The 72,089-nt window shown below is 45.7% G+C and overlaps 2 protein-coding genes across 5 annotated transcripts in view; one reads left to right on the forward strand and one right to left on the reverse strand.

The window, feature by feature from the left end:
- The window catches only part of LOC307228142 (aminopeptidase Ey-like), a 27,176-nt gene extending 11,090 nt beyond the window's left edge, over positions 1-16,086 (forward strand). For 2 of the 4 annotated variants that reach the window (XM_079997687.1, XM_079997690.1), the window contains 11 exons: positions 3,391-3,566; positions 3,825-3,901; positions 10,410-10,543; positions 10,752-10,807; positions 10,896-11,043; positions 11,867-11,958; positions 12,134-12,244; positions 13,318-13,485; positions 13,610-13,795; positions 14,656-14,737; positions 14,812-16,086. In XM_079997687.1, coding sequence (XP_079853813.1) covers positions 3,391-3,566; positions 3,825-3,901; positions 10,410-10,543; positions 10,752-10,807; positions 10,896-11,043; positions 11,867-11,958; positions 12,134-12,244; positions 13,318-13,485; positions 13,610-13,795; positions 14,656-14,737; positions 14,812-14,961 — 1,380 coding nt within the window. In that variant the 3' untranslated portion in view covers positions 14,962-16,086. The remainder of the gene's footprint in view (positions 1-3,390; positions 3,567-3,824; positions 3,902-10,409; positions 10,544-10,751; positions 10,808-10,895; positions 11,044-11,866; positions 11,959-12,133; positions 12,245-13,317; positions 13,486-13,609; positions 13,796-14,655; positions 14,738-14,811) is intronic. The other 2 variants (XM_079997688.1, XM_079997689.1) reach the window with 2 other exon arrangements.
- A 27,648-nt stretch (positions 16,087-43,734) lies between these two features.
- On the reverse strand, positions 43,735-55,475 carry sv2ba (synaptic vesicle glycoprotein 2Ba; the record flags this gene model as incomplete). The annotated part of the gene is made up of 12 exons (XM_079997929.1): positions 43,735-43,918; positions 44,854-45,013; positions 45,116-45,316; positions 46,242-46,375; positions 47,119-47,283; positions 47,455-47,543; positions 47,819-47,932; positions 48,127-48,216; positions 49,400-49,533; positions 49,702-49,853; positions 52,596-52,776; positions 55,037-55,475. 12 exons carry the CDS (start codon positions 55,473-55,475, stop codon positions 43,735-43,737), a joined length of 2,043 nt encoding a protein of 680 aa, XP_079854055.1.
- Between the last annotated feature and the right edge of the window lie 16,614 nt (positions 55,476-72,089).

A 72,089-nucleotide genomic window follows, 5' to 3' on the forward strand; every position in this document is an offset into this window, starting at 1 on the left:
ACATTGGGCAAATTGGACATGAAATCATTCATCAGTGGAGCCTTCCAGCAGTTGATTGGGGAAGGTTCAGTCATCTACTTGGACTGAACACATGGCTTTCTAGAACCTGCAGTGAAAGAGGAAGAGACTTAATCGACAATTTGAATTTGTTCTGGGGGCACAAATATCTTTTCAAAGCAGATGGCCTACACCCAAACAAGTGCAGCATGGGACTGTTAAGGGACACTTTTCTATTTTCTGCCATTTTTCACCACCCATCTACTTCACTCCAGTCGAACACACAGCAGGCCAAATCCTTACAGGTCAGACCCCCTTTCACCCTCCTACATCGACACAGGCCTTCACCACCCCCAAGACCTCTACAACCGCCAAAACAACCATCCCCCCGCCCCAGATCAAGGTCTTACCCAAATCTATCCCTCTCCACTGCGTCCTCGCATTTTGGGTTCACCTGCGAAATGAAGGAACAGGAAATCGTTGTCACCAGACTTGCATTCCTGTCTATGATATCCAGCCCATCACCTTCATTACCCCAAAGACCTGTGCCTTCGCCACGACGCAAGCGCAAGCAGACAGCCCCCCCACAAAACTCAGCAACACATCAACAACTTCCCAAGCGGGTGGTGCACCACCCCCCAGCCCAGTGCCCCAGACTTTGTGTTGTAGCAACAGCACTGATTACTTCTGAGATCATGGGTCCAGCCATAGACATGTTACTCAGGAAGTCTTGCATAATCAGCTGGTCCCAAGGCTGTCTACACCCGTGCCTGGCACCTTCTCCACTCCTGTTGTGACTACAAAGTTGACAAAATGAGATTTTATCACACTGCTGACCTGCCAAATTGAATAATTATCCCCTGTCAACCAAAATCGGCCCTGGAGCCTATCTTTGTCAATGTCACCATCAAGATGGGCCTTCTTAATGTTAGATCTCTGGCTCACAATGATGATCTTTTTACTTCTTCTGAACTTGATTTTATTTTTTTAACTGAAACATGGTTAGAAGAAAGTAACAGTGCAACCATTCTGATTTAGACAGCTCCTCCTAATTTTGACTTGATGGATTTTTGTAGATCTGGAAAAAGAGGTGGAGGGGCAGCTGTTTAAAAAAAAAAAAAATGTATTTCAGGGCAAACAGATGTCATTTGGTGATTTCCCACCCTTTGAATACCTTTGTGCTGCATTGAAATGTTCCCCCAGATGTGCTATTAATCATTTAAAGGCTCCTAAATACTTAGAAATTTTTTTGGATGACTTTACAGAACTATCGTCTAGCAATTCCACTGACTTTGACTGTGTAGTTAATACTGATAACTTTAATATTCATATTGATGATTCAAATGACAAGGATGCAAAATAACACTTTGCAATTCTGGACACATTTGAACTGTCTCAGAATGTGAAGGGGCCCTTCCTAGCCGGGGCCACACCTTGGATTTGGTTATCACGAAGGGTCTCAATATTTCTAATGTTTCTGTGATTGATCTTTCCCTATCCGGCCATTTCTGTATTTTCTTTGATATATGCTTTATTCCTGACATACAGATTGTGGTGGAGGTCAAGCACCGGCTGCGGACGACAGCACGGTTCTCTTTCCCACGGCCGCCAAGCTGCCTCGGATCGAGGCAGGGAGTTTTCTTAATGTTTGCCTGTCTTGCAGAGGGGATTGGCGCACAGGCTCGTCAGTAGCCCAGCAGCCGAACACCATTCCTCTTGCGCCCAAGAGGATCATTATCATCTGCATTATTATAAAAAGAATCCTCATTTCACACGGCCAGACTTGTGGGAGTTCCTGCCCACAGGTCAGGGTTTAGAGAGTCGGCGGAGTCGTTCTGGCCGTGGTGCGCCAACATGGCGAGAGTTTTTTATGTAACAGAATGACGATAATAGTTAATAATTATAATAATGATAATGATGATCTCGGGCGCAGGAGGAATGGTGTTCCACTGCTGGGCTGCTCACGACCCCGTGTGCAGATCCCTTCTGCAAGACAAACAAAACATTAAGAAATCTCACTGCCCCTAGCCGGACCATTCAGCGCCCACGATTCGAGGCAGCTTGGCGGCCGCGGTAAAGGGAACTGTGCTGTCATCCGGAGCCAGTGCTTAACAACGCCCCTTTGTCCGCCACACAGATCAAATCAAATACTGTGGAAAATCAATGAGAATTTTAGTGCACTCTTCAAAAACGCTGGAAAATGTTTATATAAAAGTAATGTGGCAACAATGACTCCTAAACCCTTGAGGAAACGATGACCCAACTTAAGCCATCCACCTGCTGCCTGGATGCTTTACCTACCAGTTTCTTTAAGAACGTATTTGAGTGCTTGGCAATAGACATACTGCAAATAGTTAACAGCTCTCTCCAATCAGGCAACTTTCCAAAAGCCTTGAAAACTGCAGTTATTGAACCCCTTCTAAAAAAGCAGAGCCTGGATGCTTCTATCATTAACAAATACAGACTGATATCAAATCTACCCTTCATTAGTAAAATCATTGAGAACGTTTTCCTCCAGCAACTTTATTATTTCTTGGCCTCAATTGGCTGCTATGACAACTTCTAGTCAGGTTTTTGACCCCTCACAGCACCAAAACTGCACTTATCAAAGTTGTAAATGATGTTCTTCTTAAAACTGACTACCGCAAAATTTCAATATTGATGCGTTTAGACCTCAGTTCTGCATTTGACACTGTTCACTACTCAAGACCTTCAGACAGGAGGAAGAATTAGGTTGGGCTTTCCAACACAGTCTTAAGCTGGTTCAGGTCATATCTACAAGACAGGAACAATTTTGTCTCCATTGGAAACTACGATCTGAACTAACTAACGTGACTCGTTGAGTCCCCCAAGGTTCAATCCTGGGACCATCTATATTCAACCTCTACATGCTCCTACTAGGCCTAATTATGTGAAATAATAATATTGATTACCATTGTTATCCGTACCACACCCAAATCTATATAGCTCTCTCACCAAATGACTATCGTCCTATTGATCTGCTGTGCCAGTGCATCGAGCAAGTCAAGGACTGGATGTCCAGAATTTCCTTCAACTAAATAAGGACAAAACTGAGATAATTGTTTTTGGTGCCAAAACAGAAAGCCTGGAAGTTAGCTTACACATTGAGTCCCTATCCTTGAAAACCAAAAATCAAGATAGAAATCTTGGATTCAAATCTAAATTTCAACAGCCGGCCTGCTATCACTTTAAAAATATAGCAAGACTAAGAGGACTCAGTCCAAACAAGTCTTGGAAAAAGTTGTTCCTGCCTTCATTACCAGTAGGGTTAGATTATTGTAATGGTCTTTTAGCAGATCTTCCTAAAAAATAACTTAGGCAGCCATAATTTATCATAATTTGTCTCTCTCTCCCTCCCTGTCTCTCTCTTAGGCGGTGGACGACACTCCCAGCATGCAGCTTCCTCGTCCAGTCCATGACATCATGGATCGCTGGATCCTGCAGATGGGTTTCCCTCTGGTTTCCATAAATACCAGCAGTGGGCGTATCAGCCAGCAGCACTTCCTGTTAGACCCCGGGGCCGTGGTGGACCGCCCCTCCCCCTTCAAGTAGGCAGAGCTTCACCATGTCACGCATGTTTGCATTACCCCAAATCAGCACCACCTATTTGACTCCACATTGCCATGTTGCCACATTTCCCCGTTGCCACATTGCCCTGTTGCCACACTGCCCTGTTGTCCCTTTGCCCTGTTGCCACATTGTCCTGTTGTCCCTTTCCCATGTTGCCACATTGCCCTGTTGTCCTTTTGCCTTGTTGCCATATTACCCTGTTGCCGCCCCCCATGCTAACCTGCTCTCATGTGCAGCTACACCTGGATGGTCCCGGTCCAGTGGATGAAGAACGGAGTAGAGCAGCAGCCGCTCTGGCTCCTGGAGGAAACAGGTACAAGAAACCTGAAGAACTTCAGGTCTTATAATAATATAATATAATATGATATAATACTATTTAAATTATATTACATTATATTATATAATTAAAATAATTCAATATATTATTATATTATATTATATTATGTTATTAATATAATATAATAAAATATTATTTTCTATTCTATAATATAATTAATATAATATACTATTATTATATTATATGATATAATATAATATAATATTATATTATGAATGAATGTAATATGATATTATATTATATAGTTAAAGTATAATTTAATGAATATAATATAATATAATGAATATAATATAATATTATACAATAATATCATTACAATGTAATTATATAATATAATATAATACAATAATATAATACAATAATAACATTACAATGTTATTATATAATATAATATAATACAATAATAACATTACAATAAAATAATATTATATAAAGATAACATTACAATATAATAATATAATATAATGTCATATAACATAATATAATAATAAATAATAATAATACAAATAATAAATCAACCCTTCATTAGTAAATTGTAATAATGTAATCAGAATCAGAATCACAATCAGAAATACTTTAATAATCCCAGGGGGAAATTACTTTTGTTACAGCTCCAAATCTACATACAACATATTTACATACAACATATAATAATTATTAAGAAACATATTTATATATAAATATTTAGATCAACATATCTATATACACATGGTAAAGTGTAAAATGTGCAGTTAAAATGTGCAAAAAGAAGAAGGTGCAGAAGTGGAAGTCTGTGTTTTGAGGTCAGGTTACAGAGAAGGGGTGTCTGACTCTCTGAGGGAGGCGTTGAAGAGATTGATGCCCTCTGGCAGGAATGATTTCCTGTGGCGCTCTGTGGTGCATCTGGGTAAGAGGAGTCTTCTGCTGAAGGTGCTCCTCTGCTGGACCAGTGTGTCGTAGAGAGGGTGTGAGACATTGTCCAAGATGGACTGAAGCCTGGACAGCATTCTCCTCTCTGCCACAGTCGTCAGGGTGTCCAGCTCCTCTCCTACGACATCACCGACCCTCCTGATTAGTTTGTTTAGTCTGTTGTTGTCTGCGACCCTGAGCCCACTGCCCCAGCATGTGACAGCGAAGAAGATGGTACTGGCCACAACAGACTCATAGAACATCCTCAGCATCGTCCGGCAGATGTTAAAGGACCTCAGCCTCCGTAGGAAATAGAGTCGGCTTTCGCCCTTTTTGTAGACTGCCTTGGTGTTTCTGGTCCAGTCCAACTTGTTATTGAAGTACACCCCCAGGTACTTGTACTCCTCCACAGTGTCCACAGGGACCCCCTGGATGGAAACAGGGGTCAAAGGTGTTTTTGCCCTCCTCAGATCCACTATGAGCTCCTTCGTCTTAGTCACATTGAGCTGCAGATGGTTCAGCTCACTCCAAGTGACAAAGTTGCCCACAACAGTCCTGTATTCACTCTCATCACCCTTATCAAACCTATTGAAAAATAGGTTCAGTTCATTGGCTCGGTCCGCACGGCCCTCCAACCCCATGCCACCCGTCTTCTGGAACCCAGTGATGGTTCTCATGCCACTCCACACATCCCTCATGTTGTTTTGCTGGAGTTTTTTCTCCAGCTTCCTCCTATAACTGCCTTTTGCCTCCTTGATTGTAAGTTTGAGTGCCCCCTGCACTCTCCTCACCTCATCACGGTTGCCATCTCTGAACGCCCTCTTCTTTGTCGTTCAGGATGGCCTTAATGTCCTTAGTGATCCATGGTTTATTCTTGGCGTAACAGGTGACAGTCCGAGCTGGGACATTGCAGTCCACACAGAAGTTGATAATTAGGAATGTAATGTAATAGTAATGTAATGTAATTGTTTTTGGTGCCATAACAGAAAGGCTGGAAGTTAGCTAACACGTGGTGTCCCTATCCTTGAAAACCAAAAAAGACAGAAAACTTGGATTCAGATCTTAATTTCAACAGCCACATCATGTCAGTCACAAAATCGGCCGACTATCACCTTAAAAATATAGCAAGACTAAGAGGACTCATGTCCAAACAAGTCTTCAAAAAAGTTGTTCCTGCCTTCATTACCAGTAGGTTAGATTATTGTGATGGTCTCTTAGCAGATCTTCCTAAAAAGTATTTAGGCAGCTATAGCTTGTTCAGAACCCTGCTGCTAGAGTTCTAACAAAGACCAAAAAATTTGAACACATTACACTGTTAAAGTTAAATTGTTATAAACTTTGTTTGTGGACGGACTAATCGTTACAGAGGAAATCGGAGACAAACACTTTAGGTTAATAAAGTAATTAATCTTGTACAAGAGGAGCAGTTTCAGTGTAACAACATAACAGAGTGCCACACAGGAAGTGCTCAGTTCTCACTGGAGAGCTGACTTTTTTATACAGTTCTCTTGGAGTGGCGAAGCTGACAAGTCATTGAGATGTCGGTCAGCAGATGTCGCAACGCCTCCGCATGGGTCCTGCTGATGAGACAGTTTCGCTGATGGTGCAGTTTCGTTGAGACAGATCATCTGTTGAAGTTCCCTTATCTGATGGTCAAGACATGTTGCCTTTCTCCTCTTCACATTAAGGCACAGAAAGTGAGTAGTTCATGTCTTTTTTAAGACATGAACTCTATTTAGCCTTTAGAAGAAAAGCAAAGTACACATACCTTGTACAAATGTTCATGTGAAAAGTACAGCAAAACATAAGACATATACAATTCTTATAACATACACCAATTCTGAAATTGGTGTATGTACATTGGCTCCTGGTATGTGAGAGAATTGATTTCAAAATACTGCTGTTCACCTATAAATCACAAAATGGTTCGGGCAAAACTATATCACTGAAATGCTTGCGCTACATGAACCCTCTAGACTACTAAGATCATCTGGGACCAGTGTGTTTATTGTTCCCAGAGTGAAAACTAAAAGCAGGATTAAGCTTCTATGTAACAAACAGCTTGAATAAAAAACCCTAACCCTAACCCTACAATGATATAATATAATATAATATAATATAATATAATATAATATAATATAGTATAATATAATATATTATAATAAATTATAATATAATAAAATATAATATAATACAATAATATTACAATATAACAATATAATATAATACAATAATAACATTACAATATAATGATTATAATATACAATAATATAATATGATATAATAAAATATCATGTAATATGATATAATAACATTCCAATCGAATAGAAAATGCGGGTTTCAGAACGTTCTTCAGGTTCCTCTTCATGCAGTGAAAGAAGCAGAACCAGTTAGAGGTGAAGCTTGTTGTTGGAGCTCCACACCTTCTCCTTCCAACCCCACCCAAACCCCAACCCCATCCTGTCTTCCTGTCTCCCCTCAAGGTTCAAGGTTCAAGAGGTTTATTCCTCACATACATATGCATACTTTCATACATACAGTATATGCAGTGAAATGTAATGCAACGCACCTGGAGATAACACACAATATGTCCTAGGGAAAGATTTATTTCTAATAGACCAACTAACTGATTCCTAAAACGTAATACAGTAAGTCGAATACTTATAGAATAAAATAAAATACAATAAAATAAAATGGAATATGCTTATGTATATGGAATAGGCAATTATGTATATACAGATATGTGCATTAAAGTGGCATGTGAATGAAGTGAGGTAGTGTTTGTGGGATAATACAGCACAGTATACAACAGTATGGCGCAGCAATACGGCATCACAAACAACCCTGAACAGTGATACAGTATGCAGTACAGTATGCCACATACAGTACAGTAAGGTAGTGGAGCCTATGTGAGTGTCTCAGTGAAGACCCCTGGTGCGGTCAGCATTGACAGTTCTAATGGCTTGCGGGAAAAAACTCAGTCTCAGTCTCTGTTCTCACTGTGTGACTGTGGAGGCGCTTGCCTGACCGCAGCAGCTGGAACAGTCCGTTGTTGTGGTGATGAGGATCCTTCATGATCCTGCAGCTCTGCTACTACACCTCCTGGTGTATAAGTCCTGTGGGGGGGGGGGGGGGGGGGGGGGGAGGCAATCCTTGTCTAAAGTCCACAATCAGCTCCTTAGTTTTGCTGACGTTCAGGTGTAGGCTGTTGTCCTGGCACCAGAGTGACAGGTCAGCCACCTCCTCGCAGTAGGCCTTCTCGTCGCAGTCGGTGATCAGGCCCACGACAACGGTGTCGTCAGCAAACTTGATGATGGACCTGGCCACACAGTCATGTGTGGACAGGGAGTATAGTAGGGGGCTGAGGACGCAACCCTGGAGGGATCCTGTGTTCAGGGTGAGGACATGTGCTTCCTCACCCTAACCACACGGGTGCCAGGCTGAGAGGAAGTCCAGGATCCAGGCACACAGCGGAGTATTCAGTCAGCTTGACAGCCAGTCTGGTGGGGACTATAGTGTTGAAAGCTGAACTGTAATCGATGAACAGCATTCTCACATAGGCCCCCTTCCGGCCATCCAGGTGCGTGAGCGTGGTGTGCAGTACCTGGGAGACCGCGCCATCCGTGGATCTGTTCTGCCGGTACGCGAACTGCAACGGGTCTAAGGTGCGGGGGAGGGAGGCGCAGATATAATCCTTAATCAGCCTCGCGAAACACTTCATGACCACCGAGGTGAGGGCCACCGGGACAGTAGTCATTCAGGCAGGCAGGAGAGGTGATCTTCGGGACAGGAACGACGGACCTCTTGAAGCAGGATGGGACCACTGATTCAGCCAGGGAGATGTTGAATATTGTAGTGAACACCGGAGCTAGCTGGTTAGCACAGGTTTTCAGTACTTGCCGAGATATGCCGTCTGGGCCCGCAGCTTTCCTGGTGTTCACCCGCTTCAGAGCGTTCCTGACCTCGTGCAAGGACACTGAGAGTGCGCGCTCATCCCCAGCAGTGTAACTCCAATTTGCCGGCGAGCTAGCGGTGCTGCTGCCAGACTCAAACCGCGCATAAAAGGAGTTCCGTTGGTTGGCTAGGGAGGCGTCCACGCTCGTGGCTGGGGAGGAGCTGCTCTTGTTTGTTATCGTCCGCAGCCCCTCCCACAAGTGTCTGGTGTCCCCCCGCTCTATCTGTAGCTTCTCAGTCTCTCTGTACGCCTGATTGGCATCCCTCATCGCCCTTTGCAGATTGTACGACGCCGCTTTGTAATTGTCCATATTACCAGATACAAGACCGTCGTTGTAAGCGGCCGTGCCAGCATTCAGAGCGCAGCAGATGGATTTATCAACCCACGGCTTCTGGTTTGGAAATATCCTAACCTTCACCGTGGGAATGATGCTATCTGCTAACGTAGCCACAAAACTCACTGCTACCTCTGTAAACTCGCTGACCCCACTTGAACTTGATTGGAACATGTCCCAGTCTACGTCCGTGAGTGCGTCCTGAAGCGCAGCCTCTGATTGGTCCGTCCCCTGCTTCACTTCCCTCGTTACCACCAATTCTCGCACGATCAGAGGCCTGTAAACAGGAACCAGCGAGATCGTGGGGTGGTCAGATTTCCCGAAAGCAGGGAGCGAGATCGTCTTGTATCCGTTCTTGTACGGTGTGTAGCAGTGGTCCAAAGTTCTATCTTCCCTGGTGGCACACGTGATGCGTTGGTGGAAATTCGGCAGAACTTTTTTAAGGTTGGCCCTGTTAAAGTCCCCAGTCACCACCACAGCCGCGTCAGGATGTTTGTTTTAGAATCTGCACAACACATCATACAGCTCGGACAAAGCTGTATCGGTATCTGCTTGCAGTGGGATATAAATGGCGGTGATGATGACTGTGCTGAATTCCCGGGGGAGATAAAATGGACGGCATAAGATGGTCAGCTGTTCCAGGTTCGGCGAGCAGGAGCGGGAGAGAAACTTGGTGTTGTTGGGGTTGCACCAGCGGTTGTGTACCATTAGGCAGACGCCTCCACCTTTGGATTTCCCCGACTCCCCCGATCTCTCGCCGTGGAACACGGAGAAAGACTCAACTGGACGGATGGCTTCATCCGGCACCAGTGGGTTCAACCATGTTTCCGTCAGACAGAGGACACAACAGTTCCTTGTGTCTCGTTGGAATTTAATCCTTGCTCGAAGTTCATCCATCTTGTTCTCCAGGGACTGAACGTTGGCAAGAAGGATGCTTGGCAGAGGTGGACGGTAAGGTTTGGTCCTCATTCTGACCTGAATGCCGCCTCGTTTACCTCGGTGCTTCCTCCGTGGGCCCGCTCGTGGAACAGAGGTTCCATTTTTGTTGTTGTTGTTGAGCGTCTTCCCGCGTTGGATTTCCGCCGGCCACTATGCTTTCACGGATAAAAAGTCCCAAAGTTGTTCGTTTAGGGAAGTTTTTATATCCATGAGTGCATCGCGGTCGTAAGAGGTAACTGCAGATGCTTTTTTGGCAGACATTATGATAAAAACAGAAAAAAATACTAAAATGTGCAGAAGTCGACCGGAGCACCGGCGCAGGCGCAAGGGGCGGTGCCACTATCGCCACCTGTCTCTCTCTCCCCCAGATGTGTACCCCTCCATGAGGACTTCAGGACAGGACTGGGTCTTGGTCAACTCCAACGTCTCCGGTTACTTCAGGGTGAACTATGACCTGGACAACTGGGAGCGGCTGCTCACCCTTCTCCAGACGGACCACCAGGTGGGACTCCAGACGGACCACCGAGTGGGACGCCCCCTGGTGGACACCACCACACACTACACTACTCCAGACAGACCACCAGTGGTGGATACACTGCACAACACCAAACAACGTATCCATACCATGAAAAAACAATGTGTGTGTGTGTGTGTGTGTGTGTGTGTGTGTGTGTGATTGTGTGAGTGTGTGTGTGTGTGTGTGTGTGCAGGCTGTACCAGTTATCAACAGAGCTCAGATCTTGGATGATGCCTTCAACCTGGCAAGGTGAAAAAGCCGCTTAGCGACATGATAAGAGAACTGTTGAAGTTAAAGATAGAGGAGTTAAGTTGTGGTGTGGTGTGGTCCGCCACAGAGCGGGGGTTGTCGGTTCGACGCTGGCGCTGAGGACGACCTTGTACCTGCGACACGAGACACACTTCGTCCCCTGGGAAGCAGCGCTGAACAACCTGCGCTACTACACCCTGATGCTGGAGCGCTCAGAGGTGCAGGGCGCTCTGCAGGTTGGTGCTGGTGCTGTAGGTACTACATGTACAACTGGTAGTGCAGGCACTGCTGGTACTACTGGTGAAACTGTGCAGCAGGTACTACTGGTACTGCAGATACTAATGGTAATGTAGATACTACTGGTACTGCAGGTACTACTGGTACTGCAGGTACTACTGGTACTGTAAATACTACTGCTACTACTTGTACGGTAGATACTACTGGTACTGCAGGTACTACTGGTACTGCAGGTACTACTGGTACTGTAAATACTACTGCTACTACTTGTACGGTAGATACTACTGGTACTGCAGGTACTTATGGTACTGTAGGTACTACTGGTACAACTGATACTGCAGGTACTGCTGGTACTACTGATGCTACAGGTACTACTGGTCCTGCAGATACCACTGGTACTGCAGATACTACTGGTATTACTAGTACTACTGGTCCTGCAGATACTACTGGTACTGCTGGCACTACTGGTACTACTGGTATTGTAGATACTACTGGTACTGCAGGTACTACTGGTACTGCAGATACAACTGGTACTGCTGGTACTGTAGATACTACTGGTTGTGCAGACACTACTGGTACTTCTGGTACTGCAGATACTACTTGTACTGTAGATACTACTGGTCATGCAGATACTACTGGTACTGCTGGTACTGTAGATACTACTGGTTGTGCAGATACTACTGGTACTGCTGGTATTGCAGATACTACTGGTAATGCTACTACTTCTTCTTCTTCTACTACCAGGCTTCAATTGTTTCTATTGATGATTAAAATAGAAAAATCCAAAACTGAAGTAGATAAAAGATAAAATTGTCTTTCCAGGCCTACCTGCGCCAGCAGATCCAGCCTCTGTTCCATCACTTCCAGGTTCTGACGTCCAACTGGACCCAGGTCCCTGCAGGACACAACGACCAGTAAGAGACTGGACCCAAAGGAAGTGACTTACAGCAGAATCTTTTTATCAATACTGGATCAATATAAAGATTCTGATGCCGATCACTCGACTTCCAGTGATCTGGAAATAATGTTCAGGTTTGAAAACACCGGATCGTTCCTTAAAGCCCACCTGGCTCCTCCTCCATGCTCCAGGTACAACCAGGTGAATGCGCTGGACGTAGCCTGCAGAGTAGGCGTGGCCCGCTGCAGAAGCCTAACCAGCCGCTGGTTCAGATTGTGGATGGAAAACCCGGAACAGAACCCGTAAGGACCAAAAATATGTTACGCCTTCATATTGATGAATTCAATCACATGATTTATGTACATCAAGATAAATCAAGTGAGGGTAGTAGAGTAGAGAACTAGAGGGGTGGAGTAAAGATGGAGTTGAGGTACAGTAAAGCAGAGTAGAGACGGAGGTAGAGTACATTACATTGCATTTAGCAGACGCTTTTATCCAAAGCGACTTACAATCATCAAACAGCGACGGACGCAGCCATCAGGAGCAATGAGGGGTTAAGTGTCTTGCTCAAGGACACTACAGCATGCTAGCAGGAGGAGCCTGGGATCCAACCAGCAACCTTTAGATTACTAGACCACCAGCTCTACCTCCTGAGCTACCGTCCCCCTACCGTACCACAGAGTAGTGGTAGAATAGAGGTAGAGTAGAGTAACGGTAGAGTAAAGGTGGAGTAATGGTAGAGCAGCGATGGAGTAGAGTAAAGGTAGTGTAGAGGTGGAGAAGTGGTAGAATAAAGGTAGAGTAGAGATGGAGTAGTCGTAGAGTAGAGGTGGAGTAGTGGCAGAGTAGAGGTGGAGTAGAGGTAGAGTAGAGATGGAGAAGAGGTGGAGTATTGGTGCAATAGAGGTGGAGTAGAGGTAGTGTAGTGCTAGAGTAGAGGGAGAGTAGAGATGGAGTAGCGGTAGAGTAGAGGTGAAGTATTGGTGCAGTAGAGGTGGATTAGAGGTAGATTATAAATGGAGTAGTGGTAGAGCAGAGGTAGAGTAGAGTTAAGGTTGAAATAGAGTAAAGGTGGAGTACAGTTGTGGTAGAACAGAGGCAAGGATAGAGTACAGTAAAGGTAGAGTATTGGAACAATAGAAGTAGAGTAAAGTAGAACTCTAGTAGGTGTGAAGTAGTAAAGTAGTTGGAGTAGTGGTAGAGTACAGGTAGAGTAGAGGTGAAGTAAAGGTAGAGTAGTGGTGGAGTAGAGGTGGAGCAAAGTAGAGTAGCGATGGAGTAGAGTAAAGGAAGAATAGAGGTGGAGTAGTAGTAGAGTAGAGGTAGAGTAGTGGCTTGGTTCTGATCCACTCTGATCCTAGTCCTCTTGTCTCAGGATCCACCCGAACCTGCGCAGGACTGTGTACTGCAGTGCCATCGCCACCGGAGGGCAGGACGAGTGGGACTTTGCCTGGAAGATGTTCCAGAATGTTACCGTGGCAACGGAAGCCGCTAGCCTGCGCTCAGCGTTAGCCTGCACTAAGGAGCCGTGGCTGCTCAACAGGTGGGTACAGGTTCAAAAGAACCGGAACCACCGGAAGTACTGATTCAACTCCTTCCATCTTCTGCTGGTCTGCTGGTGTCCTGGTCCGGAACTAGCACCATACCGGTCCACTTTATTGCAACAGGAAGTGGGGGCTCCATGTGGTGACATGCTGCTTCCTGTGGACCAGGTATCTGCAGTGGACACTGGACCGGACCCGGATCCGGAAGCAGGACGTGGCCTCCAGCATCCAGGCTGTGGCCAGGAACGTGGTGGGAGCGCCACTGGCCTGGAGCTTCATCAGAGCCAACTGGGAGCATATGGTCCAGACGTGAGCGATCAACCTCTTCACCACAGAACAGGCTCAACGGCGCACCCTGTCGGTCACTCCCAGAGACATCAACAGAACAATTGAACAGCGAATAATAATGATGATGATAATAATACATTGGTACCTCGACTTACGACTGCATCTACTTACAACTAATCCAAGATACCAGTAGCGATAGTCGTAATTTGTATCGACTTGCGACCGACTGCTCCAAGATATGACCGTGGAAATTTGCAGTTAGTGCGTCAGCGACCAGTCAGCAGTCAGTCAGCAGCCAGTCAGCAGCCAGTCAGCAGTCAGTCAGCGGGCCCACCTACATCGTGTGTGCAAGTAGTATGTGGCTTATGGATATTTTTTTCTGTGTTTGTGCTGTGTATTTTGTTTATTTTCACCCTTCATGATGATTCCTAATAAGAAGGATGATGGGAAAAAGAAAAAGGCAATGACTCCCATTGAAACTAAGAAGGAAATCATAGAAAAATATGAGCCTGGTGTATATGGGAAAAATTGCTTAGACATACGACTGTTTTAACATACGACTGTTCTTATAGAACCAATTACAGTGGTAAGTCGAGGTACCACTGTTCTAATAAAAATTATGATAATGATGATGATAATAATAATAATAATAACAATAATAATAATAATAATAATAATTTAAATGATGATGACGGTGATAATAATAATAATAATGATGATGATAATGATAATAATGATAATAATGATGATAATAATAATAATAATAATAATAATAATGACGATAATAATGATAATTATAATAATGATGATGATGATGATGATGATGGTAATGATGATGATGATGAGGATGATGATAATAATAATAATATTGTGTCTTTCAGATATGGACAGGGCTCCTTTTCTTTCTCCAAATTAATCACCGAAATAACAGCAAGATTCTCCACAGAGTTTGAGCTCCAACAGGTATTTATTCCTGTGTTTATTTGTTTGTTTGTTTACTTAAAACACGTTCTAACATCTGTCTGTCCCCCCTCCAGCTGCAGCAGTTCAAATTGGCCAATCAGCACTTGGGGTTCGGCTCGTCGGGTCTGGCTCTGGATCAGGCACTGGAGAGAACGACAGCAAACATCAGGTGGATGAAGGAGAACAGGGAGAAGGTGCTGACCTGGCTGTCTCACTGCACCTGACCTGTCTGTCTGATTCCACCTGACCTGTCTCACTGCACCCAATCTGTCTGTCTGTAAGGGAGGGTTAGACAGCATGGAAGGTGAGAGGAGTTTACTCATGTGACGGAGCAAAGCATGATGGGAGATGATCACTTTGATTTACTGGACTAAAATAAATATAAAAAAATAATTATTATTGATTATTGTTTGTATCTATCTGTCTTTCTGTCTATCAATCTTCAATATATTTATAATATGAAGTATTCTACTTGTATGTAATATACTATATACTATATATATTATACTACCTTGTGTGGCGACAGACGTGACATCACTTCCTGTCAGGAGGTGATTCAGTAAGCTTGTGGGTATTTCTTTTCATTATTAATATTATTATTAGGAGTCCAGCCCCCAGGGCATAAATAGTTAATAATATTGCTGTGATTTTTATTTTTATTTCTATTGTTATTGTTCAGGGAAAGATTTTCGGAATTTTGAAATCTAAAACTATTTGGAACATCAACTTCAGCAGAACACACAAACACGGTGACGTCTTGTTTGAACGCTTTATGACATCATCATATTATTTACTATAAATGATATTTACAGTAGGACACTTTATGACATCATCATATAATTTACTATGAATAATATTTTCAGTAAGATGCTTGATGATGTCACCATATTATTGACTATAAATTATATTTACAGTACAACGCTTTATGACGTCATCATATTATTTACTATAAATTATACTTACAGTAAGACACTTTATGACGTCATCAGATTATTTACTATGAATGATAACTACAGTGAGATGCTTTATGACATCATATTATTTACTATAAATTATATTTACAGTAAGATGCTTTATGATGTCAACATATTATTTACTATAAATGTACAGATTCTGATTGAGAATGTCCAGTTGGATCGTGTCCAGTGTGCGGCATGGACTGGGTCACTCTGTAGTGTTCAGATGTTACCAAACTATGGATTTACCTGTATATTTATAAAGCTTCTTATCTGGTAGATGTGAGTAGATCTGTTAGATTGATATTTTAAAACCCTGGTCCACGTTACTTTGCCGGATTAATTAAAAATTCAATAAATAACAATCCACAAAAACTGTACAAACCACTGGAATGTGTGCCTAAGTGATGCGTTCATCGTTTTCACAATAAAATCTTCCACGATAATTATGATAAATTTACAAGATTTTCGATACAGTTCAATACAGAGACCTACAAAGACAAAACACGAACAGCCAATCGTCAAGCAGAGAAACAACCATGTGACACGAACAGCCAATCGTCCAGCATAGAAACAACTACATGACAAGAGCAGCCATTTGTACAGCAGACAAAACAACCATGTGACACGAACAGCCAGTCATACAGCAGAGAAAGAACGACGTGACATGAACAGCCAATCGTACCGCAGGAGCGCCGATGCTTCTTCTGCTGTCTGGTTGGCAGCGGCTAGCGGATATGAGGCCCCCGGAGCTGATGGGACGGCTCCTGCTCAAACAACAACTAAAACTTGAACCCACCCACCTCCAAACCCGAGCCGGGCGCGGTTCCCGCAACAGGAGCGCGATTAAAGAAAGAATCGGTGATTTTCAATGAAGTCTGGTCTGACACGGTCAGAAACAATCCCTCAGTCCACATAGAATCACCCTTGCACACAGCAAGGTAAGTTATAACAATGACGAGATTGGTAAAGAGTAAGTAAAAAATTAACGGCTGTTTTCAAGAAACATCGTGTATAAACAGTTTCCTACAGATAAACACGATTCAAGAGTTTTATTTGTCACATACATATACATACTTCAATACATACAGTTAAATGTCAAAACGTTAGCAGACTTATATGAAAAGACAAAGTGTTAAGTATTGACAAGTTCTTCCATAATAATTCTAATAAATACTTAATGTCAAAGTTCCATACATTTTGTCTGCATTACAATATAGATAAGTAATCTATTATTTATTTATTATTTTTTAACCTGTGTTGTCAGCGTGCTGCACATACTACACAGAGTATTTGTTGCGTTGCATGTAGGACAGAGTGAGTTGCAAGTGGAGTTGAACTTGTCAAGCTGCAATGAAACTCTTTATTCATCTTTAATCATCAACAACTGCCACAATAACTCTGTCCTGGGAGGAGCAGAGCACACAAGCAGCAGCAAGCCCCTCTTTGGAGAACTATTTACCATGTTTGGGTTTATAAACAATGGATCACTACTTCCAGAGGGAGAAGCACCACGGTGAGACAAATAAACATAGAAACAAACAACATTTACACTAAACCATGAACATTGGACGACAACATGTTTTAAAAACAGTGAATCGGGTCCAGGACAAGTGGAACTACAACCGGTCACGTGGCCTCTTCCTGTTTTAGTTATGACAGTAAATGAGGGAGAAAAGGAGAGGAATGCAACCAGGAGGGTGCTGGGGTGTGTGTGTGTGTGTGTGTGTGTGTGTGTGTGTGTGAGGGGTCCACTGGTGAGTGTCCATGACTCATCCCATAATCCCTTGTCCTTAAGGCAAGTCGAACCAGAATCACTCGCACCCCTCCTGCCCCGCAGACCCTGGTCTGGTGGAGTGTTGTTCGGAGTAGAATTGGTGTGTATTTGTCAGAGTATATTTGTTCTAAGCTAATATGAATGGGATTACAATTTTGGGTTGAGAAGCACATTGGGGCAGGAGCCCAACCGCCTGCCCCATCCCCACCCACATAGCTCACACCCCACCCACCCCGCAAGCCCCAGGCCTATTGTGTGGTGTATTTACTGAGTATGAGTTGAGCGCGACCAGCTCGACGCAGGGGCACAGCAGGCAGGGGAGCAACCACGTGGACCCCACCCCGAACCCGACCACGCCCTAGCACGCCCACCTCCCATACCTGGTGGCACCCAACCTACAGCGATCAGCCACGGGCGCAGAGCGGCCCGCCATGCGCCTCCACCATGCCGGGCAGCTCTGCGCAGGCCCCTGGTCAGCCATGTTCCCTCATGTCTACAGAGAGGGCCCATGTTCCCTCTCTGTAGACCCATGTTCTTTCTCTATAGGGTCATGTTCCTTCTCTTTAGGTTCATGTTCCTTCTCTGTAGCACCATGTTTTTTTTTTACAGAATTACATTACATTTAGCAGACGCTTTTATCCAAAGCGACTTACAATTGGTCTTTCTCTGTAGGTCCATGTTCCTTCTCTGTAGACCCATGTTCCCTCTCTGTAGACCCATGTTCCTTCTCTATTGGTTCATGTTCCTCCTCTGTAGACCCATGTTCCTTCTCTGTAGACCCATGTTCCTTCTCTGTAGGTCCATGTTCCCTCTCTATAGACCCATGTTCCCTCTCTGTAGACCCATGTCCCTTCTTTATAGGTTCATGTTCCTTCTCTAGGTTCATGTTCCTCCTCTGTAGACCCATGTTCCTTCTCTTTAGGTTCATGTTTCTTCTCTGTAGGTCCATGTTCCTTCTCTGTAGACCCATGTTCCTTTTCCATTGGTTCATGTTCCTTCACTGTAGAACCATGTTCCTTCTCTTTACGTTCATGTTCCTTCTCTGTAGACCCACGTTCCTTCTCCCACCTCAACCGTGTTCGCAGCTTCTGTCATTGTTGTGTTCCAGATACATTTCGTTTGAAAATTATTATTAATAATGTAAGGGACCCTGAATAATATTATACTGGACCCCTAATAATTATAATAATCATAATTATAAATATAGCTGCAGGCAGCAGTACACAGGGTCCGGTTTAGTCATGTTGGGTACGTAAAACAGTTTTCTGAGTTTCCCTCAAGCAGACTACACAAATTCAGCCAGAGTTTTTACCCAATTTTTAAATGGCTGACAAATTTCCCGAATATGAACGTTGGGAACCACAAAAGTGTAGAGTGACATCATCGGTGACCACCCAGACGAAAGGTCCAGCACGTCAGACTGCTTTTTATTTTCCTGCCTAGTCTGACAACTCCTGTGACGCGTTCCTTGACATTGACCAATAGGATGATAGCGTGCTCTCTGGTGCATGTACCTGTATCTAAACATGGAGAAGGTAAGCAGAGCGAACCGAGTCCATCCAGGAGACAGAGATGGAAACCAAAACCCATTCAGACTGTACGTCCGTTGCCGACACAGATTGTCCAAACAACGGGATCCTCACTGGAACGGGTCCACAAGCGCTTTTTCTTTCTTTTCTTTTTCTTTTCGGAAGACCACCAGCATCACACATCCTTTGCTTGGCTTCTGTAGCCATGTTTGTTGACAGTTTCTTGAACCTCCCCCTGACAACCTATGAACTTGCGCAACAATGATTGGTCGGGTCGTACTTGTAGTGTTGCCGGTCTCCCAACCAAGACACGGTGATCATTTATGGCACAATGCTCTAATCTGAGATGGTGACCATCGTGAAAGACTAAAATATTGTGTAGACTGATCCTGGCATAAAACACATCATCATTTCGTATTACAGTTTTATGGGTTCTGTGAAACGCAGCACAATTTACAATTTTCCAAGTTTACATTGAATGCCGCATGGGCTCCTGCAATGTGTCGTCTGAACGAGTGTAAATACGACGCCAAGCAACCAGGTGTACACAGAGCAACTCTCCCAATGCCAACCCCTGACCAAGCCTGCTCTTATATAACTTGGGATGGTGTCACAAAGCGCCCTGTTCCTCAAACTTATCATGTTTCAGATACTTTTAGCCTGAAAAACACCAAGAAGATTAAAAATAATAAAAATCTGACAACAAATACTGCACGCTGGACCCCTGAAGAAGAAACCAAGCAAGTGTTGACTCTAGCTCCGTGCTGCCCCCTGCTGGAGCCCTGTGCTCATTGCATTCAACCACTATATTCTGCTAATACTTCTACTACTACTTTATTATCCTGATACAACATACTCTAACTATTATTCCTGCTCTTTACGATACATAACTCCTCCATTAAAAACACAATGTTTAAAGCTTTATTATATTTAACTTGTCACCATCTTTCTGCTTCACTCTTCATCTCAGAAGTTATACGACCGTCCATTCTATTTCTAAACCTGACCTTTATTTATCAGGTCTTACCCCCCTCCTTTCTCTAGTACTTTACTAGTACTAGTACTAGTACTAGTACTTTACTAGTACTAGTACTAGTAAAGTACTAGTACCGGTAAGGTTCTTATACTCCCTCAGCTCCTAAAGGGAACTTCCACAGTGAAAAGGTGAATCAAAGTATTTTAATAAAATTAAATAAAAATTTTAAAAAATTCAGATTTTTATATTAAATTTATATAAATATAAAAAAAAAATATAAAGATAAAAGTTACATTTAAAACGCATTTTAATGAAACAGGACGTGAGTTGTGGCTGTGCGTCGTGACGTAGATGTAGAGTGGGCGAGGCTTCTGTGGCGGAAGATTCAAGTGGAAACTAAATGGATAATTTTTTGACCTGAATTTAAAACTTAACAAAATAATGTGGAACTGAATAAAACACTTAAATGAGCAGGAATATAATATGACATAATATAATATAATATATACAATACAATAATACTGATATATACAAAACAATATAATAAACAATATAATAAACAATATGATGAACAATACAATAAACATAATAATAAACAATATAATAAATAACATGATAATCAATATAATAAACATAATATTAAACAATATGATAAATAATATGATAAACAATACTATAAACAATATGATAAACAATATAATAACCAATATAATAAACAATATGATGAACAATACAATAAACATAATAATAAACAATATGATAAATAATATGATAAACAATATCATGAATAATATAATAAACAATGTGACAAACAATACAATAAACATAATAATAAACAATATGATAAATAATATGATAAACAATATCATGAATAATATAATTAACAGTATGACAAACAATACAATAAACAATTTTGTAGTATCTTGGTATTTTGCCGTCAGGTAACAGACCAACTCCTGGTTTGTTCACCTTTTATTAACAGTCTTCAGCAACATGTGGCGTGGCCGTACCATGCCAGGCTGGCTATGTGTAGCACGGTGGTGCAGTGCATTGCACTGCTGCCCCACAGCAAGAAGGTCCTGGGTTCGATTCCCGCCTGGGGCGCTGTTGGCACCGTGCGCCGGCGGGTTATCTCTCAAGAACAGGAGCCTTTCTGTGTGGAGTTTGCCTGTTCTCCACGTGCTCACATGGGGTTTCCTCCACCTCACGTCAGTAAGGACCCCCACCAAAAAAAACAAGCACCCATCATGGTCTGACCAGCGATGGACACTTATCACCTGGTCCCCGGGCGCGTCCACATATGCTGCCCACTGCTCCTGGCTGTGCCCCCGGAGGAAGGACAAGCCAGGATGGTTCAATGCAGAGGATCCATTTCACCGGCACCATCAAAGCGTGTGTGTGCAAGCATGTGTTGAGGTGTAGTGTGGTGTGTTGTGTGACGAATAAAGACTGTTTCTTTCTTTCTTTCTTTTCTATCAGTACAACAACTGACAGAGCGAGCGAAGGAGCATTTACTTAAGATAGAGTCCCTCTACTGGCGAAGTCATATAACTGCACTCTATCACATCCCTCCCTTCTTAGCTCTTGCTTTTCTGTCCTTTAGTTAACCAACAAAAATAATAATACACCACAGCATTTTCTTTCCCGTCTAGCCAGTAACATCTAAACTTATATATATATATTTTAGCTTGCTGTACCCTGCTTCCTTTATATAACTTTATGTAACAATCACAATGTCAGAACATTGTTTATTTGTTCCGAACACTTTATCTACTTTTCTTTCTTTTTATTTATTTATTCAAACACTCATCTCCCCCTTAAGGAGACTAGGCACATTCTTGCCCCTAAAGCCATCCACTTTATGTGGAGTAGTCTTTCAAATGGTTTGGAGGACGTTTGTCCCTCCTTGATTTGCGCAATCCGTCCGCTGATGTACCCCCCGGTGCAGTATCCTCCTGGGTCACCACCGGCACAGCACTGTCCTCTCTTTGGTGAGAACTTGCGCCCTCCAGTGCTCCAGCAGCTGGTGGACTGGGTTCTGTTATGTCGTCCCCTGTCGTACTGGACACTGGTGTAGGAAGCTCCTCTTCCTGCCTGCTGAACAGCTGATCGACATGTCGCCTGACCACTTTTCCATCCCCCAGCAACACAGTATAGGAAACTGGTCCTGTTAACTCCCGCACTCGTCCAGGTATCCATTTAGGTCCATATCCAAAGTTCTTAGTGTAGACAGAGTCACCTTCCTCAAAGTTGCAATGTTTGGCATGCCTGTCTGGGTAGTTTTTCTGACTTGTTTGTTTTGACTCGACTTTTTGTTTTAAATCTGGGTGCATCAAGTCAAGTGTACACCTCAGCTTCCTTCCCATCATCATCTCAGCTGGTGACAATCCAGTAGTCGACTGTGGAGTGATGCGATAGCTAAACAACGCCCTATCCACCCTTGTCTGTATTGTCCCAGATGTGCTCTTCTTCATCAGCTCCTTGAATGTTTGCACCGCCCTCTCTGCTAGACCATTAGATGAGGGGTGGTATGGTGCTGATGTGACATGTGTGATTCTGTTCCTGGACGTAAACTCTTTCATGTGTTCGCTGACAAAACACTGAGCATTGTCTGACACGATCATTTCTGGAATGCCATGTGTGCTGAAACTGTTCCTCAAACAATTTACAGTCACTGCAGAGGTGCATGAAGTCACTGGATGAACATCCAACCACTTGGAATGTGCATCCACAATTACTAAGAACATTCTACCCATGAAGGGACCTGCATAGTCTATGTGGAGTCTTCTCCAGGGCTTTTCAGGCCACTCCCATGGATGTAGTGGTGCACTCGAAGGTGCTTTCCTATGTTCTTGACATGTAGCGCATGATTTTACTTTAGTCTCTATATCGGCATCCATGTGAGGCCACCACATGTAACTTCTTGCCAAACCCTTCATACGGCTCATTCCTGGGTGTGACTGGTGTAATTCTTTCAGCATATGAGCTCGTCCTCTTTCTGGTATGACTACCCGGGCTCCCCACAACACACAGCCATCTTGTACACTCAACTCACATTGTCTCTGCCGATAAGGATTAAAGTCAGTGTCATGGTTATCTGGCCAACCTCTCAGGAAATACTCTCGTACCCTGGAGAGTATTGGATCTGTTGTTGTCCATTGTCGTAGCTTGGTGGAGGTCATCGGCGGACCATGGTCCTGATCCATCATCAGCACTTGCTCCTCGGGTACTGACACAGGACACTCCGGTAGTGGGAGGCGGCTAAGAGCATCTGCGTTGCCATTGTCTTAACCTGCTCTGTAAGCAATGTTGTACTGGTACGCTCTCAACAGCACAGCCCATCTCATGATCCTCTGTGACGCCATCTGTGGTACCGCTTTCATCTCGTGAAGTAGACTTATCAAAGGCTTGTGATCAGTGCAAATCACAAACTTTCTCCTATAAAGATACTTATGGAAGCGCGTTACACCGAAGACAATGGCTAGACCCTCTTTATCTAACTGGGAATAGTTCTTTTCTGCAGCGTTGAGCGTTCTTGACATAAACCCGATGGGTTTCTCCTCTCCATCTGGCATGTGGTGTGCTAAGACAGCTCCAACTCCATACGGCGAAGCATCGCACGCCTGTATTAGTTCTTTGTTTTCATCATAGTGAACTAACACACTGCTTGACTGTAACAACTCCTTGGACTTAGCAAAAGCCTTCTCCTGCTCTGGCCCCCAAGTCCATGGCTCCTCTTTTCTCAAAAGCTTGTGTAGTGGTGCCAGGAAGGTCGATAGGTTTGGAAGGAACTTGTTGTAGAAGTTTAACAGTCCCAAGTAAGCTTTAAGTTCAGTCACTGACATAGGTGCTGGCGCTTCCTGCACTGCTTTCACCGTTGCTGGCACTGTATGAAGTCCCTTGGCGTCCACTCCATGTCCTAGAAATGTCACTTCCTTCTCCATGAATTTGCATTTGCTTCGTTTTGGGCGCAAGCCTGCATCTTCTAGTCACTATCTTCAGGGCGATAGTGGCGCCGCCCCTAGCGGTCGCCTGCGCCGGCGCTCCGGTTACTTTCTTACTCTTCAGTATTTTTTTCCTTTTTTTATCAAAAATTTCCCTAAACGAACAATTTTGGGACTTTTTATCCGTGGGAGCAGAGTGGCCTGCGGAAATCCTACGCGGGAACACTCGCAACAACAACTACAACAAAAATGGAGTCGCTGTTCCACGAGTGGGCCCACGGAGGAAGCACCGAGGTAAACGAGGCGGCATTCGGGTCAGAATGAGGACGCAACCTTACCTCTGCCAAGCATCCTTCTTGCTAACGTCCAGTCCCTGGAGAACAAGATGGATGAACTTCGAGCGAGGATTCAATTCCAGTGAGACACGAGGAACTGTTGCGTCCTCTGCCTGACGGAAACATGGCTGAACCCACTGGTGCCGGATGAAGCCATACGTCCAGCCGAGGCCTTCTCCGTGTTCCGCGGCGACAGAACGGGAGAGTCGGGGAAATCCAAAGGTGGAGGCGTCTGCCTAATGGTAAACAACCGCTGGTGTAACGCCAACAACAGCAAATTCCTCTCCCACTCCTGCTCGCCGAACCTGGAACAGCTGACCATACTATGCCGTCCATTTTATCTCCCCCGGGAATTCAGCACAGTCATCATTACAGCCGTTTATATCCCACCGCAAGCGGACACCGACGCAGCTCTGTCGGTTCTGTACGATGTGTTGTGCGGATTTCAGAACAGACATCCCGACGCGGCTGTGGTGGTGACTGGGGACTTTAACAGGGCCAACCTTAAAAAAGTTCTGCCGAATTTCCACTAACACATCACGTGTGCCACCAGGGGAGACAGAACTCTGGACCATTGTTACACTCCTTACAAGAACGGATACAAGACCGTCTCGCTCCCTGCTTTCGGGAAATCAGATCACGCCGCGATCTCGCTGCTTCCTGTTGACAGGCCTCTGATCGCGCGGGATCTGGTGATGACGAGGGAAGTGAAGCGGTGGACGGACCAATCAGAGGCTGCGCTTCAGGACGCTCTGACTGACGTAGACTGGGACATGTTCCAAACAAGTTCAAGTGACGTCAGCGAGTTTACGGAGGCTGTAGTAAGTTTCGTGGCTACGCTAGCGGATGAAATCGTTCCCACGGTGAAAGTTCGGATATTTCCAAACCAGAAACCATGGGTTGATAAATCCATCCGCTGCGCTCTGAATGCGCGCACGGCCGCTTACAACGACGGTCTTGTATCTGGTAACATGGACAATTACAAAGCGGCGTCATACAATCTGCGGAGGGCGGTGAGGGACGCCAAACGGACGTACAGAGACACCGTGGAGCTGCAGATGGAGCGAGGGGACACAAGACGCTTGTGGGAGGGGCTGCGAACAATAACAAACTACAAGAGCAGCTCCTCCCCAGCCACGAGTGTGGACGCCTCCCTGGCCAACCAACTGAACTCCTTTTATGCGCGGTTCGAGTCTGGCAGCAACACCGCTAGCTCGCCGGCTAATTGGAGTTACACCGCTGGGGACGAGCGCACACTCTCAGTGTCCGTGCACGAGGTCAGGAGGGCTTTGATGCGGGTGAACACCAGGAAAGCTGCGGGCCCAGATGGCATATTTGGGCGAGTACTGAAGACCTGTGCTAACCAGCTAGCTCCGGTGTTCGACACAATATTCAACATCTCCCTGGCTGAATCAGTGGTCCCGTCCTGTTTCAAGAGGTCCACCGTCGTTCCTGTCCCGAAGATCGCCTCTCCAACCTGCCTGAATGACCACCGTCCGGTGGCCCTCACCTCAGTGGTCATGAAGTGTTTCCAGAGGCTGATTAAGGATTACATCTGCGCCTCCCTCCCCCGCACCTTGGACCCGTTGCAGTTCGCGTCCCGGCAGAACAGATCCACGGATGACGCGGTCTCCCAGGTACTGCACACCACGCTCACGCACCCGGATGGCCAGAAGGGGGCCTATGTGAGAATGCTGTTCATTGATTATAGTTCAGCTTTCAACACCATAGTTCCCACCAGACTGGCTGTCAAGCTGATGGAGCTTGGATTGAATGGTCCGCTGTGCACCTGGATCCTGGACTTCCTCACAGGCCGCCCCCAGGTGGTCAAGGTGGGGAAGTACATGTCAAGCTCCCTCACCCTGAACACAGGATCCCCCCAGGGCTGCGTCCTCAGCCCCCTAATGTACTCCCTGTACACACATGACTGTGTGGCCAGGTCCAGCTCCAACACCATTATCAAGTTTGCTGACGACACCGTGGTCGTGGGCCTGATCACCGACTGCGATGAGAAGGCCTACCGCGAGGAGGTGGCTGACCTGTCACTCTGGTGCCAGGACAACAGCCTACACCTGAACGTCAGCAAAACCAAGGAGCTGATTGTGGACTTTAGGTGTGGATCACAATCGAGGACGCACACGCCCTTGTGGATTAATGGGACTTCTGTCGATAGGGTGAGCAGCTTCAGATATCTGGCAGTCCACATCACAGAGGACTTAACATGGACTGTTCACACAGACACTCTGGTGAGAAAGGCGAGGCAGCGTCTCTACCACCTCAGGCAGCTGAGGAAATTCCGGGTCTCGGTGAGGATCCTCAAGTCCTTCTACTCTGGAGCAGTGGAGAGCATCCTGACAGGCAACATCACTGCCTGCTTTGGGAACTGTACTGCCCAGGACAGGCGGGCCCTGCAGAGGGTGGTGCGTTCAGCTGAACGTACCACTGGAACTACCCTCCCCCCCTTGCAGGAGTTATACACCAGGAGGTGTAGTAGCAGAGCCCGTAGGATCATGAAGGATCCTCATCACCCCAACAACGGACTGTTTCAGCTGCTGCGGTCAGGCAAGCGCCTCTGCAGTCACACAGCGAGAACAGAGAGACTGAGACGGAGTTTTTTCCCGCACGTCATCAGAACTGTCAACGCTGACCTCACCAGGGGTCCTAACTGAGCCATACACTAGGCTCCACTACCTACTGTACTGTGTGTAGCATACTGTAGCGCATACTGTATCATTGTTCAGGGTTGTTCGTGATGCCGTATTGTTGCGCCGTACTGTTGTATACTGTGCTGTATTATCCCAAACACTACTCCCTCTATTCACATTCACATGCCACTTTAAATGCACATATCTGTATATACATAGGCATATTCCTTCTATCTATTCCATTTCATTTCAATTTATTTTTATTGTATTTTATTCTTTATATTTTTATCTGATTCTATAAGTATTCAACTTACTGTATTACGTTTTAGGAGTCAGTTAGAGGTCTATTAGAAAGGAATTTTCTACTTTTTATTTTATTTTATTTTTTATTTTTTCCTCGGACATATTGTGTGCTATCACCGGGTGCGTTGCATTAAATTTCACTGCATATATGTATGGAAGTATGTATATGTATGTGACAAATAAAAATCTTGAATCTTGAATCTGTAACACTAAATCTAGTGTGTGGATGTGGTCCTCATCATCCTTTCCTGTCAGAAGTATATCATCTAGATACACAGCCACATTCTTTAGTCCCTGTAGCACACCTTCCATTGTGCGCTGGAAAACCTGTGTCTACCTCATAGGTTGCTCTTGTGCCATTTACACTTAGTTCTATCTTGATGGGCTCTTCTTTGGGAATGACTATCTCTTGTTATGCATGTTATACATAGTCATTTCTCTACTCTTTATGCTGTAGATAGTCAAAACCTCATCACTGCTACTGTCCCCTCCATCTTCTTGCATGAAATTTGCTCTCTTATCCTGCTTTTCACTCCCCCCTTTCAGCTTTTTCTCGCCTTTCCACTTCCCTCTATCAACAGGTTTTGACCTGCAGGCTCTCTTGCTGTGCCCCACCTTCCCCCAGTTATGACACTTTTCATCCTCAAACCTGCATTCATTGGCCATGTGGCTTATTCCCCCACACCTGTAGCATTTCCCACGTCCAACCTGCTCTTTTGTGTTCGTATCGGACACTTTGCAATGGTACCTGTCGCTCGGCTCCATTTAGCATTGTCTCTCGTGCTGTTCAAATCTTTAATGTCCTTGTTCGCAGCCTCCATTGCCTGCGCATGCCTCAGTGCCGTCTCACGATAAGCCGTCCTCCGACAGCAGCCGCCGCTGTATGCGGTCATCATTCATTCCACAGACTACTCTGTCCCGCAGAACCGTCAGGGTGTCTCCAAAGTTGCAGTCCTCTGCGAGCCTCCTTAGCTCCGCCACGTACTCTATTACATTCTCGCCGGAATTCCCGCTCCTGGTATTACATTACATTTACATTTGGTCATTGATCAGACGCTTTTATCCAAAGCGACTTACAATTGTTCAAACACCGACGGACGCAGCCATCAGGAGCAATTAGGGGTTAAGTGTCTTGCTCAAGGACACTACAGCATGCTAGCAGGAGGAGCCTGGGATCCAACCAGCAACCTTTGGATCACTAGACCACCAGCTCTACCTCCTGAGCTACCATCCCCCCATTAAACTTCCACCGCTGCACTATCTCACTAGGCTTCGGGTTGAAATGGTTCTTTAACCACCTCACCAGTTCCTCGAACGACTTGTCTCCCGGTCGCTGCGGACTCAGCAGATTCCTCATCAGCGTGTAGGTCTTCGCGCCCACACAGCTCAGCAGCACGGCTCTTTTCCTCTCTGCAATGCCGATTCCGTTTGCCACGAAGAAATGATGCAGGATCTCGCAGTACTCTTCCCAGCTCTGCGACTCGTTGTCAAAGGGTGCCACCGACCCCACTCTAGCAGCCATGTTTTTGTCTTTGTCTTTACTCCGTGATAAAGGGAGCGCCCAGTTTCTTCACGCTTGTAGCAGCACGCCAATATCCCGTTACCGCGATAGCCTTAGCTTTAGCTTAGCTAGCTACGCTTCACTCGGTAACAACTTTCTGCTCAAACTCACGCCACGGTTTTCCGAACATTCTTCCGGTTTATCCTCGTCGCCATATGTAGTATCTTGGTATTTTGCCGTCAGGTAACAGAGACCAACTCCTGGTTTGTTCACCTTTAATTAACAGTCTTCAGCAACATGTGGCGCGGCCGTAACATGCCAGGCTGGCGATCAGTACAACAACTGACAAAGCGAGAGAAGGAGCATTTACCTAAGATAGAGTCCCTCTACTGGCGAAGTCATATAAGTGCACTCTATCACAAATATAATAAACAATATGATAAACAATATAATAAACATAATAGTAAATTACATGATAAAGGATATGATAAACAATATAATAAACATAATAGTAAATAACATGATAAAGGATATGATAAACAATATAATAAACATAATAATAAATTACATGAGAAAGGATATGATAAACAATATGATAAACAACACGATAAACTATATAATAAACCATATGATGAATAATATGATAAACAATATAATAAACATAATGATAAACAATATGATAAACCATATGATAAAGAACAGGACTATAGATATGTCGTAGTGTAGATATGACTTTATGTTTTATCACTTTATTTCACTGTGATGTGAAGATGTTCAGTGTCTCTTCGGCCTCTTTTAAATTCAGTAGATTATTATTAATTATTACAGTAGAATAATTACACACACAAGGAGCATAATGATAAATAATTGATTTTATTTCTGTCTCATGGTGTAAAAATACTTCAAATGTAAACATTTATTTACAGTAAAAATACATAAATATAAATATCTTGGGAAATGACTTTGTGAAAAGCTATAAATCAGCAGCTGGAGGAGAATCCAGTGAGAAGGGTCTGAACCGTCCAGAAGCGCTGGTCGGACCAGGGGCAGCAGAACCCAGCAGAACCCTGCAGAGAACCAGAGAACAGAACATCTACAGGTCAGTATACTCACAACAAAACCTTACTACCTTATCTAACCAGAAGCAAGAGCAGAATGTTCAGGGTTCTAAACATGGTGCTGAACATACCTGATTAGAGTTCTGTACAGAGTTCTGCAGGGGGTTCTGGAAAGAGTTCTGCAGGGGGTTCTGTAGGAGGTTACGAGTGCTGGCTTGGTTCTGCTGTTCCATGGTTGCCATGGAGATGTGGTCCAGTACCCCGGAGCAGAAGCCGACAGTCCGCTGATGGGTCTGGCCGGCCTGGACCCAGGACCTCCCGCTCTCCATAACCTCCTGGTCCTGGTCCAGCTGGGCTGACAACCGTTCTATGTAACGGATGCTCAGTCGCAGGGTGTCGATCTTGGTCAGCGTCTGGCCCTGCGGGGCCACGGACGGAGGCAGGAAGCTGCGCAGGTGGTGCAGGGCCTTCGTCAGGTCCCTCATCCTCATCTTCTCCCGCTCGCTGGCCGTCTGGCGCTTCCTGCCGGGGAACCTGGAGCGAGATCTCCTAGGAGCAGAAGGAGTCGGAGGAGGTGTCTCGCTGCTCAGAGGACCTGCAAACAGGAGGTCCAAGGCGTCTACCTCTCCCCCCACAGGGCACAAGGAGCCCGGCGAGAAGCAGAAGGAGTCCACGGAGGAGGTGGGAGAGAGGCTGCTGGTGGAGCTGAAGTACCCCTGGTCTGTATCCCAGATCTGGCCCAGCACCGCCTGGCAATCCAATAGAGAGGAGGTGGGAGGAGGGCAGCATGGGACGTCCATGACTCCCGGAGGTCCAGAGCAGAGGAACAGGAAAGATCCGATGTGGGGGTTCTGAGGCCGACTGAGGACTGAGAGCAGGGGCTGCTGCCTTTATGTGGCAGGAGGTGACATGTTGCACCTCCAGGAGACACCTCTGGTCCTGGGAGCCTCCCGGCCTCAGTGTGACACCCAGACAGGGGGGCCAGTGGGAACTCTCCTGGAGGAGGTGTGACCTCCAGACAGACCCTCTGACCTGAGATCTGCAGGCGGGAACTGACTCTGGAGCATGATCATCTGCAGAACTGAGCATCAGACCATCTGAGCGGAGGCTCCAGGAGCCTGGTGGAGGTGTGAGGTCTGGGTGGGGGGTCAAACCGTCCTGGGAAAGAAGTCAACTCAGTGAACTTTCTTTTTTATTATTATTATTATTAATATTATTATTATTATTATTATTATTTATTTATTTATTTATTTATTTATTTATTTATTTATTTATTTATTTTTTATTTTTTATTTTTTATTTTTTATTTAGTGCAGTGAACTTTTTTCTTTAAATTATTATTATTATTTATTTATTATTATCATTTTATTTTATTTTATTTTATTTTATTTTATTTTATTTTATCGTATTTATTTCATTGTTCTGTAGAGGAACGGCCTACAGAGGAGCAGAAAGAAAGTTCGCTTCACTAAAAAATAAATTAAAAAATAAAGTGAGTAGAACTACACCGTCAGATGACATCCTCATGAAGATGACCTCTGACCTCTGAACCACATCAAGTCAAACGTGCGACTTCCTCCAAACTTTAGAGCAAAATTAAATTTTATTTTCATTCTTACAGTTTCTACATAAGGAACAAGGAAAGGGTCCCCGAGCCACAGTTTGGGAACCTTCTGATTATATCAGTTGGAGTGTGGTGGTTGGTTTGGGTGGGGCGGTGGAGATGGGTGGAGGTGGTTGGGTGGGGTGATGGAAGTGGTGGAGGTGGTGGGGTTGGGGTGGGGTGGTGGTGGTGGATGGAGGGGGTTGTGTTGGGTGGGGTGGTGGGGGTGGTGGAGGGGGTGTGCTTGGGTGGGGTGGTGGAGCAGGGCTGTGGTGGGTTCCCAGGCCAACGTGTGGATTTCGACCCCTCCAGCAGCAGCTGAAGGTCTGAGGCGTGAAGTCAGGTGTGAACCAGAAGGATCATTAAAAAGAAAACATCAAGTATGACTTTTAATATCTGTCTGCCTGCCTGTCTCTCTGCCGTGCGGGTGAGAAGTCCATGTTGTTATTGCAGTTCAATAAAATGTGTTCCTATCTAATATGACGATTGAGGTCATGACAGAATAACAACACATTTGGTCACCAGGCGACGCCTCCCTCAAGAGGTGGAGACCTACACCCAGTCACCTCCACCCTACACCCTAGCTAGATGGGGTAAGGGCCATCACAGGCGCCCCTGGCTGACAAAGAAGATATTTAAACACAAGGTCAACTATTTGTTTATTTTAGTTTGAAAAGCTCATTAATTGAATGTTTTTTAATGTTTTGTTTGTTTGTTTACAAGGAAAGGTGGAGTCTGGAAGCCAGCAGCTCCACCATGAGGGTGGTGTGACATCACACCTCCTCTGCTTTCACAAAAGAAAATAAGTCAAGTCCAGTTTATTTATATTTCCCTGAATCACAGAAGAGCCTCAAAGGACTTCACATTGAAACCAACAGCCCCCTGGTCTGAACCCTCATCCTGCTGAGGACCAACCCCCAGGGGTGTGGTCCCCATCAGGTCCAGGTAGACAGCTGCCTCCAGGGGTGTGGTCCCCATCAGGTCCAGTCCATCACTGACTCTATCTATCTGTCTGTCTATCTATCCATCACTCTTTCAATCTATCTGTCTACCTGTCTATCTATCTATCTATCTATCTATCTATCTATCTATCTGTCTGTCTGTGTATCTATCTATCTGTCTGTTGATAGGGTGAGCAGCTTCAGATATCTGGGAGTCCACATCACAGAGGACTTAACATGGACTGTTCACACAGACACTCTGGTGAGAAAGGCGAGGCAGCGTCTCTACCACCTCAGGCAGCTGAGGAAATTCCGGGTCTCGGTGAGGATCCTCAAGTCCTTCTACTCTGGAGCAGTGGAGAGCATCCTGACAGGCAACATCACTGCCTGGTTTGGGAACTGTACTGCCCAGGACAGGCGGGCCCTGCAGAGGGTGGTGCGTTCAGCTGAACGTACCACTGGAACTACCCTCCCCCCCTTGCAGGAGTTATACACCAGGAGGTGTAGTAGCAGAGCCCGCAGGATCATGAGGGATCCTCATCACCCCAACAACGGACTGTTTCAGCTGCTGCGGTCAGGCAAGCGCCTCCGCAGTCACGCAGCGAGAACAGAGAGACTGAGACGGAGTTTCTTCCCTCAAGCCATCAGAACTGTCAACGCTGACCTCACCAGGGGTCCTCACTGAGCCACACACTAGGCTCCACTACCTACTGTACTGTATGTAGCATACTGTACTGCATACTGTGTCACTGTTCAGGGTTGTTCGTGATGCCGTATTGCTGCGCCGTACTGTTGTATACTGTGCTGTATCATCCCAAACACTACCTCACTCTATTCACATTCACATGCCACTTTAAATGCACATATCTGTATATACATAGGCATATTCCTTCTATCTATTCCATTTATTTCAATTTATTTTTATTGTATTTTATTCTATATATTTTTATCTGATTCTATAAGTATTCAACTTACTGTATTACGTTTTAGGAGTCAGTTAGAGGTCTATTAGAAAGGAATTTTCTACTTTTCATTTTATTTTATTTTTTATTTTTTCCTAGGACTTATTGTGTGCTATCACCGGGTGCGTTGCATTAAATTTCACTGCATATATGTATGGAAGTATGTATATGTATGTGACAAATAAAAATCTTGAATCTTGAATCTGTAACACTAAATCTAGTGTGTGGATGTGGTCCTCATCATCCTTTCCTGTCAGAAGTATATCATCTAGATACACAGCCACATTCTTTAGTCCCTGTAGCACACCTTCCATTGTGCGCTGGAAAACCTGTGTCTACCTCATAGGTTGCTCTTGTGCCATTTACACTTAGTTCTATCTTGATGGGCTCTTCTTTGGGAATGACTATCTCTTGTTATGCATGTTATACATAGTCATTTCTCTACTCTTTATGCTGTAGATAGTCAAAACCTCATCACTGCTACTGTCCCCTCCATCTTCTTGCATGAAATTTGCTCTCTTATCCTGCTTTTCACTCCCCCCTTTCAGCTTTTTCTCGCCTTTCCACTTCCCTCTATCAACAGGTTTTGACCTGCAGGCTCTCTTGCTGTGCCCCACCTTCCCCCAGTTATGACACTTTTCATCCTCAAACCTGCATTCATTGGCCATGTGGCTTATTCCCCCACACCTGTAGCATTTCCCACGTCCAACCTGCTCTTTTGTGTTCGTATCGGACACTTTGCAATGGTACCTGTCGCTCGGCTCCATTTAGCATTGTCTCTCGTGCTGTTCAAATCTTTAATGTCCTTGTTCGCAGCCTCCATTGCCTGCGCATGCCTCAGTGCCGTCTCACGATAAGCCGTCCTCCGACAGCAGCCGCCGCTGTATGCGGTCATCATTCATTCCACAGACTACTCTGTCCCGCAGAACCGTCAGGGTGTCTCCAAAGTTGCAGTCCTCTGCGAGCCTCCTTAGCTCCGCCACGTACTCTATTACATTCTCGCCGGAATTCCCGCTCCTGGTATTACATTACATTTACATTTGGTCATTTAGCAGACGCTTTTATCCAAAGCGACTATTAGAAAGGAATTTTCTACTCTATTTTTTTAATTTTTTATTTTTTCCTAGGACATATTGTGTGCTATCACCGGGTGCGTTGCATTACATTTCACTGCATATATGTATGAAAGTATGTATATGTATGTGACAAATAAAAATCTTGAATCTTGAATCTTGAATCTATCTGTCCGTCTGTCCATCAGTCTGTCTATCCATCTATCTATCTATCTATCTATCTATCTGTCTATCTGTCTGTCTGTCTGTCTGTCTGTCTGTCTGTCTGTCTGTCTGTCTGTGTATCTATCTATCTATCTATCTATCTATCTATCTATCTATCTATCTATCTGTCTATCTATCTGTCTGTCTGTCTGTCTGTCTGTCTGTCTGTCTGTCTGTCTGTCTGTCTGTCTATCTATCTATCTATCTATCTATCTATCACTCTGTCTATCTGTCTATCAGTCTATCCATCAGGATAGAAAGCCAGTCAACTATTCATGGAATTGTAATATTTCAGTTTTTTATTATAAATAAAAGTTGATAAGAATTATAAAAATAGAGACATGTTACAATATTTACAGAGAAAAATTCATCGTAGAAAATAAATAACATTGAAAAAAGATAAATTATATTTTAAATAGAGGAGGCAGTAGATTGTTGGGGTTCAAGGGCACTGGGGGAGCTCATACTGGTGGTACGGCCGGTGCTGGTGGTACGGCCGGTGCTGGTGGTGCTGCGAGAGCTGGTGGTACTGGTGGTGCTGGAGGTCCTTGTTGAACTGATAATGATGGGATGGAGAGGAGCTTCAGCCCCAGTAGTCCCTGGGAACCAGTGGAATGAAACCTTCTTTATCAAACATCTGGAATCCAGAAACAGGAAGCAGATGTTCAGAAACAGGAAGAAGCAGCAGAACTTTCACATCTGAACAGGAAGCTCCATCACTAGATCGACTGTCTGGATCCCAGGAGCACCACAGGAAGTACTGTTGGTACTGGTTCTTACTGGTGATAGATGAATGATTGGATGGATGGAGGAATGGATGAATGGATGAATGGATGGATGGGTGGATAGATGGATGGATGAATAGATGGATAGATGGATGGATGGACGAACAGATGGATGATGTATAGATGGATGGATTGATAGTGGATGAATGGATAGATGAACGGATGGATGATGGATAGATGGATGGAAGGATGGATGGACAAATGGATGAATGGATGGATGGATAAATAGATGGATGGATGATAGATAGATAGATAGATAGATAGATAGATGGATAGATAGATAGATAGATAGATAGATGGATGAATGGATTGATGAATGGATGAATAGATGGATGGGTGGATGGGTGGATGGATTACATTTCACTGCATATATGTATGGAAGTATGTATATGTATGTGACAAATAAAAATCTTGAATCTTGAATCTTGAATCTTGGATGGATAGATGAATAGGTGAATGGATGGATGGATTAATGGATGGTAGATGGATGGATGGATGGATGAATCGATGGATGGGTGGATGAATGCTGGCTGGATGGATGGATGGATGAATGGATGAATGGATGGATGGGTGAATGAATGGATGATGGATAGATGGATTGATGGATGAATGGCTGGCTGGATGGCTGGATGGATGGATGGATGGATGCATGGATGGATAGATGGATGGATGCTGGTTCCTACCTGGCAGTACTGCTGTGTAGTTCGTGCCTGCAGTCTGTCCTCCGTGTTGAGAGCGTGTCCAGGGGCTTCACCGTACGGCGCTTTGTACTGCAGTTCTAGTCCATAACTCCCAGCATGCACTGCAGCCGCGTGGCCAGGGCTCTGGTTCTGGTCCAGGCTAGGGCCTCGGGCCCACGGAGCCACGGAGGATCCAAGGTACCCGAGGAGGTCCGGGGAGGAGGCGTCCCGGCCCAGTTGGGCCGACAGCTGCCCGATGTAACGGATGGTCAGTCGCAGGGTCTCGATCTTGGTCAGCGTCTGGCCCCTCGGGGCCACGGACGGAGGCAGGAAGCTGCGGAGGTGGTGCAGAGCCTTCGTCAGGTCCCTCATCCTCATCTTCTCCTTCTCGCTGGCGTTCTCCCTCTGCTTGCTGCGGGTCCCGGCTCCGCGGCCAGACCTCCATCCGGTTCCGGAGGTGCGGCGCGAGGAGGCATCGGGGCCCTGCCGAGGGACAGACCCCGGGGGCCGCCGGTAGGACGGAGACAGGCTGGAGTCCATGAAGGGGGACAGGGTCTCTGGGGAGGAAAGGCTGGATGGCTCTGAGTCGGAGCCGGTACAGGACCAGGACCTGCAGGGATCCATGGTGCCAGGAGGTCTGCTCTGCTGCTCTGCTCTGAGGCTTTATAAGGAGCAGAGGTGTGAAGTGACACCTCCACCACCGCCTCCCCCTGCCTGCCTGTCTGTCTCTCCAGCTCCCCCTGCCTGCCTCTCCACCTCATATGTCTGTCTCTCCACCTCACCTGTCTGTCTCTCTGGGAACACTCGGTGGTGGAAGTGTGAATTCTGGCTCCTGCTCTGAACAATAAACATGTTTTGTTTGTCAGATGATGCATTCTGCACATGTCTGGGGTGGTTACGGGTTCTATTCCCTAGAGCAAGAGACTAACAGTGCAGTGTTGGTGGTTCTATTCCCTCGAGCAAGGCACTAACACTGCAGGGTTGGGGGTTCTATTCCCTAGAGCAAGGCACTAACACTGCAGGGTTGGGGGTTCTATTCCCGAGAGCAAGGCACTCACACTGCAGGGTTGGGGGTTCTTTTCCCTAGGCCAAGGAACTAACACTGCGGTGTTGGGGGTTCCTTTCGCTGGAGCAAGGCACTTACACTGCAGGGTTGGGGGTTCAATTCCCTAGAGCAAGGCACTAACACTGCAGGGTTGGTGTTGATCGGTAGTTGAATGACCCTGACCTTCCCAGGGAATAAAAAGGGAAATTATGTTCATTAACAATGTTTAATAAAGTTTTATGATGTTTAATAAAGTTTAATGATGTTTAATAAAGTTTAAGAAAGTTTAATGATGTTTGATAAAGTTTAATGATGTTTAATAAAGTTAAATAAAGTTTAATGATGTTTAATAAAGTTTAATAAAGTTGAATGATGTTTAATAAAGTTTAATAAAGTTGAATGATGTTTAATAAAGTTAAATAAAGTTGAATGATGTTTAATAAAGTTTAATAAAGTTGAATGATGTTTAATAAAGTGTAATAAAGTTTAATGATGTTTAATAAAGTTGAATAAAGTTTAATGATGTTTAATTAAGTTGAATAAAGTTTAATAAAGTTTAATGATGTTTAATAAAGTTAAATAAAGTTTAATAATGTTTAATAAAGTTTAATGATGTTTAATGATCTTTAATAAAGTTAAATGATGTTTAATGATCTTTAATAAAGTTAAATAAAGTTTAATGATCTTTAATAAAGTTGAATAAAGTTGAATAAAGTTTAATGACGTTTTATGATGATTAATGATGTTTAATATTGTTTAATAAAGTTGAATGATTTTTAATAATGTTTAATAAAGTTTAATGACGTTTAATGATGTTTAATTAAGTTTAATAAAGTTTAATAATGTTTAATGATGTTTAATAAAGTTTAATAAAGTTTAATGATGTAAAAATAAAGTTTAATGATGTTAAATAAAGTTAAATGATGATTAATAAAGGTTAATGATATTTAATAAAGTATAATAAAGTTTAATAAAGTTAAATAAAGTTTAATGATGTTTAATAAAGTTTAATAAAGTTAAATGGTGTTAAATAAAGTTTAATGATGTTTAATAAAATGTAATAATGTTTAATAAGGTTTAATGATGTTAAATAAAGTTTAATAAAGTTTAATAAAATTTAATAAAGTTTAATGATACTTAATAAATTTTAATAAAGTTTAATGATGTAAAATAAAGTTTAATGGTGTTTAATGATGTTTAATAAAGTTTAATAAAATGTAATAAAGTTTAATGATATTTAATAAAGTTTAATAAAGTTTAATGATGTAAAATAAAGTTTAATGGTGTTAAATGATGTTTCATAAAGTTTAATGAAGTTAAATTAAGTTAAATAAAGTTAGATAAAGTTTAATGATGTTGAATAAAGTTGAATGATGTTAAATAAAGTTGAATAATATTTTATGATGTGTAATAAAATGTAATAATGTTGAATACATTTTAATACAGTTTAATGATGTTTAATAAAGTTTAATGAAGTTTAATGATGTTTAATAAAGTTGAATAAAGTATTAAGATGTTTAATTAAGTTTAATGATGTTTAATAAAGTTTAATTATGTTTATTTTAGTTTAATTATGTTTAATTATGTTATATAAAGTTTAATGATGTTTAAAAAAGTGTAATGATGTTTAATAAAGTTTAATAAAGTTCATTGATGTTTAATGATGTTTAATAAAGTTGACTAACGTTTAATGATGTTTAATGATGGTTAATAAAGTTTAATGGATTGTGATGGAGTTTCCAGTTTACATGGAGGGTGAAGCATCTCTGGAGCTGAAGGTGTGAAGCTCTGTGGTTCAGGAGTTTCCAGAGGTGTCACTTCACACCCTGATGCTGAGAATCTTCTGCAACAACACGTGAACCCCTGACGACCCACTCCCCCTCCCTCTCTATCTCTCTCTCTATCTCTCTCTCTAGCTGTCTCCCTCTCTCTCTGTCTCTGTCTCTCTCTCTCTCTTTGTCTCTCTCTCTTCCTCCCTCTCTCCCTCCCTCTCTCTCCCCCTCCCTCTCCCTCCCCCCCTCTGTCTCCCTCCATTTCTCTCTCCCTCTCTCTCTTCCTCCCTCACTCCCTCTCTCTCTCCCTCCTTCTCCCTCACTCCCTCACTCCCTCTCTCTCTCCCTCCCTCCCCCTCCCTCTGTCTCTGTCTCTCTCTCTCTTTCCCTCCCCCTCATTCTCCCTCTCTCTCTCCCCCTCTCTCTCTCTCTCTCAAATTCATTCAAATAAACAATATGTAGTATTAAACCGTTTCTATGTAAAAACAACATTTAAATATAGACAGAAAAAGCTGTTCATTCAAATATTATATGATATATAATAATTATCTATTATTGCATATTCCATAATATTCAAAAAACTCACGCTTGTGTTTTCCCCACAGCACCAACAGAAAACATGGAGAAAAACACCAGTGCATGTGCTGGTTATGAATGGATTATTATGAATGGATTGTTATGAACTTATAATTATGAATGGATTATTTTGAATGTATTGTTGTCTGCGCCTCCCGCAGAGAAGACATGCAGTGGGAGCAAAGGCCACCAGCCCCTCACCCCCTAACCCCCTAAACCCTTAACCCCCTAACTCCCCAACCCCCTAACCCCCTAACCCTGTGCCCCAGCGCGCCCCCACCACCCCCCGTACCCGGAGGCATCCGACCCACAGGGACCAGCCATGGGCGCAGAGTGGCCCTCCATGTGCTCCACGCCCCCATCAGGCCCATGACCTTCCCCCGACATGCGGACAAGACAAAAACAAAGAACGAGGGGGGCAGACGGGCCCTTCGCCCACAGCCTGGCCCCCCAGCGACGAGTACCCCGCTCGCAGAGAGCGCCATAGAACAGGTACCTGGGCAGCCGGGTGCGACCACTGGAGTCCATCCCCCACCGAAGGAGACCACATACGAGAAATCAGTCAGAATTTGCGTCACCTGTCGGAGGTTTTAAAGTTGTGGCTGATCGTGGTATTTCCTCATGACACCAATGAGGTCTGAGTTTAAAAACAAAAATTGAACCTATCATTAAAGTATTTGATCTTTTCCTTCTCAGCAGGAAATGGCTGAGACCCATAACTGCAGTGCCACAGAGAGAGCGATAGTGGGATCTACGTTGTGGCGTGACCAGCAGCGACCCCTCTGACGTGGGAACGGTCCTGAGGCTGCGGAGGTTGGAAAAATGAAAAACCTCCACAATGTTGTTGGGACTATTTTATACCTTGAACATGCAGTGCCCTGCAAAGCTCCGCTGCAAATCAAATCATCATCATGGAGGTGGATGCGGGTGAAGTGCCAAGAAAGGCTCAAAGCTTGAAAACTAAGATACGCGAGTGAAGAGAGCTCCATGTCGGTGGCTTTTGGTTTGATTAGGACGTATGAGTGCTAACGGACTCTGTTTGCTTTCAACTCTTCATTCCAGACTGAGTTCTGTTTTGATACCACTGGTCCACTGATATTGATGTTTTCAACTTCATTTTTATCACTGTACAATTCTAATCAAATTTGAATTTTGTTTTTCCATGTGGATAATATATTGTTCAAAAATCTTGAGATCTTCCCAAGGCACAGTTAAGGTGCATTGTTTTTATGGATGCAGTCTCTGATTCAACAATCACAAATTTTTTTCATATTTTTTAGCAGAAAAATGCAGTTTTTCAGAAGCTCTCTCACCAAATAAATCAAGCAGCTCTTGTTGTGTCTTCTTTCATTAGAATACGTCTAGTTTATCAGTTTTACAATATTTGGAGCTTGGAGGATGATTACAGAAGAAGAAGAATCTTTATTTGTCACACGACGCGCCACTACAACACATACACACACACACACACACACACACACACACATGCACACGCTTTGGATGGTGGGTGGTGAAATGGTTCCTCTGCATTTGACCCATCCAGGCATCCCTTCCTCCGAGGGGGCAGTCAGGAGCAGGGGGCAGCATTCGACGATGGGACTTGGTTCCATATGTCCACCGCTGGTCAGACCATGATGTTGTGCATGTTTTGGGTGGGGGTCCTTACTGTTGTTAGATGGAGGAAACCCCATGTGAGCACAGGGAGTACATGCAAACTCCACACAGAGAGGTTCCTAATTGGGAGATAACCCACCGGAGCACGGTGCCAACAGCGTGCGCCGGCGGGTTATCTCCCAATTAGGAGCCTAGGAGCCTACAATAGCAAGTCTGTTCAATTCTTCGGCTGTTTCACTTGTTTCACTGTTCTACTTGTTCTTGAACATACTTTTACTGGAGAGGAATGCAGAAATAATTCAATTACAGAACTATATTAAAAAATTGTTTTTACTGTTTTTGAATGCAAAGTAAAAAGGTTTCCCAACAGGCTAATATTCCCAAAATACAGCAGAATCAAGAGTGTCATTTAAGATTTATAATTTCAGAAGTATTGAATGATGAAAATAACCATTTAATATTTTTTATTCCAACGCTTTACAACATGAATGAACTGAATCTGTCATATATTAAACATCCAAACAGATGGGGATGATACGCTCGCCACAGGAGCCTTAAAACCAAGAAAATCCTGCTTTGAATTGAATTTGGAAAATCACTTTGGCACTTTTTGAACAATTGGGACACACTTGTACCTTACATCCAGTTTGTGGAATAAGGGTTTAAAATATAACTGTCTTATGGTGTTTTATGAAAATAAAAGTGTTTAGGGTTCTAAATGATCACAAAATAGTCAACTGAAATGCACCAGAGAAGAATAATATGAATTAATTGCTTATTCCTTCATTTTTATTTGTTGTATTCATATTGAAAATTGTATACAGCATATAACTATTTATATTTATATATTCATTTATAACTTCATAAAATTATATAGAATAGAATTTCATAGAATTTAATTTCATGCAATTGAAATATTGTTTAAATAATTGAGTTGTGTTGTGTTGATAAAATAGTTTAATTTACTTTATTAAATCACATTCTGTAACGCTGTATCATCATAAATGACTTGTGTTGATTCAACATGATTTGTGTGCAACCAACGTCCACAATTCAATTAAATCCAATGAATTAGATTATTATTATTATTACACACACACACACACACACACACACACACACACACACACACACACACACACACACTCTCACTCTCTGTTTATCAACTTTAGAATTCTTTATTTCGAAAGAAAAAAAAGTTTTTGTCATAAAATAATCAGAAGAGTGTTTCTAAACGTGGAGGTTTCTAACAACGTTCACATGTTTATTTATTTCAAACATCACAAACAAAGAAACAGCTCTGGACAGATTAAGGATGTAACAGAAGTTATTCATCACTGAGGAAGCTGGTTGTATTTCAGGAAGTTCCTTTTTAATTTCAAGTCATTTCCTAAAAGCTGCACAGACTGACCTCACCTGTAAATACCAGTTAACTGTAAATACCAGTTAAACACATTTATTTGAAACAATGACAAAGCTGCTACTTTACAACAAAGTGACTCGATGGAAAGAACCAACAAAAACATTCAGAGATACATCGTCCTTCACGTCTGCGTTGGGTTCGTTCCTAAAGCTTCCTGCTTCCTGTTACATCACTGACTCCGCCCGTTAGCCCAGACGCCAAAGCCCTGGTTATACCTTTGCGCGGGCGGGGCAGGGCGCCCAGGGCATTAGACGTCGGCACATTGTCCCTTACAGTATTGTCAGGAACCGCAGGTGAAGGTAGAGAGAAGGTACCCTGTGAAGCAGGAAGTAGCAGACGAAGAAGAGACAGCAAACATGGCTACACGCGGCACGGAGCTTGTTGATGCTGAGGAGGGGAGGAGGAGGAAGTGCCGTCCACGGAGGTTAAAGTGACAGAGGAAGTGTTCCGTGCAGAGACAGGAGAAGGGGTTGGAACCCGTGTCCTGCTCAAATAAACTGACTGAACCATGGAATCACGAGGTGCAATTATTTTCCCTCGTTGCAAAAAAAACTGCACATAAATACCATTGAAAACATTCCATTTCATCTGTAAACTCAACTTTACAACAACGCTGTTACTTTACAATAAAACCACCAAACCTGAGTGAGCAGTTTACGTTTACTGTCTCTGCATCAAAACCCATCAGCAGACTTTAAATTTCACATCTGTCTTGTGCTGTGGATCACTTTTGTCCAACATGTCAGAAATAAAACAGCAAAACGCTTGTCTCCCATCGCTTCAATGCATTTCCAGGGAACGCCACGCCCCCCTCGCGCCAAGTCACAAAATGTGGCACCACCCCCTGGTGACATCATTTGCACCACGTGCCACTTTGCGCCCTCACTTTTGGGGCAGGTATATACCAGGCTTAACTGGTTGCTCCATCACGAGGAATGATCCGCCGGAGCATTGCACGGAGCGTATTTTACAGAGAGTCCTCTGGGAGGGGTTAGCGCTAGCATTAGCATTAGCTGCCTCCACCTTCTGCCCGAGTCCAGTTTGAACCAATCAGGACAAAGAGGCTGAAGGACCAGAAGGATGGGGAGAAACCAAGTGAAAGGCGAGTTTGGACGGAGTGAAGGTTCAAAGCTGAGTGTTCACGTTCTGCCAGAGCATCTAACACACACACACACACACACACACACACACACACACACACACACACACACACACACACACACACACACACACACACACACACACACACACAGGGATGCAGCCGGGATGCTGCCTTGCCCGGAGGCCAGGGTGGTTCAGGGCAGGACCTTGTCGCGGGTCTCAGGCAGCTTTAGCGCAAGCATCCCACCGCAAACCAGCGCCGCGAACGCCAGGAAGATGGGAACCACCTTCGTCACGCCGATGAACGCTGCGAAGATGAAGCTGGCCAAGATGGCCGCCAGCTTACACACCCCGTTCAGGATGCCAAACGCTGTTCCTCTGGAGGGGGGAGAGTAGTATTAGTATTAGTATCAGTATTTGTACTCGTACCTTTAGCAGAGGATTACTTACTATCAATAAGAGACTGGTGGGCGGAGCCAGAGCTCTCTGGTGGGCAAAGAGGTGGAGCCAGTGAACCAGAGGGAATATCTGACTGTTCTTACAGCAGTTCAGAGTGCACCACCTTCCTGGAGCCAGTAAGGCGTGTATTGGATAACGCTCCACCTGGTGACTCCATAGTTCTACTGGGGGACTGCAACGCCTCCTCGTGGCCAGTGATGGAGTAACCTGGAGAGGCGGGGCTGGGAGTAACAGCCTGATCTGAACCCCACCGGTGCTTTGATACTGTACTTCTGTGCCATTTCCTGTCCATAACAAACACTATGTTCCACCAGCAGGGGTGGAGTACCTGCTCCACTTTGTAGTTTAGATCTGCAACACCTGAGTCAGGAAGTAAAGCTTCAATTTAGCGTTAATCTTGGTTCTAAACCTCTCCTTGTCGTGAACTTTGGTTGTGACCCAAAGAATAAAGTTGTGGATGCAGGAGCCTTAAAGATAGGGGGAGGAGCCTATAGATGGGGCTGTAGAGAGGAGGAGCTTGGTGATCAGGGTGGAGCTCAGATTAGTACCACTGCTCCACCGGAGCCAATTGAGCTGGGTCATCTGGTTAGGACCTCCCTTTGGAGGTGTACTGAGCCAACCAGGAGGAGACCCGGGGCCGACCCAGAAGCCGCTGGAGGGATTAGAGCTCTTTTACCAAGGGAACGCCTTGGAATCCACCAGTAAAGATGGAGGAAGGTGCAGAGAAAAGTGGGACTGGGACACTCTGCTGGCACATGCTGCCTCCATGACCTGGACTCAGATAAGTAGTAACAAAAACTAACGAATACTAGTATTAGTACTAGTATCGCTACGAGTATTAGTACTCTCAGTACCTTTTGGAGGAGGGGTACAGCTCCACAGAGATGACCTCCACCCCGTTCCAGGCCGCCACGCTGACGGCGTAGAACAGACATTGCCAGCAGATCACTGCAGCCTGACTGAAGCTGAGCAGCAGCAGGAAGCTGCAAGCTGAGGAAGCCAACATGGAGCCTCCTGCAGAGAGACAGACAGGTAGACAGACAGTTCGATCAATGGAGAGATAGACAGACAGACAGACAGACAGACAGACAGACAGACAGACAGAGACAGATTCACCTATGATCTTTATCCTCCCGATCTTGTCCATGAACAACGCTGACAGGATGTTGCCGGGCAGGACGGCCAGGCTGCCCAGGAAGCTGACCATGTAGATGACGATGTCATTCTCCTCCTGGAAGTTCAGGTGGCAGCCTTTCTTTGGGTGTAGGAAGGTAGTGTTCTCCATCCGACAGCCTTTAAACTTTTCCTGCCAGAGATCTGGAGGCCACAAGGGAAGCAAAACACACCTCCACCACCTTTAATCCCTTTTTTAAATTGAACCTGAAACTCTGAAATTCAACCAGTAAACATTCACTGTGACTCATGGTCGATCAGACAGTTTGTTCCCTCCCACTTCCCCACAGTGTGGAGGTGGAGTAGAGATGGAGTAGAGATTGAGTAGAGGTGGAGTAGAGGTAGAGAGGTAGAGAAGAGGTGAAGTAGAGGTAGAGTAGAGGTGGAGTAGAGGTGAAGTAGAGGTAGAGTAGAGGTGGAGTAGAGGTGGAGTAGATTTGAAGTAGAGGTGGAGTAGAGGAGGTGAAGTAGAGGTGAAGTAGATGTAGAGTTGAGGTGAAGATGAGGTAGAGTAGTGGTGGAGTAGAGGTGAAGTAGAGGTAGAGTAGATGTGGAGTAGAAGTGGAGTAGAGGTGATGTAGAGGTAGAGTAGAGGTGGAGTACAGGTGATGTAGAGGGGACGTAGAGGTAAACTAGAGGTGTAGTAGAGGTAGAGTAGAGGTGGAGTAGAGGTAGAGTAGAGGTAGAGCATAGGTGAAGTAGAGGTAGAGCTGAGGTGAAGTAGATGTAGGGTAAAGGTAGAGTAGAGGTGATGTAGAGGTAGAGTAGAGGTGGGTTACAGGTGATGTAGAGGTGACGTAGAGGTAAACTAGAGGTGTAGTAGAGGTAGAGTAGAAGTGGAGTCGAGGTGAATAGAGGTGGAGTAGAGGTGATGTAGAGGTGATGTAGAGGTAAACTAGAGGTGTAGTAGAGGTAGAGTAGAGGTGGAGTAGAGGTAGAGTATAGAGGGAGTAGAGGTGGAGTAGAGGAGGAGGAGTAGAGGTGGAGTAGAGGTGAAGTAGAGGTAGAGCAAAGGTGGAGTGGAGGTAGAGTAGAGATGGAGTAGAGGTGGAGTAGAGGTGCTCCACACCTGTGTTGTAGAACATGGTGTTCTTCAGGGTGCAGTTGTGGAAGAAGGTGTTGGTGGACCTGACGTCCTCGAAGTAGCAGTTCTCAAACAGAGAATCCTCAAACTTCACAGACTTGATCTCAATGTTCTCAAACCTGTAGAGAAAAGGCCTTTAGAGAAGCTTGACGACATCACTTCCTGCACATCTGTTGAGAAGTTTGAAGACATCACTTTGTGTGTGAGTCCTAATGAATGTGTTATTTGTGTGTTGTAGCCGTCTGTTGTTGGCTTGTTTGTGGTGTATTGTTGCTGTGTTGTTGGCATGTTGTAGGTGTATTGTTGGCGTGTTGTTGATATATTGTAGGTGTATTGTTGGCATGTTGTAGGTGTGTTGATGACATGTTGTTGGCATGTTGTAGGTGTGTTGTTGGCGTGTTGTTGGCATATTGTAGGTGTATTGTTGGCATGTTGTAGGTGTGTTGCTGACATGTTGTTGGCATGTTGTAGGCGTGTTGTTGGCGTGTTGTTGGCATGTTGTAGGTGTGTTGCTGGTATGTTGCTGGCATGTTGAAGTTGTGTTGCTGGCATGTTGAAGTTGTGTTGTTGGTCTGTTGTAGGTGTGTTGTTGTGGTGTTGTTGGCATGTTGTAGGCATGTTGTTTGCGTGTTGTTGGCGTGTTGTAGGCATATTGTTGGCATGTTGTTGGCATGTTGTAGGCGTTTTGTTGGCATGTTGTAGGCGTGTTGCTGGCATGTTGTTGGCATGTTGTAGACGTGTTGTTGGTGTGTTGTTGCCGTGCTGTAGGCGTGTTGCTGGCATGTTGTAAGCGTGTAGATGGCATGTTCTAGGGATGTTGCTGGCATGTTGTAGTCATGTTGTATGCATGTTGGTGGCCTACTTGTCGTGGATGTACTCTCCCTCGCGGTGGACCTGGTTGACCAGAGAGAAGTTGAAGTGGAAATGTTCAACTCGTTCTCGGTGGAAAACTCGAACCAGCGTCTCATACTCCTCGTACTGCATGTACTTCACCATGTCAGGAAACCACACGCCCAGGCCATGGTAGCTGCACACACACACACACACCACAGTCTCATTTACAGAATTTAACCTGTAAAAACAGGTTCTATGGGACAATGCTCTCAGCGAAGCAGAATGCAGATAAAAGTACAGCTCCTAGCAGAGTGATTATTGTTGCCGTGGTGACCGTGGTGAGCAGCTAGCTGGGCCTGCTCACCTGAAGGCAAGACAGAACCAGACGATTACCAGGAACAAACCCTGCAGCCTGAGCTCCGGAGCCGACAGGGACAGGATGTTAGCCATCACCTAGAGGACGGATAGAGAGACAGACAGACAGAAAGACAGACAGACAGACAGATCGAACATTAATTTTTCACTGCTCATGCCCTCTGGTGCATGGAAAAATGGAATCATAATGGACTGAAATAGACAATTTTGGACACGAAGACAGACAGACAGGCAGACAGACAGGCAGATAGACAGGCAGACAGGCAGGCAGGCAGGCAGGCGGGTAGCCATGCAGACAGACACACAGGCAGACAGACAGGTAGGCAGGCAGACACACAGACAGGGAGACAAACCTGCTGCAGCATGGTCATGTGTCTGACGCTCCAGCGCTGGAACGCCGTCCCTGTGTCGCTCTGGATCTCAATGAACTCGTCGTCCTGCGTCAGGGGCGTCTTGATGTTGGAAACCTGATTAATACCGATCAAAGTATTGATCATTACCTGGAGAGGACGGTGTCTATGTAAATGCGTGCGTGTGTGTGTATGACATTGTGTGTGTGTGTATGTGTGTGTGTGTGTGTGTGTGTGTGTGTGTGTGTGTGTGTGTGTGTGTGTGTGTGTGTGTGTGTGTGTGTGTGTGTGTGAGTGTTAGTGTGTCTCACAGTGAACACTCGCTCTGGTTCTCCTTTCGCTTTCCAGTTTGTGTCGTGGACCTGACGCAGGATCATCCATGCCTCGTCGTGACGGGAGCTCTGTAAAAAACACACACAAACACACACCCGTCTGAATGTGTGTGTGTCTGTGTGTGTCTGTGTTTGTGTATCCCTACAGCAGGAAGCGGGGTGTGTAGCAGTGTGTGTACCTCCAGCAGAAAGCGGGGTGTGTAGCAGTGTGTGTACCTCCAGCAGAAAGCGGGGTGTGTAGCAGTGTGTGTACCTCCAGCAGAAAGCGGGGTGTGTAGCAGTGTGTGTACCTCCAGCAGAAAGCGGGGTGTGTAGCAGTGTGTGTACCTCCAGCAGAAAGCGAGGTGTGTAGCAGTGTGTGTACCTCCAGCAGAAAGCGGGGTGTGTAGCAGTGTGTGTACCTCCAGCAGAAAGCGGGGTGTGTAGCAGTGTGTGTACCTCCAGCAGAAAGCGAGGTGTGTAGCAGTGTGTGTACCTCCAGCAGAAAGCGGGGTGTGTAGCAGTGTGTGTACCTCCAGCAGAAAGCGGAGTGTGTAGCAGTGTGTGTACCTCCAGCAGAAAGCGGGGTGTGTAGCAGTGTGTGTACCTCCAGCAGAAAGCGAGGTGTGTAGCAGTGTGTGTACCTCCAGCAGAAAGCGGGGTGTGTAGCAGTGTGTGTACCTCCAGCAGAAAGCGAGGTGTGTAGCAGTGTGTGTACCTCCAGCAGAAAGCGGGGTGTGTAGCAGTGTGTGTACCTCCAGCAGAAAGCGGGGTGTGTAGCAGTGTGTGTACCTCCAGCAGAAAGCGGAGTGTGTAGCAGTGTGTGTACCTCCAGCAGAAAGCGGAGTGTGTAGCAGTGTGTGTACCTCCAGCAGAAAGCGGGGTGTGTAGCAGTGTGTGTACCTCCAGCAGAAAGCGAGGTGTGTAGCAGTGTGTGTACCTCCAGCAGAAAGCGGGGTGTGTAGCAGTGTGTGTACCTCCAGCAGAAAGCGGGGTGTGTAGCAGTGTGTGTACCTCCAGCAGAAAGCGGAGTGTGTAGCAGTGTGTGTACCTCCAGCAGAAAGCGGAGTGTGTAGCAGTGTGTGTACCTCCAGCAGAAAGCGGGGTGTGTAGCAGTGTGTGTACCTCCAGCAGAAAGCGAGGTGTGTAGCAGTGTGTGTACCTCCAGCAGAAAGCGGGGTGTGTAGCAGTGTGTGTACCTCCAGCAGAAAGCGGGGTGTGTAGCAGTGTGTGTACCTCCAGCAGAAAGCGGGGTGTGTAGCAGTGTGTGTACCTCCAGCAGAAAGCGAGGGCTCTCAGGGAGCAGGACGACACCCACCAGAGCAGCCAGGGCAGGAAAGATGCACAAGAAAATGAAGATCCTCCAACTGTGGAACTGGAACTCTGTTCCTAACACAAAGCCCCAGCCTGAGAGACAGGCAGCGAGACAGACAGTTTAATTAACAGACACAGATGGATGGATGGACAAAGATACGGAGAGACAGACAGATAGACAGACAGATGAACAGACAGACAGACAGATGAACAGACAGACAGACAGACAGACAGTCAGACAGACAGGTGACGGAGGAGTACCGTAGTGTGGGATGACACCCCAGGCAGTGAAGGAGGCGTAGAGCCCCCCCAGCATCCAGAACATGCAGAGCCAGCTCAGGTGCTCCCCCCGCTTCTCTACCTGCAGGAACTCGGCGTAGTAGGTGTAGACGATGGGGATGGAGCCACCGATCCTGCAACACACAGCGCAGGCATCATACAACACACAGCATACGGTACACGCAGAACACGCAACACATGCAGCACACAACATGTAGCACACGCATCACACAACAGGCAGCATGCAGCATGCATCACCAACATGCATCACATGACAATCATCACACAAAACACAGCATGCAGCGTATGGTACACGTAGCACATGCAATGCATGCAGCACACCAATACACATCACACAACATGCATCACATAACACCCATCACACCAACACACAGCATGCAACACTCATCACACAACACACAACACTTAGCACACACAACACGCAACATGCAACATACAGCATGTAACATGCGTCACACAACCTGCAGCACACCAACACGCAGCATGCAACATGCCTCATACAACATGCATCACAGCAACACCCAGCACATTAACACACAGCATGCAACATGTATCAAACAACATGCAGCAAAACAACACGAAACATGCAACATGCATCACACAACATGCATCCCATAACATGCATCACACAACATGCAGCACACCAACATACAGCATGCACCATGCATCATGCAACATGCAGAACATGTATCATGCAACACACAACACTGGGCACACGCATCACACAACATGCAGCACACCAACATGCAGTATACAACACGCATGATAGAACATGCATCACACAACATGCAGCACACATTATGCAACACCCATCACACAACATGCAGCACACCAACATGCAGTATACAACACGCATGATAGAACATGCATCACACAACATGCAGCACACCAACATGCAGCATGCAACATACATCAAACAACATGCAGCACACCAAAGCGCAGCATGCAACATGCATCACACAACATGCAGCACACCAACATGCAGCACACCAACATGCAGCACACCAACATGCAGCACACCAACATGCAGCACACCAGCATGCAGCACGCAATGTGCATCACAAAACATGCATCACACAACATGCAGCACAGCAACACGCAGCATGCAACATGCATCACACAGCATGCGGCATGTAACATGCATCCAACAACATGCAGCCACGAACACGCAGTACGCAACATGCAGCACACAAACACGCAGCACACCAACACGTGAACACCAATACACAGCACGGAACATGCATCAAACAACATGCAGCATGCAACACGCATTATGCAACATGCAGAACATGCATCACACAACATGCAGCACACCAACATGGAGCATGCCAACACGCAGCACCTAACATGCATCACACAACATGCAGCATGCCAACACGCAGCACCTAAGGTGCATTACACAACATGCAGCACACCAGCACGCAACATGCATTGAACAACATGCAGCGCACCATCACGCAGCATGCAACATGTATCACACAACATGCAGCACACCAACACTCAGCATGCAACATGCATCACACAACATGCCTTGAACAACATACAGCACGGCAACACGCAGCATGCGACATGCAGCATACAACATGCAGCACATAAACACTCAGCACGTAGCATGCATCACACAACATGCATCACGCAACATGCACCACACCAACATGCATCACAAAACATGCAGCACGCAACATGCATCACCAACACGCAGCACACCAACATGCATCACAAAACATGCAGCACGCAACATGCATCACCAACACGCAGCACACCAACACAGAGCACGCAACATGCATCAAACAACCTGCAGCACACGGACACGCAGCATGCAACACCCATCACGCAACATGCAGAACATGAATCATGCAACACACAACATGCATCACACAACATACAGCACTCCAACATGCAGCACACCAACAGGCAGCATGCAACACACATGCAACACAAGTGGCTTTACATGCAGCACAACTACTTCCTGAAGGATGGAGGACAAGAAGAGAGGCAGGACTTCCTGAGCCAGTCTGTCGTTCCTAGTTTTAATGCATTCTCAGGAATCATTAAATGCTGTCCCAACTGTTCATTTTGGTGGAATGTAAAGAGTGAATTCCTAAAAATGATTTAATGTAGTTCAGTGATTATGTTTACATTGAGATTTTCTTACTCGCCCACTCACTTCTGAATCATAAAAAAGATTTGTTCATTACGAATGACTCGTTTGCGTGTCTTGAATCATTAACTACTCGCAGGCCATAATAATAATAATAATAATAATAATGATAATAACAGTAACAATAATAATAATAATAGTTATAATAATAATGATATTAATAATAATAATAGTTATAATAATAATAATAATAATAATAATAATAATAATAATGATAATGATAATAATAATAGTTATAATAATATTATTAAAGATATAAATAATAATATTAATAATGTTTTTCCTGCTTTTGACAGTGAAGATAGTGGAAGAAACGCTGACGTTGACACTCCACTTCTTCTCAGCACGTTGTCATGATAACGCTGCTTAGAAACCGCTGCCCCGCCCTCACATTGCATTGTAGAATACGCTCGCCAGCACAGTGTTGACATACTATGATATTTTACCAGGTGTATGATCACATACTCCTACTTTTAACATATTGTTTGATGTGTTTTATGGTTTAGGAAGTACTACATAGTAATTGGAGGTACTACATAGTAATTGGAGCTACTACATAGTAATTGCAGATATTACATAGTAATTGAAGGAACTACATGGTAATTGAAGCTACAACATAGTAATTGGGGTACTACAAAGTAATTGGAGCTACTACAGAGTAATTGGAGCTACTACATAGCAACTTATTACTCACCCAAAGCCTGAGCAGATCCTGAAGAACAGGAAGAAGCCGTAGCTCTGGGCGAAGCAGGACAGGAAGGAGAAGATCACGTCGATGCTCAGGACGTAGATCAGACACTTCCTGCGACCCAGCCTGTCACTCAGCCCTCCCCACAGCACTGCACCCACCATCATGGAGACGTACACCAGCAGCCCTGCACAGTACAAAGTACACAATACACACTACTCAGTACACAGTGCCCAGTACACAATAAACAGTAAACAGTGCACAGAACACAGTACACAATACACACTACTCAGCACACAGTGCACAATACACAGTAGACACTCCTGAGTAGACAGTGCACAGTACACAGTACACACTACTCAGTACACAGTGCACAGTACACAGTACACACTATTCAGTACACAGTGCACAATTCATAGTACACACTACTCAGTACTGAGTACTCAGTACCCAGTACACACTACTCAGTACACAGTGCAGAGTACACAGTACACACTACTCAGTACACAGTGCACAGTACACAGTACGCACGACGCAGTACACAATGCACAGTGCACAGTGCACACTACTCAGTACTCAGTGCACAGTACTCAGTACACAGTACACAATACACACTACTCCGTACTCAGTACACAGTCAGTACACTCAGTCCTGGTTGTAGAAGCACAGTGTTCCATCCCAAAGGGGGACGATTTCTGAATATTTATTTCATATCCTTATAATATAATAATAATAATTGTGACATTAAAGCAGCTTTCTAAAACAACTTCAGGTTTTAGGCATTTATGATGATTATGGGAGCTGTAGCCAAGCAGCCCAGTTGCATTGTGGGAGCTGGAGTTCTCCTGCTGACTTTCCACGCAGCCCAGTTGCATTGTGGGAGCTGCTGATGAAGGATCAGCAGTGTGTCTGCGTGCTGCTCTGGGTTTTACTACACGGCTCTAATTACAGCGAACTAAGCTGCTTAGCGGGCGTGGCCTGGCCCCGCCCCTTTTCTGAGGATTACAGGAAGTTTCCCCTCACACACACCTAGACTTTACTACAGCAACATGCAGAGTTCAAACCTGTCTGCTGTACTGGGTAGGACGCAAGGACACTTCCTATGTAAGAGGCAAGGACACTTCCTATGTAGGAAGCAAGGACACTTCCCATGTAGGAAGCAAGGACGCTTCCTATGTAGGAAGCAAGGACACTTCCCATGTAGGAAGCAAGGACACTTCCTATGTAGGAGCCAAGGACACTTCCCATGTAGGAAGCAAGGACACTTCCTGTGTAGGAAGAAAGGACACTTCCCATGTAGGAAGCAAGGACACTTGCTATGTAGGAGGCAAGGACACTTCCCATGTAGGAAGCAGGGACACTTGCTATGTAGGAGGCAAGGACACTTCCCATGTAGGAAGCAGGGACACTTCCCATGTAGGAAGCAAGGACACTTCCTATGTAGGAAACATAGAAACCTCCAATGTAAGAAACATGGACACTTCCAAGGAAGCAAGGACACAATACTGTATATACAGTATAGTGTATATACAGTGTATACGGTCTACTGTATTTACAGTAAAAGCAGTCCATACTGAATATACAGTATATACATGTAAGAGATAGACTTCATCTATCTCTTACATGGAGGAGGAAACATTTGCTGGTGACAGGACATGGAAATGTAAACAAACAACACAACATAAAAGTGTAAAACTCGACAAAAGAAGAACGTCTCATCACCCCAGAGACCAAGTTCCCTTTGTTCTACCAAAGAGCTGTTCAAGAGAAGGAGAGACACGCCCATCCCAGGGGTTATTTTCTGAGTGGACACCTTGACTGATTGTACTCTTTACTAATACATTTCTTTGTAGTTTTATCTATATGTTTGTATTGAAAAGGCTGCGTAGCGGTTAAATACATCCACCTCTCGCACCAAAAATAGAGAAAAGCTGCGCGGCTCTGTGCGGCTGCAACAGTGGATTGAATAGGAAGCAGCACTTGACTGCACCAACGTCTCCTGTGGACTTGTACTGTGACACCGTCATACCATGGCTCATGTGGGTGTTTTGTACCGTACGGGGGGGTACCGAACGGTTCCATAACATACCGTGTACTGTTACATCCTGATAATATATGTATATAAATATATACCTTCACACAGACTGTAAACCATTGTGAGTTTTGATGTAGGAAACACACTAAGCATCCTAGATAGGTTCCTTGATCTATTATTCCAAGGAAACCACCTGGTTGTTTTGATGAGACATCCACCCAACTAAGAATATCGTGGCTTGAGTGCCACGTCACGTTTCGTGACGTGAAAAATTATTCCACTAAATGATCTAAAGTTCTATTTTTGTCAAAATGAGAGGACCAAAGCGCCACCTGGAGGAAAGCAGAAGAACATGCAGAAGAAAATCCAGCACTGCCATCTATGACATGGAGTGAAAGGGCGTGGGGCTTACCCAGCATGCCCTTGTCGGCATTGGAGATGCACATGTCCTTCTCGGCGCTGGGCATCACGAAGCCAACCACGAACCCGTCTACGCCTTCCGCCATCAACGCCAGGCCAAGCGCCAGGAAAAGCGTCCACTGGAAGCGCCCGTGGCCGCAGTCCTCCATGATGCTCTCGTACTGCTCTGGGAGCTCCTCCCCGTCCTCCTGCTGGGCCGCTAGCCGCGCTTTCCTCCGAGCCTCCACGCGTGCCGCCCGCCGTGCCTCCTTGATCTCGTCGGGGTGCGGGATGCCCTGGTACTCACCCTCGTACATCTGCTCGTCCTCATCGTGGCCCTCAGTGGCGTCGCTGGCGGCGTCATCCTCCTCACGGGGCGGGAGGTCAGTTTGGTAGGGATACTCTCTATCGCCGCCCTGCTGGCTCACGTTGTTCTGGTACGGGTCGTCCATGGCAACCGCCAGCTGTAGCGAGTGGAGGCTTCTTCCAGGTACTGACGGAGGTCTGGAGGGTCACTGTAGAACAAGACTGGGATTTCCTGGACTCTGCTGCTCCTGGGACAGAATCCAAACCACAGGAGTTAGACTGGGAAGGGTTTTTAACCTGGGACCAGGGGTTGGAACAGGGGTTCAAACTGCGACCAGGGGTTTAACTGGGATCAGGGGTTAGAACTGGGACCAGGGGTGAGAACGGGGGTTTTAACCGGGACCAAGGGTTACAACTTGGACCAGGGCTTAGGACTGGGACCAGGGGTTAGAACAGGGATTTTAACTGGGACCAGGGGTTTTAACTGGGACCAGGGGTTTTAAGTGGGACCAGGGGTTCGAACAGGGGTTTTAAGTGGGACCAGGGGTTTTAACTGGGACCGCGGGTTAGAACTGGGACCAGGGGTTTTAACTGTGTTCATCCAAACAACTTCAGTAATGCTCAAGCTGTTATTCCTCATTTGCCATGAAGCTGTTGCTGTTGCAAAATACAATGTTAGACGTCATCGTTACACAAGCCATGCAACTTTCAAAGAGTCCTATCCTGATATCCTCTTTAAATAAAGAAATATCTGGGGGAAAACAACACAAATTACAGTTTTCCGATTTTACATGAACGCATCATCACTTCCTGCTTTTGGAGAGCCGTGTCCACGTCTTCTGGAATGAACGCATCATCACTTCCTGCTTTTGGAGAGCCGTGTCCACGTCTTCTGGAGAACGAGTCCACTGTTCATGGATCAGACAGATACAAATAAATAATCATCATAAAAAATCATAGAATTTGACAAAATTATTTTTCTTTCTTCTTTTGCCATGTGTTAATATCGCAATGGAAGTCGGATTTATGGGTCAGCACTCGATGCTAAACAGCACGATGCAGCGTTCCTCATGATGTCATTGTAATTTCACTACATGTCACTGCATGACGTCTCGTCTGGATGTGACATACCAACATCTTCAAATGGATTCATTCATATTCCGCGGGCCTGCTGTACACCGTCCCTCCATCCTTCTACACCATCTCTCCATCCTTCTACACCATCCCTCTTCCTTCTACACCATCTCTCCATCCTTCTGCACTGTCACTCCATCCTTCTACACCATCCCTCCATCCTTCTACACCATCTCTCCATCCTTCTGCACTGTCACTCCATCCTTCTACACCATCCCTCCATCCTTCTACACCATCTCTCCATCCTTCTACACCATCACTCCATCCTTCTACAACATCTAAAAGTGTATATATATATGTGTGTGTGTGCATGTGTGTGTGTGTGTGCGTGTATGCGTGTGTGCATGTGTGCATGTGTATGTGTGCGTGTGTGCGTGTGTGTGTGTGTGTGTGTTAATCTGCTATATTAGTAAAAGTAAAATAGAATCAAACTAAACACAATAAGATTCTAATGTTAAATCCATGTAAAAGAGATTTTTTAAATGCTTTTTTCGCTTGGTGAAGCATATCTCTCTTAGGTATTGTTAGAAAACTCTAAATATCACAACATTCATCTGGACTTTTTATTTTATTTTATTCTAAATATGATATTAATAATCTCTCACATTTAACAGTTCATGATCTACTGAGTAAAGATACTAAAGATAATGTTCAGCTTGAAGAAATGTTCAAAATGTAATAATGCTACTTGTACTATTATTATTATTATTATTATTATTATTATTAATAATAATAATAATAATAATAATAATAATAATAATAATAATATTAATTTGAATGCTACTACTACTACTTATAATGATTTGATTATTACCAGACTGGACATTCCTCTGGAAACAGCAGAAAACTCCGTTCACAACAACGCGTCGTCACTTTGATCAGTTGTCACTTCAACGAGCTGCAGCAGGACAGGATTAGACTGCACCTCCTCCTCCACCTCCCCCTCTACCCGCCATGGGGACAGATGGTACGCTCCGACCGGGCCTGCAAAGCAACAGGGAGGTGGAGGTTCAGGGAGGCTGCCAGTGTCTCGTGTCCCCCAGTGACTCCCAGTGCCCCCCGGTGTCTCACAATGCCCCCCAGTGTCTCACAGTGTCCACCAGTGACTCCCAGTGTCCCCCAGTGACTCCCGATGTCCCCCAGTGTGCCCCAGTGTCTCCCAGTGACCCCTAGTGACTCCCAGTGTCCCCCAGTGACTCCCAGTGTCTCAGAGTGACTCCCAGCGTCCCCCAGTGACTCACGGTGTCTACCAGTGCCCCCCAGTTTCTCTAAGTGTCTTCCACTATCCTCCACTATCCCCCAGTATCCTCCAGTATTTCCCAGTGTCCCCCAGTGTCCCCCAGTGACACCCAGTGTCCCCCAGTGTCTCACAGTGTCCCCCAGTGTCCCCTAGTGACTCCCAGTGTCTCACAGTGTTCCTCTGTGACTCCCAGTGTCCCCCAGTGACTCCCGGTGTCCCCCAGTGTCCCCCAGTGTCTCACAGTGACTCCCACTGACTCCCAGTGACTCCCAGTGTCTACCAGTGTCCCCCAGTGACTCCCAGTGTCCCCCAGTGTCTCACAGTATCCCGCTGTGACTCCCAGTGTCTCCCAGTGTCCCCCAGTGTCTAACAGTGTCCCTCAGTGACTCCCAGTGTCTCACAGTGTCTCATAGTGTGCCCCAGTGACTCCCAGTGTCTCCCAGCGACTACTGGTATCACCCAGTGTCTAACAGTGTCTCCCAGTGATTCCCAGTGTGACCCAGTGTCTCCCAGTGTCCCCCAGTGAATCCCATTGTCTCACAGTGTCTCACAGTGACTCCCAGTGTCACCCAGTGTCTCCCAGTGTCCCCCAATGTATCCCAGTGTGTCCCAGTGTCCCCCAGTGATCCCCAATATATCCAGGTGTGTCCCAGTGTCCCCCAGTGTCTCCCAGTGTCTCCCAATGTATCCCAGTGTCTCCCAGTGTCCCCCATGTCCCCCAGTATCCCCCAGTGTCTCCCAGCGTTCCCCAATGTATCCCGGTGTCTCCCAGTGTCCCCCAGAATCCCCATTGTCCCCCAGTTTCTCCTAGTATCCCCCAGTGTCCCCCAATGTATCCCAGTATCCCCCAGTTTCTCCCTGCAGGGTGTGTCCCGACTTGGTACGCTCCATCAGGATGGACTGGCTCAGATCCCTAATCCGCTGCAGATTAGCAAAGCGGATTAGCTCCACCTAGCAGAGCCGCGGCTAAATATAGAGCCACCCTACCACACTACGCCCCGCCCCCCGTTCTGCCCCCAGCCACCAGGACAACCAATCACACGTCATGTTAATCCTAACAGCATCAGTCTGCCTGTCTGTCATCCTGCCTGCCTGCCTGTCTGCCTGCCTGTCTGTCTGTCTGTCTGTCTGTCTGTCTGTCTGTCTGTCTGTCTGTCTGTCTGTCTGTCTAGCTGTCTGTCTGTCTGTCTGTCTGTCTGTCTGTCTATCTGGCTGTCCATCTGTATGTATTTCTGTCTGTCTGCCTGTCATAGATAGATAGATAGATAAAAGTCAGAGAGACAGGCAGACAGACCAGATCATTCTCTTCCTGGGGGTTTTCTGACTTGTGCCCTTGAGCAGCGCTTGTCCGGGCATGGATTACTCTTCACTATTTCCAAGAATGCACCAGGAGTACCTGGTTCAGTTCCATCAGAGGAAACACTTCTGAAATCATAAAGTTAAAGAATAATGTTGTTGATTGAAAGTCTGTGTGTGTGTGTGTGTGTGTGTGTGTGTGTGTGTGTCTGTGTGTGTGTGTGTGTGTGTGTGTGTCTGTGTGTGTGTGTGTGTGTGAGTGTGTGTCTGTGTGTGTGTGTGTGTGTGTGTGTGTGTGTGTGTGTGTGTGTGTCTGTGTGTGTGTGTGTGTGTGTCTGTGTGTGTGTGTGTGTGTGTGTGTGTGTGTGTGTGTGTGTGTGTCTGTCTGTCATGATCAGTGTTAAAATTACTTCAAACAGCAGCATCTAGTGGACGATCCGTGAACAGTCAGATCACAGAGGATACAAAACTTGGCTTTCTATCACTCTTTCACTATTACTCTATCACTTCATAGCAATCACTCAATCACTATCCCTGTATCACTCCATCACTATCACTCCATCACTATCACTCTATCACTATCACTTCATCACAATCATTCTATCACTATCACTCTATCACTTTCACTCTATCACTATCACTATCACTCTATCACGCCATCACTCCATCACTATCACTCTCACTCTCACTCTCACTCTATCACAATCACTCCATCAATATCACTCTATCCCTGTATCACTCCATCACTATCACTCCATCACTATCACTCTATCACTATCACTTCATCACAATCATTCTATCACTATCACTCTATCACTTTCACTCTATCACTATCACTATCACTCTATCACGCCATCACTCAATCACTATCACTCTCACTCTCACTCTCACTCTATCACAATCACTCCATCAATATCACTCTATCACTATCACTCCATCAACATCACTCCATCACTATCACTCTATGACTATCAATTTCACTCTATCACTATCACTATATCACTCCATCACTATCACTCTAACTCTCACTCTATCACTATCACTATCACTTTATCACTATCAATCTATCACTATCACTCTATGACCATCACTCTCACTCTATCACTATCACTCTCACTCTATCACTATCACTCTCACTCTATCACTTTCACTCTATCACTCTTTCACTCTATCAGTCTATTACTCTATCACTGTATCAGTCTATCACTCCATCACTCCATCACTATCACTCCATCACTATCACTCTATCACTATACCACTATCAGCCTATCACTATCACTCTATCACTATCACTCTATCACTACCCCTATATCACTATCACTCTATCACTGTCAATATCAATCCATCAGTCTATCACTATCACACTATCACTATCACTCTATCACTCTATCACTATCACTCTATCACGCTATCTCTATCACTATATCACTATCACTTTAGGTAGTGGGGGATAGATGGAGTGATAGCGTGTAAGTGATAGTGTAAGTGATAGTGTGATAATGATAGCGTGATAGTGATATAGTAATACTGATAATGTGATGGTGATAGAGTGTTAGCTATAGAGCAGGGGTCGGGAACCTATGGCTCACGAGCAAATAATGATTCTTTCGTATATTTCTCGCAGACAATTTTGAGCTTAAATTTTTCATCACAATTAACAAGTAATAAATAATTATCCATTGTCATTTTTAAGTAAAGTAGGTAAGAGAAATTACAATATTGAAAATAAAATTTAAAATATAAATGTGGCGGACAAAGGGGTGTAGTCAAGCACCGGCTGTGGACCACGGAAAGACTCCCGGGCGCCTGCCTTTTACTCGGCACCCTGCGCCTCCCGGCTCTCTGCTCAGGCGCCACTTGTGGGAGTCTCTGCCACAATGGTTTAGGGAGGGAGACGGAGTCTTTCTGGACGTGGTGCGCTGACATGGTGAGAGTTTTATTGTTCATTTCAATATGCGGCACGCAGGCCACAATTTTATATATCACTGAGGATTATTATAATAATTGTGGATAATAATGATCCTCTTGGGCGCAGGAGGAATGGCGTTCCACTGCTGGGTTGCTTACCAGCCCGTGTGCTGATCCCCTCTGTAAGACGGAAAAATATTAAGAAAACTCCCTGCCTCTGTCAGGGTTCGCTCGGGTCCTTCCGGCATCGGCCACTAGATGCCGCCATTACTGCCTCATCAATGTTGCTTTTTTTCACCTGTTTCTGTTTCTGATTACCCAGCCTCATTATGTCATATGTTTCACCTGTGTCTCGTTTTGTCTTTCCTATTTATACCCTGTCTTTTGTGTCCTTCCTTGCTGAGTCTTGAGTTTGTCTAGACTCCTGGCAACGCTCTCGTTTCCAAGCCCACAAAATTCCCACTTGTCATTTGTCCGTTTTTTGTGCTTGTTACAAGTAAAACATTTATTTTTGCCACTGCATCGCTGCCTCGTTCTCTGCACCTGGGTCCACTCAGCATGCCACGTTACAACAAGACTCAGCCACAACATGGACCCAGCAGAGAGTCAGCTTCCATAGATGCAACGCATGTGGGTGGCCCTGGCGAACCAGGGGACAGAGATTGGCCGTCACGAGCAGGCTCTCCAACAGATCCTGGACGAACTGCAGTCCCTCGCCCAGACCGTCCAGCAGAGCCAGGCACAGGCTCCACCTATGGCTCCTGCGCTAGCGCTGCGCATCACCGCGAACCACGACTGCCGGCACCAGAGAGGTACGACGGTAACCCAAGAGGTTGTCGTGGCTTTTTGACGCAATGCTCCCTGCCTTTCGAGCTCCAGCCATCACAGTTCCCCACCCAGCACTCACGGGTAGCATACATTGTCACACTACTCACAGGCAAAGCACTCTCTTGGGCCACAGCCATCTGGAACCAACAAACCCCGGCCTGCTCCAGCTACCAAGCTTTTGCCGAAGAGATGCGCCGAGTGTTTGACCACCCAGTCAGTGGGAGGGAGGCGTCCACACGGCTACTCCGGCTCCGCCAGGGGGTACAGAGCTTAGCGGATTACGGCATCACATTCCAGACCCTCGCAGTGGCGTCTGGATGGAACAGCGAGGCACTCATTGCGTCCTTCCAGGATGGTCTCATTGAGGGTGTCAAAGACGAGCTGGCATCCTGGGAGGCGCAGGATGACCTGGACACGCTCCTCGAAACAGCTATTCGGGTGGACAACCGCCTCTGGGAGAGACAAGGGGAACGCCGTTGTTCCGCTTCATCACTACCAGCGCGCAGAGCAGTCCTGGGGACGACGTCTCCCGAGCATCTCCGAGCTGTCCCGAGCCCGTCTCCAGCATCGATGGAGGAGCCTAGGCAAGTAGGCAGCACACAGCTCTCTCTGTCTGAACGTGACAGGCGGATGAGGGAGCGCTGCTGCTTGTAGTGTGGGATCCCGGGTCATTTCCGTTCTTCCTGCCCTGGACTCTCAGGAAAGGCCAACTCTCATCCAGGGTAGGGAGAACCGTGACGAGGCCAACCTTCTCTCCCGAGCTCAAGGCGACTGGGGTCCTACTGACCTACCGCTCTAGTCGCCCGCTCTAGTCCCCCGCTCTAGTCCCCCGCTCTAGTTCCCCTCTCTAGTCCATCTCTCTTCTGCAAGATGGCTGCCCTGCTGTCGCCCCCTCCTTGGTCCAGGATTTCCACCGTCGCCACCCCAGCACCTCCTGGGGAGCCGTTCCTGGACGAGGGGGTCCTGTCAGGGCTCGCCCGGGTCCTTCCGGCATTGGCCACTAGATGCCGCCAGTACTGCCTCATCAATGTTGCTTTGTTTCACCTGTTTCTGTTTCTGATTACCCAGCCTCATTATGTGTTTCACCTGTGTCTCATTTTGTCTTTCCTATTTATACCCTGTCTTTTCTGTCCTTCCTTGCTGAGTCTTGAGTTTGTCTAGACTCCTGGCAACGCTCTCGTTTCCAAGCCCATGAAATTCTTACTTGTCTTTTGTCCGTTTTTTGTGCTTGTTACAAGTAAAACCTTTATTTTTGCCACCGCATCGCTGCCTCTGCCTCGTTCTCTGCACCTGGGTCCACTCAGCATAGCACGTTACAGCCTCCAGTCGGGCCAATCAGCTCAACACAAGTGGACAGAAATGGAAAAATGTATGTGACAAATAATCTCTTGAACTTAAACCTGTAGACCAGCTGATTCTTAAAACTTGGAATGAGCTTCCTGTCACATATCACACAAGGCAGCGTGTGAGTATTGCCGTATTGACCATGTTTGGCTCTACATACGCATGCAGCACCAGAAGTCACATCCATGCGAAAAAGTATTTCAATTATTATTGGTTAGCTACAGTATAACAACAATATTATTAAGAATAAAGAGACATTTATTATATATAGCGCTTTTTTAAGTACTCAAAGATGTGTTATATGTTAAAAATATATTCCTTACTTAAAAAATGTATTAAGTTGCATTCAATTTTATTAATTATTATATGGCTCACAAGGAAAAACATTTTGAAATATTTGGCTTTTATGGCTCTCCCAGCCAAAAAGGTTCCCGACCCCTGCTCTATAACTATCACTATATCACCAACACTCTATCACTTTCACTCTATCACTACATCACTCTATCACTCTTTCACGATCACTATCACTATGACCCTATCACTCTATCCGTCTATCACTATCCCTCTATCACTATATCACAATCACTATGACTATCACAATCACTATCACTCTGACCCTATCATTCTATCACTATCACTTTATCACTATCACTCTATCACTCTATAACCTTGTCACTCTATAACTCTGTCACTACCACCCTATCATTCTATCACTCTACCTCTATCACTATCACTTCTTTACACTATCACTCTATATATCAGGATCCACATCATCGTCTGACCAGCGATGGACACTCATCACCTGGTCCCCGGGCGCGTCCGCGTATGCTGTGCCCCCGGAGGAAGGACAAGCCAGGATGGGTTAAAAGCAGAGGCCTCATTTCACCGGCCACCATCCAAAGTGTGTGTGTGTGACAAATAAAGATTGTTCTTCTTCTTCTAAACCTTATGGTTTTTGTAACATTGAAGTTTGAAGTCGCTGCACCTCGTTGCAGGCCGCGGTCAGAACCTCATCAGTGAACCATCCCGGTTGGTCTGGGAAGCAACCCACAGCTGGACTCTGACTCGGCACAGCCTGAAATCCCAAACCAGCGGGTAGTGGGTAGGCGCGACAGGCACAACACTGTCCTCAAATTTTGGGGAAGTCATTTAAAACTTTCTACTCAGACTCTGCAACAAGTAAGGCAAAAGTTTCCAATCTGTTTCATGATATGAGTTTAAGTTGAATTAAATTAATTTCACTTTTAGAGAAGTTAAATGCCCTTAAGGCTTCTTGCTGTTATTGTTTTGATGAAAGAGCCACGTAGCTGTCTACCTCACTCTTGTCCCTGAGTTTAGTTTTGTCATCTAATTTAAAATCCTGTATTCATTTGCTTATTTTCATATTATACATCTGACTATTATTTTCTTGATTCAATTTTTTTTGCATGATAATATAAATCCCATTCATCAGAAAGCGGTTTGTCTGCTTGTGTTCTTAAAAAATAGCACAGAGGTAAAAGTATTGGGAAATTAACAAATCCTTATGAGACTGATCCATTTTCATTAGGTTTCTTTTCTTTTCCTTCTAAGTTTGAGGTGATGCCCCATTTTTATTAACGTCTGTTGATAGCCTGGAGTGAGTGTCCACTTCCTCTTGTTTATCAAAATATAAGTCATTTGTTATGATCATTTTAATGTTTGATTAACCATATAATCCTTATCCCATTTGATGATGATGATATAATGAATGATATAAACATTTTAATATAATCATAATACATAAATAACCACACAAGGAATTATTATTATTATTATGATCAATTCTTCCATGTTGCCCGATGTTTATCCACCTAGAGGCCCCAGGCCCCGCCCCTGCAGTGACATCACAGCTCTGATCTGTGTGTGTGTGTGTGTGTGTTTAGCTGCTGTAATAAGCTGCAGGGTGAGCGAGCAGACATTCAGCTTTAGAGGTAACCTGATGGAACCTGTTGAAACCTGATGGAACCTGATGGAACCTGTTGAAACCTGATGGAACCTGATGGAACCTCATGGAACCTGATGGACCGTGGAGGCTCTGACGCGTCCAGAAAAGGGTGGTAAGTCCCGGAATGACAGTTGCAGTTATTACACAGTGTTGATAAAGCAGCAGTCAGACTGCAGTTCAGTCCAAACTACAGACGTTAATGTTGTGTTTTAATATTTCAAGTACAATATGTGTTCTTCTGACAAAGCCAGTACACGATGAAGTAGAAGTCTACCTTGGTATTAATCTTCTCAGGTCTGCTGTGCGACTTCTGTTCCTCTTAAACCTCTTAACTCCCTCTCTCACACCCTACCCCCCCTTTCTCTCTCTCCCTCTTCCCCTCTATCTATCTATCTGTCTGTCTATCTGTCTGTCTGTCTGTCTGTCTGTCTGTCTGTCTGTCTGTCTGTCTGTCTGTCTGTCTGTCTGTCTGTCCGTCCGTCTCTCTCTCTCGCAGTATAGTAGTAGGTCTATCCAGGTTGAGGGGACGTAGCTAATGACAGCAGTATGGGTCTATGTTGTTGTGCCGAGACGCTCCACGTCTGAGAAAGTGCTGTTAGTGGGAAGTGAAGAGGTGGTGACCTTGAGGAGGAAGTGACCTTGAGGAGGAGGTGTCCCAGAGGAGGTGGTGACCTAGAGGAGGTGGTGACCTAGAGGAGGAGGTGTCCTCAAGGAGGTGGTGATCGAGAGAAGGAGGTGTCCTACAGGAGATCGTTACCTAGAGGAAGTGACCTAGAGGAGGAAGTGACCTAGAGGAGGAGGTGACCTAGAGGAGCAGGTGACCTAGAGGAGCAGGTGAGCTAGACAGGGAGGTGTCTCAGAGGAGAAGGTGTCTTAGAGGAGGAGGTGTCTGAGAGGAGGAGGTGTCCTAGAGGAGGTGGTGACCTAGAGAAGTTGTCTTAGAGGAGGAGGTGACTTTGAAGCGTTGTACCTAGAGGAGTTGTACTAGAGTAGGAGGTGTTAAGATGAGGAGGTGACCTAGAGGTGGAGGTGACATAGAGGAGTTGTACGAGAGTAGGAGGTGTCCTAGAGGGGATGAGGTGGTGACCTAGAGGAAGAGGTGACCTAAAGCTGGAGGTGTCCTAGAGGAGGTGTCTGAGAGTAGGAGGTGTCCTACAGGAGGAGGTGTCCTAGAGGAGGTGGTGACCGAGGGGAGGAGGTGTCCTAGAGGAGGAGGTGACTTTGAGGCGTTGTACCTAGAGGAGTTGTACTAGAGTAGGAGGTGTTAAGATGAGGAGGTGACCTAGAGCTGGAGGTGTCCTAGAGGAGGTGTCCAAGAGGAGAAGGTGACCTGGAGGAGGAGGTGTCCTAGAGGAGGTGGTGACCGAGAGGAGGAGGTGTCCTAGAGGAGGAGTTGACCTAGAGGAGAATGTGAACGAGAGGACGAGGTGTCCTAGAGGAGGTGGTGTCCTAGAGGAGTTGTCCTAGAGGAGGTGATGACCTAGAGGAGGTGTCCTTGAGGAGAAGTTGTCCTAGAGGAGGAGATGTCCGAGAGAAGGTGGTGACCTAGAAGAGGAGGTGTCCTATATGGGGAGTTGTCCTAGAAGAGGTGTCCTCCAGGAGGTGGTGGCAGGTTCTGGTTCTCTGTAGAACAGAACAAAGGTCTAAACCAGTTTCCACAAGATGAAAGATCCAGTTGGACTCTGACTTGGAGTTCCTGGTTTGCGTAGATCAGGTTATGATGGACTATCTCTGGTTTGTGTAGAACAGGTTTTGATGGACTAGCTCTGGTTTGTCTAGATCAGGTTATGATGGACTGGCTCTGGTTTGTGATTTTCAGGTTATGATAGACCAGCTCTGGTTTGTGTAGACCATGTTATAATAGACTAGCTCTGGTTTGTGTAGATCAGGTTATGATGGACTATCTCTGGTTTGTGTAGATCAGGTTGTGGTGGACTAGCTCTGGTTTGTGTAGATCTGGTTTGTGTAGATGAGGTTCTGATGGACTATGATGTGTGTGTTTGTTTACCTCCAGTGACATGAAAATACTTCCACAACAAGCTCCTCTGTATGTAAGTACCCACAGTACTACAAGTTCATATCAAGTACTACTATGAGTACACATCAAGGACTATTACTAGTTCACAGAGATGAGTACACCACTTCTCAATATGTTTTCTTTCCATCCTACCCTCCTTCCTTCCTTTCTTCCCTCTGCCTTCCTTCCATCATATCCTCTTTCCTTCCTTCCTTCCATCCTACCATTCCTCCTTCCTTCCATCCTTCTTTCTTCCCTCCCCTCCTTCCTCCCCCATCCCTCAGGGTCAGTGTCTCCTCACTGTCCAGCTCAGTGAGGAGGAGGAGTGTGATGAAGGTTTCAACTACTTCCTGCTGTTTACAGGAAGCAGCCGCCGCCACCTGACCAGTACCAGGAGGGTCAGCCATGACACCCTGCAGGCGCTGAGTCCCGGTCAGACCCACAATGCACTTCACCTCACACCACCAATGCACCTCAGCTGACACCCACAATGCACCTCACACGACACCCACAATGCACCTCACCTGACCACTGGTTGCACTGAATTTTCAGAACAAGTTCAAGTTCAAGTTCAAGTTCAAGTTCAAGAGATTATTTGTCACATACACACACATACGGAAGAATAGAATAATCTCTGTGGAAAAATTATATAATATAATGAATATGATATAATATATTACAAATAGAATAATATAATAAAATGTATATAATTAATATAATATAATTAATACAATATAATATAATTTGAATAATATTATTAAGATAATATAATAAAATTTGAATTATGTAATATCATTGATATAATATATTATAATTAATCTATTATAATTTATATATATATAATAAAATACAATTAAAATAATATATTATAATACAATTAAAATAATATATTATAATTGATATCATATAATTAATATAATAGAATAAATATAGATTGATCTGCTTTCTCCTCCAGCTCATGACTGCTGTGAGATGGTGCAGGTCACTCTCTGGTCTCTCAGGGTCCACGGGGCCCCAGAGGGTCCAGGAGCCCCAGAAGGTCGAGGGGCCCCAGAAGGTTCAGGGGCCCGGCAGGGTCCCAGAGTCGGTCAACTTCATGCAGCTCCACTGGCCAAGCATCGTTTCTGCTTTGTCCAGGATTTAGCCTATGACATGGCCCAGTTCCTGGTGAGGACCAGTGTATTCCAGCCTGATGCAATCCAGTCCAGTTTAATGCAGTTCAGTCCTGGTCCTGGCTGCAGTTCATTGGTTTAAACTTTGACCTTTGAACCAGAGTGACACTCAAAGGTCAAATCTTTAGGAAATTGAAATTATGTGAAGAGAGATCTCTGTACAGTAAGATTACACAGTGTACTTAGAATACTTGATGTAATTAGTATACTTAGTGTACTACACATACCATTTACTAAAGGTGACAAAGTTTGTGATTGGCTGCAGGTGAGTGCCGCAGGGCGCCGGGATGGCCTGCAGGGGGCGCTGCTCCTGGACCAGCTCCACATCCCCCTGCAGGACTGTGAGCACCTGGACCAGGAGCTCTGCTTGGCCCTGCAGCACCTGGATCTGCCACCAGGGTGGAGCCTGCTGGGGAAGCCCTGCACTGGTAAGACACAGTACTGACACAGTACCACAGTACTGACACAGTACTGACATAGTACCACAGTACTGACACAGGACTGACATAATACCAAAGTACTGACACAGTACCACAGTACTGACATAGTACCACAGTACTGACACAGTACTGAAATAATACCACAGTACTGACACAGGACCACAGTACTGACATAGTGCCACAGTACTGACACAGTACTGACATAGTACCACAGTACTAACACAATACCACAATACTGACATAGTACCACAGTACTGACACAGTACCACAGTACTGACACAGTACCACAGTACTAACACAGTACCACAATATTGACATAGTACCACAGTACTGACACAGTACTGACATATTACCACAGGACTGACACAGTACTGAAATAATACCACAGTACTGACACAGTACTACAGTACTGACATAGTACCACAGTACTACGATACTGACATTGTACCACAGTACTGACACATTACTGACATAATACCACAATACTGACATATAACCACAGTACTGACACAGTACTGACAATTACAGCTAAGGACAAGGTTGAAGTGTCGTTAGAACTGGGACATCTTGTAGTTCAAGTTTCATCCAAATCGAGCCACATACGGAGCAGAGAGTGAAAAACTGAACAGATTTGACCCAAAGAAGCAGAAATGTCGTGTTCACCATGTTCATCGTGTTCATCGTGTTCACCGTGTTCACCATGTTCTTCATATGTTCACCATGTTCACCGACACCAAGGTTCAAAAACCTTCAATGAGGTCATGGAACGAGCTGAGTTTTAGAGTAAGATGCTTTGTGACGTCATCATCCAATTCTCTATAAATATGCAGGGTGCGGCCCGCAGTCAGCAGTCAGGTCACTGACCTTAGAAGCCGACAGGTCAGTGTTTGTAGTTGGATAACAAACAGTAAAGTAGGAATGAAGAAATTAAGCTTTTTAAAGTATTACGTTTTAAAAAACACAACCAAAAGAAAAAGATGACGACGAAGTCTGTCTATGAATACACGAACCTACGTGTGTATATAGTTATAAACACACTAACTGACGTGTGTTTACTAACTAAAGTTTCTCTAGAATCGACCTTTCTTGACAAGCAACTCCGCACTGTCCAAAATCACTAACCCTGAAATCCACCCTATTGTAATTTCCGATCACAGGCCGATTAATTTCAACCTGATAAATGAAACAAACCGGAACCCTCCCAGCAGGTGGTGGTTTACACCTCACTTTTGACAGAAAGAATTTAACCATTTATTTTCCAAAGAATGGACTTCCTTCATTGAACTGAATGACTCCCCAGAATTATCACCATCCGAACTCTAGGAAACAGCTAAGGCAGTTCTAAGAGGCGGTATTATTTCATTCTCCACTCACAAGAAAAAGAAAGGACAAGAATGCCAAAATAAACTCGAACAGCGACTAAAGGAGTTGCACTGCCAACAAGCCCACTCATCCATTGAGTTCAGTTTCCCAGTCATTCCTTGCCAGACTGTCAACTAGCTTACCCTAGTTGTACAGCTACTGGCTCCCTTCCAAGTTCCAAGTTCCTAGCTCCTAGTGCTCGTTTCTAGTTCCTAGTTTATGTCTCGTTGTCTTGTCTTCCCCTTACCTGCTTGTCTCCTCTCGTCGACCCAGTCCGTCTCTCCAAATCCAGCCAGCCCGGTTTACCTGCCTGTCTCCGCTCGTCGACCAAGGCTGCCCGTCCTTCTCCATCCAGCCTGGTTCCCTGTCTCTCCACCCGGATCCTGGACCCCTTCTCCTGGTCGTCATCGTCCCTGTCCAGCCCTGCTCCATCCCAACCTGACCGAGTCCCCCTGGCCAGCTCCACCGTCCAGGCTAATAAACATCCTTTGCCTGCCTTCCGTCTCCTTGTGTCATGCATTTGGGTCTCTCCTAGCTCTGGTCGTGACAGTACGGTCTGGCCAGGAAACCATGGACCCAGCCGACACAGAAGGGCTCCGCCACGCACTCCGGGACCAAGGAGTGTTGTATGGGAAACATGACCAGGCCCTCCGGGACATCACGGAACACCTCCGGACCATCTCGGCGGCCGTCTGCAGCCTGCAGGGTCCTCCCGCCCCCGTGGCCCCCCCTGCTCGTCCGACCCGCCCTCCTTCCCCCACCAGCGCTCCCAGCGCCTCTCTCGTCCCCCCTGAGCCCCACGTTCTGGCTCCAGCGCCTTACGATGGCGATTTCGGCACCTGCCGTGCCTTCCTCGCGCAGTGCGCGGTGGTTTTTCAACAACAGCCGTCGTCATACGCCTCCGATAGTGCCCGCATCGCGTTCCTCATCTCCTGCCTGAGAGGGGCGGCTCTCTCCTGGGGTTCCGCGGTCTGGAGTCAGGGGGGCCCTGTGAGTCTGTCCTACGATCTGTTCACCCGTGAAATGAGGAGAGTCCTCGACCAACCAGTTTGCGGCAAGGAGGCCGTCAGAAGACTCCTCTCCCTCCGCCAGGGTTCCCGTAGCGTCGTCTCCCTTGTCGTCGAGTTCCGGACTCTAGCCGCAGAAAGCGGCTGGAATGATGGAGCCCTGCAGGACGTGTTTCAGCGCGCCCTGAACGACGAGTTGCGGGACGAGTTGGCGCGGCGGGACGAGCCGGACCTGTACCAAGTAGTCGAGACCACCATTCGCCTTGACAACCGAATACGGGACCGCCAGCGCGAGATGGAGGGGGTGAGACTCCAGCCCGCGCCTCCCGCCTGGGCGGCCACGCCCCGGTCTCCAGCGGCCGCTACTCTTGGGTGCCTCAGAAGTCCCCCGACTCTCTCCAAAGCCGAGCCAATGCAACTTGGTCGCTCCCGGATCTCCCCCGAGGAGCGAGCATGCCGCATACAGACCGGCGCCTGTCTGTATTGCGGCCGGCTGGGACACCTCCGAGCCACGGTTGCTCCAGCTCCAACCCTCTCTCCCGTCCTCTGCTCCCAGTTACCCCCTCGTGGGAGGATATAACACTCTCCTCCTCCGCTCTCATAGATTCCGGGGCGGATGCGAGTTTTCTCGACCGGGGACTAGCACGCCAGCTAGGGCTGACACCCGTCCCTCTCCCCGCTCAGCTCGAGGTCAAGGGGCTGAACGGGTCACATCTGACCCGGATTACCCACCAGACAGTCCCCCTCAAGCTGCTACTCTCCGGCAACCACCGTGAGTCCTTGAGGTTCTTCCTCATAGATTACCCACTGAACCCCGTGGTTCTGGGGTACCCCTGGCTCCAGACCCACAACCCTCAGATGGACTGGCGCTCGGGCAGCGTGAGCTCCTGGAGCACACACTGTCATGCCCACTGCCTCCGCTCGGCCTCAACCCCGCCACCGGACGCGCCGACAGGGGACCCCAAGAGCCCAGACCTGTCCTCGGTTCCGTCGCAATATCTGGACCTGGCCCCGGTCTGCAGCAAGCAGGGGGCACTATCCTTACC

This window comes from Zeus faber (genome assembly GCF_960531495.2).
Source record: "Zeus faber genome assembly, chromosome: 3".
Classification (NCBI taxonomy): domain Eukaryota; kingdom Metazoa; phylum Chordata; class Actinopteri; order Zeiformes; family Zeidae; genus Zeus; species Zeus faber.